General features: G+C 40.2%; 1 protein-coding gene across 5 annotated transcripts; it reads right to left on the minus strand.

The window, feature by feature from the left end:
- Nucleotides 1–652: 652 nt before the first annotated feature.
- On the minus strand, nucleotides 653–42,224 carry LOC110509177 (FYVE and coiled-coil domain-containing protein 1). Of its 5 annotated transcripts, none has more exons than XM_090226139.1 (21): nucleotides 42,070–42,224; nucleotides 41,480–41,611; nucleotides 40,451–40,557; nucleotides 40,185–40,310; nucleotides 36,307–36,413; nucleotides 35,616–35,759; nucleotides 29,524–29,605; nucleotides 29,159–29,214; nucleotides 28,828–28,912; nucleotides 28,420–28,758; nucleotides 26,876–28,282; nucleotides 26,033–26,125; nucleotides 25,824–25,918; nucleotides 23,306–23,473; nucleotides 14,332–14,487; nucleotides 14,061–14,242; nucleotides 12,799–12,934; nucleotides 12,614–12,718; nucleotides 4,988–5,198; nucleotides 2,801–2,910; nucleotides 653–817 (listed from the first exon to the last, which is right to left on the minus strand). In XM_090226139.1, the coding sequence occupies exons 2-21, from the start codon at nucleotides 41,538–41,540 to the stop codon at nucleotides 748–750; spliced, it is 3,840 nt and encodes a 1,279-aa protein (XP_090082265.1). In that variant the 5' UTR covers nucleotides 41,541–41,611; nucleotides 42,070–42,224; the 3' UTR covers nucleotides 653–747. The 5 variants fall into 5 exon arrangements, with proteins under 5 accessions (XP_090082265.1, XP_090082264.1, XP_090082267.1 ...); XM_090226138.1 differs by having other exon boundaries at nucleotides 28,420–28,764; XM_090226141.1 differs by lacking the exons at nucleotides 29,159–29,214; nucleotides 29,524–29,605 and having other exon boundaries at nucleotides 28,420–28,764; nucleotides 28,828–28,909.
- Between the last annotated feature and the right edge of the window lie 29,865 nt (nucleotides 42,225–72,089).

Here is a 72,089-nt window from a genome sequence, read left to right on the forward strand (position 1 = left end):
GTCTGTCCGGGTCCATTCAACTCTCCAGTCTGTCTGGGTCCATTCAACTCTCCAGTCTGTCTGGGTCCATTCAACTCTCCAGTCAGTCCATTCAACTCTCCAGTCTGTCTGGGTCCATTCAACTCTCCAGTCAGTCCATTCAACTCTCCAGTCTGTCCGGGTCCATTCAACTCTCCAGTCTGTCTGGGTCCATTCAACTCTCCAGTCTGTCCGGGTCTATTCAACTCTCCAGTCAGTCCATTCAACTCTCCAGTCTGTCTGGGTCCATTCAACTCTCCAGTCAGTCCATTCAACTCTCCAGTCTGTCTGGGTCCATTCAACCCTCCAGTCAGTCCATTCAACTCTCCAGTCTGTCTGGGTCCATTCAACTCTCCAGTCAGTCTGGGTCCATTCAACTCTCCAGTCAGTCCATTCAGCTCTCCAGTCTGTCTGGGTCCATTCAACTCTCCAGTCTGTCTGGGTCCATTCAACTCTCCAGTCTGTCTGGGTCCATTCAACTGAAGGCACAGTTAATTTGACCTACAGATACACAGAGCAGTTGTAGAACCATGACTGACACACAGGCACTCTACTTTAACAACACAACCAAACCACCTCCCTCTTATATAACAACAACAGCCAGATGGTGAAAAGAGAACAGAATTTTTCTCATCTTAGTCAGTCCCTTTGTTTCAAACACCCTCTCATCTAAAGAGAACAGAGAGACTGCGGATAAAGGACCAGTACAGTCTTCTCCTCTCCAGACAGTTAATGTGTTCCATCGTAGACCACTGGCTGCTCAACACTCAGACGATACAACACCTTCTTAGAGATGAACCTACACCACAGATGACAGGATAGAGAGGAGGCAGAACGGGGTGAGGGGGATAGAGAGGAGACAGAACGGGGTGAGGGGGGATAGAGAGGAGACAGAACGGGGTGAGGGGGGATAGAGAGGAGACAGAACGGGGTGAGGGGGGATAGAGAGGAGACAAAACGGGGTGAGGGGGGATAGAGAGGAGACAGAACAGGGTGAGGGGGGATAGAGAGGAGACAGAACGGGGTGAGGGGGGATAGAGAGGAGGCAGAACGGGGTGAGGGGGGATAGAGAGGAGACAGAACGGGGTGAGGGGGGATAGAGAGGAGGCAGAACAGGGTGAGGGGGGATAGAGAGGAGACAGAACGGGGTGAGGGGGGATAGAGAGGAGACAGAACGGGGTGAGGGGGGATAGAGAGGAGACAGAACGGGGTGAGGGGGGATAGAGAGGAGACAGAACAGGGTGAGGGGGGATAGAGAGGAGACAGAACGGGGTGAGGGGGGATAGAGAGGAGACAGAACGGGGTGAGGGGGGATAGAGAGGAGACAGAATGGGGTGAGGGGGGATAGAGAGGAGACAGAACGGGGTGAGGGGGGATAGAGAGGAGGCAGAACGGGGTGAGGGGAGAGGAGACAGAATGGGGTGAGGGGGGATAGAGAGAAGACAGAACAGGGTGAGGGGGGATAGATAGGAGGCAGAACGGGGTGGGGGGGATAGAGAGGAGACAGAACGGGGTGAGGGCAGGATAGAGAGGAGACAGAACGGGGTGAGGGGGGATAGAGAGGAGACAGAACGGGGTGAGGGGGGATAGAGAGGAGGCAGAACGGGGTGAGGGGGGATAGAGATGAGGCAGAACGGGGTGGGGGGGATAGAGTGGAGACAGAACGGGGTTGGGAATATAGAGAGGAGACAGAACGGAGTGAGGGCAGGATAGAGAGGAGACAGAACGGGGTGAGGGGGGATAGAGAGGAGACAGAACGGGGTGAGGGGGGATAGAGAGGAGACAGAACGGGGTGAGGGGGGATAGAGAGGAGGCAGAACGGGGTGAGGGGGAATAGAGAGGAGGCAGAACGGGGTGAGGGGGGATAGAGAGGAGACAGAACGGGATGAGGGGGGATAGAGAGGAGACAGAACGGAGTGAGGGGGATAGAGAGGAGACAGAACGGGGTGAGGGGGGATAGAGAGGAGGCAGAATGGGGTGAGGGGGGATAGAGAGGAGACAGAACGGGGTGAGGGGGGATAGAGAGGAGACAGAATGGGGTGAGGGGGGATAGAGAGGAGACAGAACGGGGTGGGGGGGATAGAGAGGAGACAGAACGGGGTGAGGGGGGATAGAGAGGAGGCAGAATGGGGTGAGGGGGGATAGAGAGGAGACAGAACGGGGTGGGGGGGGATAGAGAGGAGACAGAACGGGGTGAGGGGGGATAGAGAGGAGACAGAACGGGGTGAGGGGGGATAGAGAGGAGACAGAACGGGGTGAGGGGGGATAGAACATACAGACTGTTACATCCACCATGTTATAGATGTGTGTACCTGGAGAAGGAGTTATTGACCTGTGTGTGTATAGATCTGTGTGTGTATAGAAGTGTGTGTGTATAGATGTGTGTGTGCATAGATGTGTGTGTGTGTACCTGGAGAAGGAGTTATAGACCTGTGTGTGTATAGAAGTGTGTGGGTATAGATGTGTGTGTGTGTGTGTGCATAGATGTGTGTGTGCATAGATGTGTGTGTATAGATGTGTGTGTGTGTATATATGTGTGTGTGTGCATAGATCTGTGTGTGCATAGATGCGTGTGTGTGTACCTGGAGAAGGAGTTATAGACCTGTGTGTGTATAGAAGTGTGTGGGTATAGATGTGTGTGTGTGTGCATAGATGTGTGTGTGCATAGATGTGTGTGTGCATAGATGTGTGTGTGTGTGTACCTGGAGAAGGAGTTATAGACCTGTGTGTGTATAGAAGTGTGTGAGTATAGATGTGTGTGTGTGTGCATAGATGTGTGTACCTGGAGAAGGAGTTGTCAAAGATGAGTGTGTATTCTCCAGTGTTCCTGACTATCAGCTCTCCTGTCATGGTCTCTCTGTGGGATTGACAACGAGTCAGAGGGATCAGTACCTGGAATAGAGAGAGACAGGACATAATACCTTAACCCTAAACCGTAGAACAGATTATTAAACCTAAACCTATAATAACACATTATTAACCCTATACGTTAGAACATATTAATCCTAACCCTATACCTTAGAAAACATCAAACCTAACCCTATACCTAAGAACACATTAAACCTAATCCTAACCCTATACCCGTAGAACACATTAAACCTAATCCTAACCCTATACCTTAGAAAACATTCAACCTAATCCTAACCCTATACCCAAGAACACATTAATCCTAAACCTATACCCGTAGAACACATTAAACCTAATCCTAACCCTATACCTTAGAAAACATTCAACCTAATCCTAACCCTATACCCGTAGAACACATTAAACCTAATCCTAACCCTATACCTTAGAAAACATTCAACCTAATCCTAACCCTATACCCAAGAACACATTAATCCTAAACCTATACCTTAGAACACATTAAACCTAATCCTAAACCTATACCTAAGAACACATTAATCCTAACCCTATACCTAAGAACACATTAATCCTAACCCTATACCTAAGAACACATTAATCCTAACCCTATACCTAAGAACACATTAAACCTAATCCTAAACCTATACCTTAGAACACATTAATCCTAACCCTATACCTTAGAAAACATCAAACCTAATCCTAAACCTTAGAACACATTAATCCTAACCCTATACCTAAGAACACATTAATCCTAACCCTATACCTTAGAACACATTAATCCTAACCCTATACCTAAGAACACATTAAACCTAATCCTAAACCTATACCTTAGAACACATTAATCCTAACCCTATACCTTAGAACACATTAATCCTAACCCTATACCTAAGAACACATTAATCCTAACCCTATACCTTAGAACACATTAATCCTAACCCTATACCTAAGAACACATTAAACCTAATCCTAACCCTATACCTTAGAACACATTAATCCTAACCCTATACCTTAGAACACATTAATCCTAACCCTATACCTTAGAACACATTAATCCTAACCCTATACCTAAGAACACATTAATCCTAACCCTATACCTTAGAACACATTAATCCTAACCCTATACCTAAGAACACATTAAACCTAATCCTAACCCTATACCTTAGAACACATTAATCCTAACCCTATACCTAAGAACACATTAAACCTAATCCTAACCCTATACCTTAGAACACATTAATCCTAACCCTATACCTTAGAACACATTAATCCTAACCCTATACCTTAGAACACATTAATCCTAACCCTATACCTAAGAACACATTAATCCTAACCCTATACCTTAGAACACATTAATCCTAACCCTATACCTTAGAACACATTAATCCTAACCCTATACCTTAGAACACATTAATCCTAACCCTATACCTTAGAACACATTAATCCTAACCCTATACCTTAGAACACATTAATCCTAACCCTATACCTAAGAACACATTAAACCTAATCCTAACCCTATACCTTAGAACACATTAATCCTAACCCTATACCTTAGAACACATTAATCCTAACCCTATACCTTAGAACACATTAATCCTAACCCTATACCTTAGAACACATTAATCCTAACCCTATACCTAAGAACACATTAATCCTAACCCTATACCTTAGAACACATTAATCCTAACCCTATACCTTAGAACACATTAATCCTAACCCTATACCTTAGAACACATTAATCCTAACCCTATACCTTAGAACACATTAATCCTAACCCTATACCTTAGAACACATTAATCCTAACCCTATACCTAAGAACACATTAAACCTAATCCTAACCCTATACCTTAGAACACATTAATCCTAACCCTATACCTTAGAACACATTAATCCTAACCCTATACCTTAGAACACATTAATCCTAACCCTATACCTTAGAACACATTAATCCTAACCCTATACCTTAGAACACATTAATCCTAACCCTATACCTTAGAACACATTAATCCTAACCCTATACCTTAGAACACATTAATCCTAACCCTATACCTTAGAACACATTATTTTAAACACTAATAACTGACCTACTCCAGCAGTGTGTTAAATATACCTTAGCCTCCTCCAGAGGTGTGTGTGTGTCCTCTCTGTACAGCACACTAAATGAGATGCTCTTGGGTTGTGAGGTGAACAGCCAGTGTATGGTAGCACCAAGGGTAGACCCAGTAATGGGGATGGAGCTGTAACAACCAGACCTGATGAACAGCTCCCTCAGACTGTCACCAAATACACTGATCTCCTCCACACTGAACGGAACACGCAACCTGGAGAGGAGGACACGCATTAATAACAAAACACCACAGTCAGAATCCCAGCCAGATTAACAGCCAGTACATGCAGTCAGATTCCTAGCCAGATTAACCGCCAGTACATGCAGTCAGATTCCTAGCCAGATTCCCAGCCAGTAGATGCAGTCAGATTCCCAGCCAGTACATGCAGTCAGATTCCCAGCCAGATTAACAGCCAGTACATGCAGCCAGATTCCTAGCCAGTAGATGCAGTCAGATTCCCAGCCAGATTAACAGCCAGTACATGCAACCAGATTCCCAGCCAGTACATGCAGTCAGATTTCCAGCCAGTACATGCAGCCTGATTCCCAGCCAGATTAACAGCCTGTACATGCAGACAGATTCCCAGATAGAATCCCAGCCAGTACATGCAGTCAGATTCCCAGCCATATTAACAGCCAGTACATGCAGTCAGATTCCCAGCCAGATTAACAGCCAGTACATGCAGCCAGATTCCCAGCCAGTAGATGCAATCAGATTCCCAGCCAGTACATGCAGTCAGATTCCCAGCCAGTACATGCAGTCAGATTCCCAGCCAGATTAACAGCCAGTACATGCATCCAGATTCCCAGCCAGTACATGCTGTCAGATTCCCAGCCAGTACATGCAGTCAGATTCCCAGCCAGATTAACAGCCTGTACATGCAGACAGATTCCCAGACAGAATCCCAGCCAGTACATGCAGTCAGATTCCCAGCCATATTAACAGCCAGTACATGCAGTCAGATTCCCAGCCAGAAGATGCAGTCAGATTCCCAGCCAGATTCCCAGCCAGTACATTCAGCCAGATTCCCAGCCAGAAGATGCAGTCAGATTCCCAGACAGATTCCCAGCCAGTACATGCAGCCAGATTCCCATCCAGATTAACAGCCAGTACATGCAGCCAGATTCCCAGCCAGAATCCCAGCCAGTACATGGAGTCAGATTCCCAGCCAGATTCCCAGCTACATTCACAGCCAGTACATGCAGTCAGATTCCCAGCCAGTACATGCAGTCAGATTCCCAGCAAGATTCCCAGCTACATTCACAGCCAGTACATGCAGCCAGAATCCCAGCTACATTCACAGCCAGTACATGGAGTCAGATTCCCAGCCAGATTCCCAGCTACATTCACAGCCAGTACATGCAGTCAGATTCCCAGCCAGATTCCCAGCTACATTCACAGCCAGTACATGCAGTCAGATTCCCAGCTACATTCACAGCCAGTACATGCAGTCAGATTCCCAGCTACATTCACAGCCAGTACATGCAGTCAGATTCCCAGCTACATTCACAGCCAGTACATGCAGTCAGATTCCCAGCTACATTCACAGCCAGTACATGCAGTCAGATTCCCAGCTACATTCACAGCCAGTACATGCAGTCAGATTCCCAGCTACATTCACAGCCAGTACATGCAGTCAGATTCCCAGCTACATTCACAGCCAGTACATGCAACCAGAATCCCAGCTACATTCACAGCCAGTACATGGAGTCAGATTCCCAGCCAGATTCCCAGCTACATTCACAGCCAGTACATGCAGTCAGATTCCCAGCTACATTCACAGCCAGTACATGCAGTCAGATTCCCAGCTACATTCACAGCCAGTACATGCAGTCAGATTCCCAGCTACATTCACAGCCAGTACATGCAGTCAGATTCCCAGCTACATTCACAGCCAGTACATGCAGTCAGATTCCCAGCTACATTCACAGCCAGTACATGCAGTCAGATTCCCAGCTACATTCACAGCCAGTACATGCAGTCAGATTCCCAGCTACATTCACAGCCAGAGGCAAAGATGAGAGAAAAAAGAAGCTGCAGAAAGATAACTCCAGGGACAACCAGAAAGATGGGCTTGTTTTCATCTCAAATGACACTGTGTCTTTCCCCTTCTTTTGACTAGATCTTTATGGGAGCTGGTTCTGGTCATACATAGGAACCAATTCAAATACCTCATTCACATTACCCATAATCCCTCTGTTAAGTTGCGCCAGATGTCTTTCATTTGTTGCAATTCCACAACAGAGTGGAATCGCAACACCCCTTTGCGATTGAAGGCTCCGTTGCAACACGTATGCTGTATACTTAGAATTTTTCCAAACTCTGTGTCTTCGTCAGTCAAAGAACAGGAAGTTTCCAAACCACAGAAGAAGATGAAAATGTGGTTTCGACGATGGGTTTATGGGAAAGCTAGCAACTTGTAAATAATTAGCCACTCCCATAAGTGAGTACTATTTTAATAGTATGTTAAAAATAATACACATTGCCTTCTAAGCAATGTTCCCTCCCCTCAGACTGCCACGCAGAAGAAATATCAGCACATGCAGAGAAGCACGAGATTGAATTTCACTCAAGATTCTACAATTTTCTCCTTTGTCAGTATCAATGTTTAGCTCTACTGTGGGAATTGTGCTCGAATCAACACAATATTAGCCACTTTCAATATAACATACCGAAACAAAACAAACTACGCAAACTTAGTATGCAAAACTAACTGTGCAAGAGATTTTCTTGTAGGCAGAGCACATTGGAGTAGGATTCTATTGACAGGCAGGACTCAGTCTGTACTCTACACAGACAGGTGCCCCATTACCAATCAGAGCTGCAGTAGGCCTATATGCAAATAGCCATAGCCATATATGGATCTGTGCCATTAACTTTGAACTGGATTGTGTTTACAGTATGAGCAGTCGTGAGTAGATAAACTGGACTGTCTTTACAGTGAGTGGTCGCGTATAAATGTGCTTGTTTTGAGATCAAAGCGAGAGCTGCATGTGCACATTTGTGACCGACCAGGCCGATCTTATGCAGCAAAATTTGATTTTTTTTTACATTGGATAGAAGTAGACACTCAGAGCTAGAAAGTGGTATATCATACACTAAGGTTAAGGAACAATGGGAAAATAATAATGCTTTCAAAGTTGATAAATTTGTAACCTCACTTTTTAGAAAATGTTTCCATTAATATTTTGTTACACCTACTGGAGAGCCCTTCCCTTGTTTCCACCCATTCAGCATCATTCACACACTCAGCATCATTCACACACGTTCAGATCAACCCTACTAGAAAACACTCTGAATTTAGACCCACCCATCTCTTTCAGAATTCACATGTGAGGCCATGTACTAAACAACCAAAGATTTCAAGACTACAGGCTGGTTTATACTATGGGTGTGTTCATAAATTGAATCTAGAGTGCCAGAGTGTGCTCTAGTGTAGTAGTATAAACCAGCCTTTAGTCTTGAAATCTTTGGTTGTTTAGTACATGGCCTCACATGTGAATACTGAAATAGATGGGTGGGTCTAAATTCAGAGTGTTTTCTAGTAGGGTTGATCTGAACGTTCTGACCTCGCACTGGAGGCTTTGGCCGACGAGTAGGGTTGATCTGACCTCACACTGGACACTGGCCGACGAGTAGGGTTGATCTGAACGTTCTGACCTCACACTGGACACTCTGGCCGACGAGTAGGGTTGATCTGAATGTTCTGACCTCACACTGGACGCTCTGGCCGACGAGTAGGGTTGATCGGAACGTTCTGACCTCACACTGGACACTGGCCGACGAGTAGGGTTGATCTGAACGTTCTGACCTCACACTGGACACTCTGGCCGACAAGTAGGGTTGATCTGAATGTTCTGACCTCACACTGGACGCTCTGGCCGACGAGTAGGGTTGATCTGAACGTTCTGACCTCACACTGGACGCTCTGGCCGACGAGTAGGTTTGATCTGAATGTTCTGACCTCACACTGGACGCTCTGGCCGATGAGTAGGGTTGATCTGAACGTTCTGATCTCACACTGGACACTCTGGCCGACGAGTAGGGTTGATCTGAACGTTCTGGCCTCACACTGGACGCTCTGGCCGACGAGTAGGGTTGATCTGAACGTTCTGACCTCACACTAGACGCTCTGGCCGATGAGTAGGGTTGATCTGAACGTTCTGGCCTCACACTGGACGCTCTGGCCGATGAGTAGGGTTGATCTGAACGTTCTGGCCTCACAACTTTTTAACCAACGTTTACTGACACCGTCCATATTCAACGGGTGTTGAGCATTCGTACATTTCTCAGTTATGCTGCACTCTGGCACACTCAGACGAGAGTTTAGACATGTAGCTAGCTAGCTAAACAATGAACCATAATCCCAACTCATAACGTTACTACCCTGCATGAATCTGCAGGTAGCTTACCAACCAGGTACTATGTTAACTAGCAAGCTAACATCAGGTTATAACTAGCAATGCAAATGGCTCTGCGATACAAATAATATTACTACACAGATCATACACGTAACATTAGCTAACAAGAAAGCTAGCTAACAGTACTCGTTAACTCGAAATGAAAATGACTTTCTGACTAAATTTGAAATGTGTAATATCTGAAAATGTAGCTAGCTAAACTATCTTATACATGGATGGACGCTTCTCCCTCTCTGTCAAGGATGCCATGGCTGCCCTTAGCTGCCCTTAGTTTGAAGATGCAATCCGGAGACAGGTGTTTTCTCAATCTCCTTAGCTATCATACTCTAATTCCACTGATTTCAAAACTCGGTCCTCCAGAAAGTGGAGAGCAACATTTATGCAGTTCTACTACGTGATATATATATTTTTAAACGTTACAAAGGATTACCAAGACATACTGACCAGCTCAAATAGACAGACGCGTGCAACATTTCAGACCAATTCGAACTCATCTCTCGGCATGTCCAGCCCACTCATTATCTCAGCCAATCATGGCTGGTGGGAAGGTTGCTCTCTTTTTCCGTGGCTAAACCAACTAGGCTCCTAATTTAACAATTGTATTTGTATTTACAGATGGCATACAAGTTTGTTATTAAGGCACATGAAAGTTTACATGTCCCAGATGGCATTTCTGCCAAAAAACACATTTTTATTTATTTATTTTTTAAGTTTACACTCAAATGGCTCTCCTGTGAAGTAGTGATGCGCGACATACACCTCGTTTTCTGAAACGAGTCACATTTGTTCATATTCTTTGCTAGTTAGTGAGTTATTATCCCAGTTAAATATCATTTGTAGTCAACAATGTTGCTTTCCTATAAGAACACAAAACTTTTACATTTCTAGTCATCTTTGAAAAGCCAGTCTGGTAAAGAACTGTTTTATGTCTTAAAGGGGCAGTGTCCATTTAGTTTGTGATGGTAATGAGTTTTTTATTTATTTTTATAATTATTAGGTGGAGGTCGCTAAGTATAGTATAGCCATAGCCTAGCTATGTACAGTACCAGTCAAAAGTTTGGACACACCTACTCATTCAAGGGTTTTTCTTTATTTTTTACTATTTTCTACATTGTAGAATAATAATGAAGACATCACAACTATGAAATAACACATGTGGAATCATGTAGTAAATGCCACGCCCTTGTCTCCGCCCCCCTCCAGGTTTCGTCCATCCCGTCCATCCCCTCCAGGTTTCGTCCATCCCGTCCATCCCCTCCAGGTTTCGTCCATCTTCCCTACTTATCCACTGTGTAGTCATGTTGTCTGTCTGTGCCAGTTCGTCTTGTTTGTTCAAGTCAACCAGCGTTTGTCTCAGCTCCTGTTTTTCCCCAGTCTCTCTTTTTCTCGTCCTCCTGGTTTTGACCACTTTGCCTGCAGTCCTGTACCTTTGCCGCTCTTTTAGATTATCGACACCTGCCTGTCTTGACCTGTCGTTTGCTTGCCCCTGTTGTTGCAATGAACATTGTTACCTCAACACAGTCTGCACTTGACCAAAAAAGTGTTAAACAAATAAAAATATATCTTAGATTTTAGATTATTTAAAGTAGCCAACATTCGCCTTGATGACAGCTTTGAACACGCTTGGCATTCTCTCAACCAGCTTCATGGGGCAGTCACCTGGAATGCATTTCAATTAACAGGTGTGCCTTGTTAAAGTTAATTTGTGGAATTTCTTTGAGCCAATCAGTTGTGTTGTGACAAGGTAGGGGTGGTATACAGAAGATAGCCCTATTTGGTAAAATACCAAGTCCATATTATGGCAAGAACAGCTCAAATAAGCAAAGAGAAATGACAGTCCATCATTACCTTAAGACATGAAGGTCAATCTGGAAAATTTCAAGAACTTTTAAAGTTTATTCAAGTGCAGTCGCAACAACCATCAAGCGCTATGATGAAACTGGCTCTCATGAGGACCGCCACAGGCAAGAAAGACCCAGAGTTACCTCTGCTGCAGGGGATACGTTCATTAGAAAGGGAAAGGGGGATACCTAGTCAGTTGTACAACTGAATGCCTTCAACTGAAATGTGTCTTCAGCATTTAACCCAACCCCACTGAATCAGAGAGGGACTGCCTTAATCAACATCTACTATAATTTACCTTTATTTAACTAGGCGAGTCAGTTAAGAACAAATTCTTATTTTCAATGACGGCCTAGGAACAGTGGGTTAACTGCCTGTTCAGGGGCAGAACGACAGATTTGTACATTGTCAGCTCGGGGATTTGAACATGAAACCTTTCGGTTACTAGTCCAACGCTGTAGACACTAGGCTACCCTGCCGCCCCTATAGGACACCAATAAGAAGAGACCTGCTTTAGCCAAGAAACATGATCAATGGACAACAGACCGATGGAAATCTGTCCTTTGGTCTGATGAGTCCAAATTTGAGATTTTTGGTTCCAACCGCTATGTCTTTGTGAGAGGCAGAGTAGATGAACGGATGATCTCCGCATGAGTGGTTCCCACTGTGAAGCATGGAGGAGGAGGTGTTATGGTGTGGGGTACTTTGTTGGTTACACCGTCAATGATTTATTTAGAATTGAAGGCACACTTAACCAGCATGGCTACCACAGCATTCTGCAGCGATACGCTGTCCCATCTGGATTGGGCTTAGTGGGACTATCCTTTATTTTTCAACAGGACAATGACCCAACACACCTCCAGCCTGTGTAAGGGCTATTTTACCAAGAAGGAGAATAATGGAGTGCTGCATCAGATGACCTGGCCTCCACAATCACCAGACCTCAACCCAATTGAGATGGTTTGGGATGAGTTGGACCGCAGAGTGAAGGAAAAGCAGCCAACAAGCGCTCAGTATATGTGGGAACTCCTTCAAGACTGTTGGAAAAGCATTCCAGGTGAAGCTGGTTGAGAGTATGCCAAATGTGTGCAAAGCAGTTGTCAAGGAAAAGGGTGGCTACTTTTAAGAATTTTGTTTAAAATTTGTTTAAAAGTTTAACACTTTTTTTGGTTACTACATGATTCCATACGTGTTATTTCATAATTTTGAGGTCTTCACTATTATTGTAGAATGTAGAAAATAGTTAAAAAAATAAAAATAAAATAAAAAAACCTTGAATGAGTAGGCTTGTCCAAACTTTTGACTGGTACTGTAATTCTGGCCATGGTGGTCATTCTGGTCTTGGTGAATATTGGTCTGACTCACGTGAGTTCTCCACTCCTCAGCAGACAGATCTCTGCATCCTGAACAGCTCCAGTCTGGTCAGGTAGGTCCTCTGATGTGGTTTCTGCTGTACTGGCACCGCCGTTGCTGGGCAAAACAAACAAACGCAGTGTCAAAAATAGCATCAGGCATGGGTTCTGAATGTGTATGTGTGTGTGTGTACTCACAGCTCTGCTGCCCCCTGGGGGTTGGTGTGAGGAGAGCAGGCAGTGAAAGAGAGAGAGTCACTGTTGGAAACATAATTAACTTCCTCTTCTGTTATGATGCCATATGCACCATCATCTGCCCTTGGCACAGCCAGGTCTGAGAGTGAGAGAGTGATCAAAAGGAACATAACATTAGACCAATTAGGATCTGGCTAGAAAATACTTCAGATATAGAACCCGTTGCCCTTTATGGTTGTGAGGTCTGGGGTCCGCTCACCAACCAAGAATTCACAAAATGGGACAAACACTAAATTGAGACTCTGCATGCAGAATTCTGCAAAGATATCCTCTGTGTACAATGTAAAACACCAAATAATGCATTCAGAGCAGAATTAGGCGGATACCCGCTAATTATCAAAATTCAGAAAAGAGCCGTTAAATTCTACAACCATAACAAAGCCATCGCCTACAGAGAGATGAACCTGGAGAAGAGTCCCCTAAGCAAGCTGGTCCTGGGGCTCTGTTCACAAACACAAACACACCCTACAGAGCACCAGGACAGCAACACAATTAGACCCAACCAAATCATGAGAAAACAAAAAGATAATTACTTGACACATTGGAAAGAATTAACAAAATAACTGAGCAAACTAGAATGCTATTTGGCCCTAAACAGAGAGTACACCGTGGAAGAATACCTGACCACTGTGACTGACCCAAACTTAAGGAAAGCTTTGACTATGTACAGACTCAGTGAGCATAGCCTTGCTATTGAGAAAGGCCGCAGTAGGCAGACATGGCTCTCAAGAGAAGACAGGCTATGTGCTCACTGCCCACAAAATGAGGTGGAAACTGAGCTGCACTTCCTAACCTCCTGTCAAATGTATGACCATATTAGAGATACATATTTACCTCAGATTACACAGATCCACAAAGAATTAGAAAACAAATCCAATTTTGATCATTTCCCATATCTATTAAGTGAAATTCCACAGTGTGCCATCACACTGTGGAATGAGTGTGTATCTGAGTGTGTATGTGAGTGTGTATCTGAGTGTGTATGTGAGTGTGTATCTAAGTGTGTATGTGAGTGTGTATCTGAGTGTGTAAGTGAGTGTGTATCTGAGTGTGTATGTGAGTGTGTATCTGAGTGTGTAAGTGAGTGTGTATCTGAGTGTGTATGTGAGTGTGTATCTAAGTGTGTATGTGAGTGTGTATCTGAGTGTGTAAGTGAGTGTGTATCTGAGTGTGTATGTGGTCTCAACTGTGTTGCTGGGTTTTACCAGGTTGGGGCAGAGGGTTGAAGGGTGTGTGTGGTGCAGTACAGGTGTCTTCCTGAGGATGGCGCTCTACCACAGCACTGTGCTGGCTGTAGCAGACTGAGCAGCAGCGCTCTCTGGCGCCCCCCTCCATCAGGCTGACGGTGTTACTGCAGCAGTAGTAGCAGAACCCATGGCCACACAGTCTAGGGAGAATACAGTCAGTACAGAGAGACAGTGAGAGGTACCTGACACCAGCTGAATGGACTGTTGCAGGAGAGACAGTGAGAGGTACCTGCAGGTGTGTCTGTGAAGCCACCAGCTGAATGGACTGCTGCAGGAGAGACAGTGAGAGGTATTGCTACAGGTATCTCTCTTTGTCTGCTCTTCCGCTCTCAACTTCTGCTCAAACTCCAGAGCATCAGACTTCTGCCACAAGGCATCCTTCTCCCTGGAAATACACACACAATTCACACGCGGTTCAATTCACACGCGGTTCAATTCACACACAGGTTAATTCACACACACCAGGCATGCATCCACATGTCTGTCACAATCCATCCTTCTCCCTGGAAAGACACAGTTCGATACACACAGCCGGATCTTCACGGATCCACTGGTACTCGAATACTCCAGACCCAATCCAGGACCCGACTGGGTCCAAAACTCAAAATAATGTCACAGGTCTGAGTCGGATCTGATATGATTGTCACCTGGTTTGAGTCGGATCTGATATGATTGTCACCTGGTCTGAGTCGGATCTGATATGATTGTCACCTGGTCTGAGTCGGATCTGATATGATTGTCACCTGGTCTGAGTCGGATCTGATATGATTGTCACCTGGTCTGAGTCGGATCTGATATGATTGTCACAGGTCTTGGGTATGGATCTGATATGATTGTCACAGGTCTCGGGTATGGGTCTGATATGATTGTCACAGGTCTCGGGTATGGGTCTGATATGATTGTCACAGGTCTCGGGTATGGGTCTGATATGATTGTCACAGGTCTCGGGTATGGGTCTGATATGATTGTCACAGGTCTCGGGTATGGGTCTGATATGATTGTCACAGGTCTGAGTCGGATCTGATATGATTGTCACAGGTCTTGGGTATGGGTCTGATATGATTGTCACAGGTCTGAGTCGGATCTGATATGATTGTCACAGGTCTCGGGTATGGGTCTGATATGATTGTCACAGGTCTCGGGTATGGGTCTGATATGATTGTCACAGGTCTCGGGTATGGGTCTGATATGATTGTCACAGGTCTCGGGTATGGGTCTGATATGATTGTCACAGGTCTCGGGTATGGGTCTGATATGATTGTCACAGGTCTCGGGTATGGGTCTGATATGATTGTCACAGGTCTCGGGTATGGGTCTGATATGATTGTCACAGGTCTGAGTCGGATCTGATATGATTGTCACAGGTCTTGGGTATGGGTCTGATATGATTGTCACAGGTCTCGGGTATGGGTCTGATATGATTGTCACAGGTCTCGGGTATGGGTCTGATATGATTGTCACAGGTCTCGGGTATGGATCTGATATGATTGTCACAGGTCTCGGGTATGGGTCTGTTATGATTGTCACAGGTCTCGGGTATGGGTCTGATATGATTGTCACAGGTCTCGGGTATGGGTCTGATATGATTGTCACAGGTCTCGGGTATGGGTCTGATATGATTGTCACAGGTCTCGGGTATGGGTCTGATATGATTGTCACAGGTCTCGGGTATGGGTCTGATATGATTGTCACAGGTCTCGGGTATGGGTCTGATATGATTGTCACAGGTCTCGGGTATGGGTCTGATATGATTGTCACAGGTCTCGGGTATGGGTCTGATATGATTGTCACAGGTCTCGGGTATGGGTCTGATATGATTGTCACAGGTCTCGGGTATGGGTCTGATATGATTGTCACAGGTCTCGGGTATGGGTCTGATATGATTGTCACAGGTCTCGGGTATGGGTCTGTTATGATTGTCACAGGTCTCGGGTATGGGTCTGATATGATTGTCACAGGTCTCGGGTATGGGTCTGATATGATTGTCACAGGTCTCGGGTATGGGTCTGTTATGATTGTCACAGGTCTCGGGTATGGGTCTGATATGATTGTCACAGGTCTCGGGTATGGGTCTGATATGATTGTCACAGGTCTCGGGTATGGGTCTGATATGATTGTCACAGGTCTCGGGTATGGGTCTGATATGATTGTCACAGGTCTCGGGTATGGGTCTGATATGATTGTCACAGGTCTCGGGTATGGATCTGATATGATTGTCACAGGTCTCGGGTATGGGTCTGTTATGATTGTCACAGGTCTCGGGTATGGGTCTGATATGATTGTCACAGGTCTCGGGTATGGGTCTGATATGATTGTCACAGGTCTCGGGTATGGGTCTGATATGATTGTCACAGGTCTCGGGTATGGGTCTGATATGATTGTCACAGGTCTCGGGTATGGGTCTGATATGATTGTCACAGGTCTCGGGTATGGGTCTGATATGATTGTCACAGGTCTCGGGTATGGGTCTGATATGATTGTCACAGGTCTCGGGTATGGGTCTGATATGATTGTCACAGGTCTCGGGTATGGGTCTGATATGATTGTCACAGGTCTCGGGTATGGGTCTGATATGATTGTCACAGGTCTCGGGTATGGGTCTGATATGATTGTCACAGGTCTCGGGTATGGGTCTGTTATGATTGTCACAGGTCTCGGGTATGGGTCTGATATGATTGTCACAGGTCTCGGGTATGGGTCTGATATGATTGTCACAGGTCTCGGGTATGGGTCTGTTATGATTGTCACAGGTCTCGGGTATGGGTCTGATATGATTGTCACAGGTCTCGGGTATGGGTCTGATATGATTGTCACAGGTCTCGGGTATGGGTCTGATATGATTGTCACAGGTCTCGGGTATGGGTCTGATATGATTGTCACAGGTCTCGGGTATGGATCTGATATGATTGTCACAGGTCTCGGGTATGGGTCTGATATGATTGTCACAGGTCTCGGGTATGGGTCTGATATGATTGTCACAGGTCTCGGGTATGGGTCTGATATGATTGTCACAGGTCTCGGGTATGGGTCTGTTATGATTGTCACAGGTCTCGGGTATGGGTCTGATATGATTGTCACAGGTCTCGGGTATGGGTCTGATATGATTGTCACAGGTCTCGGGTATGGGTCTGATATGATTGTCACAGGTCTCGGGTATGGGTCTGATATGATTGTCACAGGTCTCGGGTATGGGTCTGATATGATTGTCACAGGTCTCGGGTATGGGTCTGATATGATTGTCACAGGTCTCGGGTATGGGTCTGATATGATTGTCACAGGTCTCGGGTATGGGTCTGATATGATTGTCACAGGTCTCGGGTATGGGTCTGATATGATTGCCACAGGTCTCGGGTATGGGTCTGATATGATTGTCACAGGTCTCGGGTATGGGTCTGATATGATTGTCACAGGTCTCGGGTATGGGTCTGATATGATTGTCACAGGTCTCGGGTATGGGTCTGATATGATTGTCACAGGTCTCGGGTATGGGTCTGATATGATTGTCACAGGTCTCGGGTATGGGTCTGATATGATTGTCACAGGTCTCGGGTATGGGTCTGATATGATTGTCACAGGTCTCGGGTATGGGTCTGATATGATTGTCACAGGTCTCGGGTATGGGTCTGATATGATTGTCACAGGTCTCGGGTATGGGTCTGATATGATTGTCACAGGTCTCGGGTATGGGTCTGATATGATTGTCACAGGTCTCGGGTATGGGTCTGATATGATTGTCACAGGTCTCGGGTATGGGTCTGATATGATTGTCACAGGTCTCGGGTATGGGTCTGATATGATTGTCACAGGTCTCGGGTATGGGTCTGATATGATTGTCACAGGTCTCGGGTATGGGTCTGATATGATTGTCACAGGTCTCGGGTATGGGTCTGATATGATTGTCACAGGTCTCGGGTATGGGTCTGATATGATTGTCACAGGTCTCGGGTATGGGTCTGATATGATTGTCACAGGTCTCGGGTATGGGTCTGATATGATTGTCACAGGTCTCGGGTATGGATCTGATATGATTGTCACAGGTCTCGGGTATGGGTCTGTTATGATTGTCACAGGTCTCGGGTATGGGTCTGATATGATTGTCACAGGTCTCGGGTATGGGTCTGATATGATTGTCACAGGTCTCGGGTATGGGTCTGATATGATTGTCACAGGTCTCGGGTATGGGTCTGATATGATTGTCACAGGTCTCGGGTATGGGTCTGATATGATTGTCACAGGTCTCGGGTATGGGTCTGATATGATTGTCACAGGTCTCGGGTATGGGTCTCTACTGCTGCAGTAGAGATAATGTTTATGCTGCTGCTCTTGCGTTTCATGAGAGTGGAGAGTGGCACATGTAGCTTGGTGTTGGCCAATCATGAGTCAGAGCTGCAGTAGGCGACAGTGATAGAGCTTCCGTGTTTTAAAAGTTAGGAGATATCTAATCAATGGAAGATGGAATTAAAAGTTAAAGGAGAAGGATGGGCTACAACCAAGAGCCAACAGGCAGGCTGCTACCTTATATTCTGAATGGAGTTGTTGTTGTTGTTGTTGTTGTCTGGAACTGTAGGATTAGAAAACATGCACTGCAGCCTCTGTTAGCCTAGCTAGCTAACGGTAGCTAGCTTAACTAGCTTCTCCCGGTATGATGCAGTCAAGACAAGTACTTCGTAATCATATTTGATGATAAATAACCTCGCTATGGCAGCTACACTACATGGTCAAAAGTATGTGGACACTCCATCAAATTAGTGGATTCAGCTTTTTCAGCCACACCCATTGCTGACAGGTGTATAAAATCGAGCACACAGCCATGCAATCTCCATAAACAAACATTGGCAGTAGAATAGCCCATACTGAAGAGCTCAGTGACTTTCAACGTGGCACCGCCATAGGGTGCCACCTTTCCAACAAGTCAGTTCGTCAAATTTCTGCCCTGCTAGAGCTGCCCATGTCAACTGTAAGTGCTGTTATTGTGAAGTGGAAAAATCTAGGAGCAACAACGGCTCAGCTGTGAAGTCGTATGCCAAACAAGCTCACAGAACAAGGGCCGCCGAGTGCTGAAGAGCGTAGAAATCGTCTGTCCTCAGTTGCAACACTCACTACTGACTTCCAAACTGTCTCTGGAAGCAACGTCAGCACAATAACTGTTTCTCGGGAGCTTCATGAAATGGGTTTCCAAGGCCAAGCAGCCGCACACAAGCCTAAGATCATACACAATGCCGAGCGTCGGCTGCCATTGGACTCTCGAGCAGTGGAAACGCGTTCTCCGTAGTGATGAATCATGCTTCACCATCTGACAGTCTGACGGACTAATCTGGGTTTGGCAGATGGCAGGAGAACGCTACTAGCCCCAATGCATAGTGCCAACTGTAAAGTTTGGTGGAGGATGAATAATGGTCTGGGGCTGTTTTTCATGGTTCAGACCCCTTAGTTCCAGTGAAGGGAAATCTTAATGCTACAGCATACAATGATATTCTAGATGATTCTGTGCTTCCAACTTGGGAAGGCCCTTTCGTGTTTCAGAATGACACTGCCCCCGTGCACAAAGCGAGGTCCACACAGAAATGGTTTGTCGAGAACGGTGTGGAAGAACTTGACTGGCCTGCACAGAGCCCTGACCTCAACACCATCGAACACCTTTGGGATGAATTGGAACACTGCGAGCCTGAAGGCCCAATCGTCCAACATCAATGTCGAACCTCACTAATACTCTTGTGGCTGAATGGAAGCAAGTCCCCACAACAATGTTCCAACATCTAGTGGAAAGCCTTCCCAGAAGAGTGGAGGCTGTTATAGCAGCAAAAGGGGGACCAACTCCATATTAATGCCCATGATTTTGGAATGAGATGTTGGACGAGCAGTTATCCACATACTTTTGGCCATGTAGTGTATTTGTGTACTATAGTTTAAGTCAACTTGGTTGGTTGTCTCTCGTCTCTGCTCCCTATGTCACTGGCTCACAGGCCCCTTCCCTCCTGCTAGAGCAGTCTCATCTCTGGTTAGTAAAGTAGCTTCACCCAGAACAGTCTAAGCCGGGGGGGTTCTACTAAGCTATATACGATTGTTTTATACCAAGGATCATTTAGCAAGTTGAGTTTGAATTTTAAGACCCCTTTTAGTATAATATATATATATATATATATGTTTGAGGAAAAAACACATTGAATAACAGATAGTCCTTACTGCTATTAGCCCATAGAAACACATTGAATAACATATAGCCCCCCAAAAAATCTGAAGGAAGTTTGTTCTGAAGTGTCTGAGAGATATAAGAAAGATCAGGAAATATATAGATATTTTTTTACATTATTTAACCCCTTATTTTTGGTACTAAACAGCCTCCATCTATACTTCCATAAATGTTTTCAACAAGTACAGGGGAACTTCAGACGAGTCGTGTGAGGCTGGATCATAGAGCAAAACAACCAACATGTACGTATTCGTGAGAGGCTCACCTTGCCACAGAGGGGTCTCTTGAAGCTAGGGGGTACTATTTTTATGTTTGGAAAATGAACGTTCCCAAAGTAAACTGCCTATTTCTCAGGACCAGATGCTAGAATATCCATATATATATATATATTGACAGATTAGGATAGAAAACACCCTAAAGTTTCCAAAACTGTCAAAATATTGTCTGTGAGTATAACAGAACTGATATTGCAGGCGAAACCCTGAGAAAAATCAAACCAGGAAGTGGCCTCTATTTTGAAAACTCCATGTTCCATAGCCTCCCATTGCTCCATTTAAAGGGATATCAACCAGATTCCTTTTCCTATCGCTTCCTCAAGGTGTCAACAGTCTTCAGACCTAGTTTCTGGCTTTTATTTTGAAAAATGAGCCAGAACGATAACATTGAGTCAAGTGGTCACATGAGTTTTGCTCGCGCAACAGACTTTGGACAGGTATTGCTTTTCCCTCTCCTACTGTGAAAGACATTTGCGGTTGATATATTATCAATTATATATTTTAAAAACAACCTGAGGATGGATTATTGTCACATTCTGACCATAGTTCTGTTATCTTATTCTTTGTTTTAGTATGGTCAGGGCGTGAGTTGGGGTGGGCAGTCTATGTTTGTTTTTCTATGTTGGTTTTTGTGTTCGGCCTAGTATGGTTCTCAATCAGAGGCAGGTGTCGTTAGTTGTCTCTGATTAAGAATCATAATTAGGTAGCCTGGGTTTCACTTTTGGTTGGTGGGTGTTTGTTTCCGTGTGAGTGTTTTGGCCACACGGTACTGTTTCGGTTTTGTAAATTCACGTTGTTATTTTCTGTTTAGTGTTCTGAGTTTGAATAAAAATCATCATGAACAAAGCTGCTCTTCAGACGAAGAGGAGGAAATCCGTTACAATTATAAAAAAAGTTAGTACGGATATTATTTGGAATTTGTCTGCGTTGTCGTGACCGCTCTTTCCTGTGGATTTCTGAACATAATGAGCCAAACAAGGTATTTTGGATATAAAAATAATCTTTATGGAACAAAAGGAACATTTGTTGTGTAACTGGGAGTCTCGTGAGTGAAAACATCCGAAGATCATCAAAGGTAAACGATTAATGTGGTTGCTTTTCTGATTTTCGTGACCATGCTACCTGATGCTAAGTGTACTTAATGTTTTGTCATGCGATCGATAAACTTACACAAACGCTTTCGCTGTAAAGCATCATTTCAAAATCTGAGACGACAGGTGGATTAACGAAAGGCTAAGCTGTGTTTTGCACTTGTGATTTCATGAATATGAATATTTGTAGTAATATTATTTGACTGAGGCGTTATGCTATTCAGCGGTTGCTGATGACAATCATCCCTCTTAAGGTAGGGTAGCGTCAAGAGGTTTTAAAGTGCCTTCGGAAAGAGTTCAGACCCCTTGACTTTCTCCACATTTTGTTACTTTACAGCCTTATTCTAAAATGGATTCAATAAAACCATTTCCAGAAATATCTTATTTATAAGACCTTTTGCTATGAGACTCGACACAGCTCAGGTGCATCCTGTTTCCATTGATCATACTTGAGATGTTTCTACAACTTGATTGGATGGAGTCCAGCTGTGGTAAATTCAATTGATTGGACATGATTTGGAAAGGCACTCACCTGTCTATATAAGGTCCCACGGATGACAGTGCATGTCAGAACAAAATCCAAGCCATGAGGTCAACGGAATTGTCCGTAGAGCTCTGAGGCAGGATTGTGTCGAGGCACATATCTGGAGTTCCCCAACAACACAGTGGCCTCCTTCACTTAAATGGCAGAAGTTTGGAACCACCAAGACTCTTCCTAGAGCTGGCCGCCCGGCTAAACTGAGCAATCGGGGGAGAAGGGCCTTGGTCAGGGAGGTGACCAAGAACCTGATGGTAACTCTGACAAAGCTCCAGATTTCCTCTGTGGAGATGGGAGAACCTTCCAGAAGGACAACCGTCTCTGCAGCACTCCACCAATCAGGCCTTTATGTTAGAGTGGCCAGACGGAAGCCACTCCTCAGTAAAAGGCACATGACAGCCCGCTTAGAATTTTACAAAAGGCACCTAAAGAAACCAGATTCTCTGGTCTGATGAAACCAAGATTAAACTCTTTGGCCTGAATGTCAAGCATCATGTCTGGAGGAAACCTGGCACCATCCATATGGTGAAGCATGGTGGTGGCAGCATCATGCTGTGGGGATGTTATTCAGCGGCAGGGACTGGAAGACTAGTCAGGATCGAGGCTAAGATGAACTGAGCAAAGTACAGAGGTCCTTGATGAAAACCTGCTCCAGAGCCTCAGGACCTCAGACTGGGGCGAAGGTTTACCTTCCAACAGGACAACAACCCTAAACACACAGCCAAGACAACGCGGGAGTGGCTTCGTGACAAGTCTCGGGAATGTCCTTGAGTGGCCCAACCAGAGCCCGGACTTGAACCTGATCAAACATCTCTGGAGAGACCTGAAAATAGCTGTGCAGCAACGCTCCCCATCCAACCTGACAGAGTTTGAGAGGATCTGCAGAGAAGAATGGGAGAAACACACACACGCAATAGAGGTATCTTCTTGAGGATGGGGCTCTACCATAGCCGGCTGTGTACTGGCTGTAGCAGTCTGGGCAGCAGCGCTCTCTGGCACACAAGCACACAGGGGGCGCCACACACCACAGTTACAAATAATTATTGATCGATAAATCGAGGTCAAATGATCAGCAAATCAACTGACTGATTTGTTGACCGATTGATTACCTGATGAGTTCTATGAGTCTTTCCTCCAGATTGATTTTGGTGCGGTAGAGGTCATCCAGTTCAGCTGAGGTCCGGAGCTCATAGCTCTGTTTGTCCTGACAGGCTTTCCGTAGTCCCTCCCTCAGCTCTTCACAGGACCTCTGAGACACAACCAGGCTCTCTTCACTCCTGATATAATACCACAGAGACATAGATATAATACATGAGTATAATACAATGACTGACAGGTAAAGACTCACGTGGTCACAAAAGACACACAGAACTATATGTGACCGACCGCCTTGATTCAGTCTCATGTAGCAACATTTGAAATGGTGAATTTTTTTTTATTTTTTTACATTGGATAAAAGTAGAGACTCAGAGCTACAAAATGTGTATATCATACACTGCATTTGAGGAAACAATGGGAAAGTATTTCTGCTTTGAAAGTTGATCAACTTGTAACTGCACTTTTGAGAAAAATGGCTTTTGAATGTTTTAGTACCTAGTGGAGAGCCCTTCTTAGTCTACACTCATTCAGCATCGTTCCCACCATCTTAAGCTTTAGCCCCACCCATCTCTTTAATGGTTGATCCAAGCATTCTGTGCTAACAGCAGTCAAGCACCCAAGCTAACTTGCTAGCTAATTCCAGACACAAATGAGAGAACAGCTAACTGAACATTACTCGCCGAGCTGGTTAGGCTGTAATGTTATCCAGAGTGTTGGTGACTGTAACTGTGCTGTCAGATTGTCCGTTGGTAAATTCAGAGCGCATACTGGGCACTCTGTCCGAGGAGTTGGGTTGATCCGAGCATTCTGACCTCACAACGGCAGTCAAGCACCCAAGCTATCTGGCTAACATTGGGCTAGCTACTTCCAGAAGCAAATGAGAGAACACCCCACTCTGACCATTTTACTCGCCGTAGCAGAGCTGGTTAGGCTGTTTTCATGTTATCCAGAGCGTTGGTGACTGTAACTGTAATGCTGGCAACAATTTAATTACGCTTTTTTTGCTGATGTTTACTAACATCGGCAATATTCAACGGGTGTTGAGCGTTCGTAAATTCATCAGTTATTCTGAGCTCTCTGGCACACTCGGACGAGAGTGCTCTGAAATCGGAGTAGATGGCCAGACAGAATTTACGAATGCATCCGTTACTTGCATATTGGAGTCTTTTGTTAAGACATGTAGCCAGGTTCAATGTTAGCTAGCTAACAGTACACTTGAACTTGAAATGAAAACGACTTTGTCAAAATTAGAAACGTGTATGTTAGGAATTTTATGAATAATGACTAAACAATATCTACATTTAAATAGAACTATAACTAATTAAACTCTACCCTGTTTTAAAATATCTGATTAATAATGTTAGTTCATAAGAAAGAGATTATGTAGCATGAACAAAGAGTAATTAAACATAATAAACACCATTCCAACTAGGTTGGGGAGGAATGGGTTGTGTGTTTTAAAGCAAAGAGGATCATTAACCTATGTTTGAACCGACTCAGCTATAACTCTGTGGCGATCAAATAAGACAGCGAGAGGCCCTCCAGGTTTTCTGTATCTGGAACTGTCTGCTAAGTGAAAAGATATTATGGTGAGACTTCAGGAGTTAATCCAGTTGTATTGTGTGTCATGTGTTGGTGAGTTGGAATGAACTTTTGAACCTGCTTTGTCCTGGTTGAGAGGAGGAGATTATTTTTATAACCTATGACATCATAATTTATATATAAACTGTTGTACATGGTTCTTTGGGCAGCGCGCTCCGAGAATAAATACTATTGACTCATTTTTAATGGACTGGTTTTGTCTATTTTATGCAAATAAGGATCTTTCAAATTCTTTTAAAAACAGACAGTGATTTTAATTGAATTGGTTAATGAACACATGTAGGAGTGATAAAATTCCCATGACAGTGTAATATCTGAAAATGTAGCTAGCTAGACTATCTTATCCATATACATCATGGTTGGATGTTTCTCCCTGTCACAGATGCCAACCTTTCCCTTAGTTTGAGGATGTAATCCGGAGACAGGTGTTTCCTCCATCTCCTTAGCTATCATACTCTAATTCAATTCAACTGATTTCAAAACTTTCAGAAAGTGGAGAGCAACACTTATTTCAGTTCTACTAAGCAATATATTGTTTTTAAAGCTGCGTTAGACAGGATTACCTACACATTGACCAGCTCAAACAGAAGTGTGCTATATGGCAGACCAATCCGAACTCATCTTCCGGCATGTCCAGCCCATTAATTATCTCAGCCAATCATGGCTAGCGGGAAGGTTCCTGACTTTTTCCATGGCTAAACCAACTAGGCTCGTAATTGACCCATTTGACTCATATTTAAGGATATAACACCAGTTTGTTATTAAGCCACATGAAAGTTCACATGTTCCAGAAGGCATTTCTGCCAAACAATGCATTTTGATTAAAAATAAAAAAAGATTACATTCAAATGGTTGTCGTGTGAAGTAGTGACCCTCAACATTCACCTAGCTTCCTGAATCAGGTCACATATTTAACAACAAAGTCACCTGGTGAGGTTGTGTTGCATCTCCTCCTCTCTCTGTTGTATTAGCTTCTGTGATGTGTTGTCCTCTAGAGGTTGATGATAGTCCTGCTTGTCACTCTGCACAACAAAAACAACAACAACAACGTGTTCAGTTGTTAGAAGGTCTTGGAGGGTCGAGGTTAAGAAGGAGTGAGAAGATAAAAAAAATATGTGTGTGTGTTTGTGCCTGACCTCCATCTCCTCCAGTTTGGTCTTCAGGTATAAATTATTCTCCTGTTCCACCTCCACTTCAGACCTCACAGTCTTCAGCTCTTCAGACAGAACCTGGGGTAGATAGACAACCTTTAACTAGAACACTGTGCATTAGATCACAAACAGTACCTGTACATGCAGTTCAGTACTGACCTGTGACTGTGGTTCTGTACTGACCTGTGACTGTGTCTGTAGCACTGTACTGGCCTGTGACTGTGTCTGTAGCACTATACTGACCTGTGACTGTGTCTGTAGCACTGTACTGGCCTGTGACTGTGTCTGTAGCACTATACTGACCTGTAACTGTCTGTAGCACTGTACTGGACTGTGTCTGTTGCACTATACTGACCTGTAACTACTGTGGTTCAGTACTGACCTGTAACTGTGGTTCTGTACTGGCCTGTGACTGTGGTTCTGTACTGACCTGTAACTGTGTCTGTAGCACTATACTGACCTGTAGCTGTGTCTGTAGCACTGTACTGGACTGTGTCTGTTGCACTATACTGACCTGTAACTGTGTCTGTTGCACTATACTGACCTGTAACTGTGTCTGTTGCACTGTACTGACCTGTAACGGTGGTTCTGTACTGGCCTGTAACTGTGGTTCAGTATTGACCTGTAACTGTGGTTCAGTACTGGCCTGTAGTTGTGTCTGGTGACTCAGTACTGATCTATAACTGCGTCGGTGGTTCAGTACTGAACCTGTGTCCGTGTCTGTGTTTCAGCACTGGTCTGTGCCGCCGTCTGTGGTTCAGTACTGACCCGTGGCTGTGCCTGTGGTTCAGTACTGGCCTGTAACTGTGTCTGTAGTTATGCACTGACCTGTAACTGTGTCTGGTGGTTTATGGTCTGGTTGCTGAGCTGATAGCGGAGCGCCTGGATCTCCTCCTGCTGTGCCTCCTTCTGAGCCCTGACCTTTCCTTGCTCTTCTTTCCCCAGCCTCCCCTTCTCCTCCCGCTCCTTCAGCAGCTGCTCCTGCAGGCCGAGGTTTTCCTGCTGCAGGGAGGTCATGCTGGTGTTCAGCTCCTCCTGAAACCTGTTGGACAGCGCATCCCATCGCTCTCGCGCTTCCTCATTCTGGGCAGTGAGCCTGCATATGTGGACCCCGAGCTCTGCTGTCTCTCTGTTGGCGTGGTCCAGGGCCTCCCGGATGTCTCCATGCTCCAGGGCCAGACCCTCGTAGCGTGTCTTCAGGTTGTGGAGTTCCTCCCTGGCAGAGGCCAGCTCCAGGACTAGGCCTTGTGAAGCCTGAGCCTTGCGGCGCTGCTCCTGCCCCAGAGCCTCCTCCCTCTCCTGGGCCAGCAGCAGCTCCTCTACCTGCTGTCTGTTGAGCCCCTCCACCTTACTCCTTATCTGCAGCTCTGCTCCCAGCTGCAGCCAGGCTCTAAGCTCCACAACCTCCGTCTGCAGCCGTAGCACTTCCCCCTGGCTACGCTGCAGCTGGGCCACCAACACAGCCGGGAGGAGGAGCTGCTGGGTCTGGGGACAGGGGGAGAGGTCCTGCGTCTGGGGCTCAGACTTAGAGGAAAGATGCTGGTTCTTCTCCATAGACAGTCCCTCTGCAGAACCAGCCTTATGTAGATTACTATGAGAACACTCTGCAGTCTCTTTCTCTGTCCCTAGCTTCTCCTTCTCTCCATCCGTCTCTCCCTTCTCTCTCTCCTGCCCCGCCCCAGTCAGTCTGTCAGTGTTCTCCTCTTCCAATTGTCTGATCTTTTCTCTACTCTCCGTCAGTTCTCTGTCCCTGGACCTCAGCTCCTTCCTCAACTCCTGAAGCTGCTTCTCCATGGCCTTCCACTCCTGCACCTCCCTCTCCTCCTGCACCTCCCTCTTCTCCTTCCTCTTCTCTCCCTCCTTCTCCTCCTGCATCTCCCTCTTCTCCTGCACCTCCCTCTCCTCCTCCTGCAGAACCTGGGTCTGTTGTAGCGCTGCGTCCCTCTCCTCTCCCTCCTGCAGAACCTGGGTCTGTTGTAGCGCTGCGTCCCTCTCCTCTCCCTCCTGCAGAACCTGGGTCTGTTGTAGCGCTGCGTCCCTCTCCTCTCCCTCCTGCAGAACCTGGGTCTGTTGTAGCGCTGCGTCCCTCTCCTCTCCCTCCTGCAGAACCTGGGTCTGTTGTAGCGCTGCGTCCCTCTCCTCTCCCTCCTGCAGAACCTGGGTCTGTGGTAGCGTTGCGTCCCTCTCCTCTCCCTCCTGCAGAACCTGGGTCTGTGGTAGCGTTGAGTCCTTCTCCTGCACATCAATCAATATCAAAGTAACATTCACTTTTGACACTTTTCCTTAGTGACATGAAATACAATACTAGGTGCCACACAGCAGAAATGTATTAATAATGGCCCATGTCCTAGTAGCAGACAAACGTTTGGTACCTGGCTGTCTAGTTTAGACAACAGATCCATGTTGTTGAGGTTGGCTGTCACAGCTTCCTGGTTGTGAGCCAATAGCTTCCCCTGCAGCTCTCTGACCTCGTTCCTCAGCCCCTCTGCCTCCTGGTCTAGCTCTCTGACTCGCTGTAACAATTTTGCCTGTCTCGCCTCTGATTGGTGCAGCAGCTCCTGCTGTCTGAGCTCTGAATGGTCAACCAGGATGCGTAGGTCGTCTGCGGCAGTGCAGGGTGTGGAGACTCCAAGTAGCTCCTCCCCCAGCTCCCCTAACTCCTCCCCCAGGTCAGCCAGCAAACTGGAACCGTATTCTTGAGCTTTGAACTCCTGCAACTAGAGAGACCGTCAGTCAGTCAGTCAGTAAATCAATCAATTGATTAATCAATCAGTACGTACCCCTGAGTAGCTGACCAGGCTGTTGACACTGGAACAGCGACTGGAAGGTTTCCAGAGGTGGGTGGAGTTAGACCCCAGAGTCCTCCTAGAGTTACAGACACAACAGAGTGAACTATAGTCATTGTCATGTCTTTGGCTATGTCGGATTAAGTGATATGACATGCTATTCTATAAAATCCTTTCTCTGTAATTAATATTACCTGATCGAGCTAATCATGTAAATGTAATTAAATAGAAAGTCAGGGCACCACGAAAGAATGTTTATCTCCCGAACAAACTCTTAAAGACCCAGTAATCTTTTACATCAATAGTAGTCAATATTAATCGTCACCTTATTTCAGTCTCATTTGAAGTCCTAGAATTCTTGGTTATCTTCACGAACCCTGGCTAACAAGTTGAATCAGCAATACAAAATTGGGTTTAATTATTTATTTACTAAATACCTAACTAATCACACAGAATTACATATACACAGAATGGATCATACATTGATTACAAATTATGTCATAAAGGAAAACATCCCTAGCGGACGGAGAAGATATGACAGCTGGTTACACAATGAAAAGGGGGTTGGGTTTGAGTGAAAGAGCGGGAAGACTGAGGAACAAAGGGAGAAGCCATGCTATCGTAAATACAGTATCTTATGCATTCTAAATTACCGCACATTTGGAAAAGGAAAATGCAATACATATTTACTCTGAGCTGCGCTTCGGGAGGTTGGTCATAGATGCTGGCCGTATTGGCCAACAGAGATCTTCCTGTCCTCGGAAGAATGTCTCTGGTGGTAAACAGAATACGTTGTAGTATCTTCATTGTGAGTTAGACTGGATACTTTGTCCGTCCATTCCTAGCCCACGTTTACAGCTGTTGTTGCTAACTCAACGGCTAGGATGTCTCACTTCTTTAGTGAATAAGAGTTCAAAGTTCATACCATTCACAGTCAAAGCTCACGCTGAGGTTGGCTTAGTTCTGTAGTTGACATGTTAGTCCTTTTAATGTGGGACCGTCGTCCTCACAACAGGAGGTTACTTTTTCGTCTAGGGCTTTATATAGTGGTAGGAGAGAGGGCATGTTTCATAGTTTACAACCAATGTCTCTTCATATAGGCGAGCCACTGAGTGAGCAGAGCTTTAACCTTATGAAAACCCAATTCTCTTATTTGGAAGCTAAAATTCCATTTCACCTTTTCACAAATAGTTTCATATTTAAACATTTAAATTGCACAACAATTCCATGTGAATCTGATAACTATAATGTGTAGACTTTCCAGGATACAGCTTATGTCATCCTATCATTAATAAGAATGTCTCAGATGACAACAGAACTGACATCATATTCATTTAGTACCAACTGGTTGGATTACCGAAATATGGTTCCTTTCCCCCCAACTTTTGATGTTCCCCGACTCTATGTTTAACAAAGGCTCTTCAAGAGTCCTTCAGTAGCGTCAAGAGAGAGAGGGGAGAAAGGTATTTATGGGGGGTCATAAACCTTACCCACAGGCCAACAACATGACATCATGTACAGTGGGGCAAAAAAGTATTTAGTCAGCCACCAATTGTGCAAGTTCTCCCACTTAAAGATGAGAGGCCTGTAATTTTCATCATAGGTACACTTCAACTATGACATACAAAATGAGAAGAAAAATCCCGAAAATCACATTGTAGGATTTTTTATGAATTTATTTGCAAATTATGGTGGAAAATAAGTATTTGGTCAATAACAAAAGTTTATCTCAATACTTTGTTATATACCCTTTGATGGCAATGACAGAGGTCAAACGTTTTCTGTAAGTCTTCACAAGGTTTTCACACACTGTTGCTGGTATTTTGGCCCATTCCTCTATGCAGATCTTCTCTAGAGCAGTGATGTTTTGGGGCTGTTGCTGGGCAACACAGACTTTCAACTCCCTCCAAAGATTTTCTATGGGGTTGAGATCTGGAGACTGGCTAGGCCACTCCAGGACCTTGTAATGCTTCTTATGAAGCCACTCCGTTTGTTGCCCGGGCGGTGTGTTTGGGATCATTGTCATGCTGAAAAGACCCAGCCACGTTTCATCTTCAATGCCCTTGCTGATGGAAGGAGGTTTTCACTCAAAATCTCACGATACATGGCCCCATTCATTCTTTCCTTTACACGGATCAGTCGTCCTGGTCCCTTTGCAGAAAAACAGCCCCAAAGCATGATGTTTCCACCCCCATGCTTCACAGTAGGTATGGTGTTCTTTGGATGTAACTCAGCATTCTTTGTCCTCCAAACACGACGAGTTGAGTTTTTACCAAAAAGTTATATTTTGGTCTGACCATATCTGACCATATGACATTCTCTCATTCTCTTCTTCTGGATCATCCAAATGCTCTCTAGCAAACTTCAGACGGGCCTGAACATGTACTGGCTTAAGCAGGGGGACACGTCTGGCACTGCAGGATTTGAGTCCCTGGCGGCGTAGTGTGTTACTGATGGTAGGCTTTGTTACTTTGGTCCCAGCTCTCTGCAGGTCATTCACTAGGTCCCCCCGTGTGGTTCTGGGATTTTTGCTCACCGTTCTTGTGATCATTTTGACCCATGGGGTGAGATCTTGCGTGGAGCCCCAGATCAAGGGAGATTATCAGTGGTCTTGTATGTCTTCCATTTCCTAATATTTGTTCCCACAGTTGATTTATTCAAACCAAGCTGCTTACCTATTGCAGATTCAGTCTTCCCAGCCTGGTGCAGGTCTACATTTTGTTTCTGGTGTCCTTTGACAGCTCTTTGGTCTTGGCCATAGTGGAGTTTGGAGTGTGACTGTTTGAGGTTGTGGACAGGTGTCTTTTATACTGATAACAAGTTCAAACAGGTGCCATTAATACAAGTAACGAGTGGAGGACAGAGGAGCCTCTTAAAGAAGAAGTTACAGGTCTGTGAGAGCCAGAAATCTTGCTTGTTTGTAGGTGACCACCATAATTTGCAAATAAATTCATTAAAAATCCTACAATGTGATTTTCTGGATTTTTTTCTCTCGTTTTGTCTGTCATAGTTGAAGTGTACCTATGATGAAAATTACAGGCCTCTCTCATCTTTTTAAGTGGGAGAACTTGCACAATTGGTGGCTGACTAAATACTTTTTTGCCCCACTGTACCCCAACCAGAAGCCATGGATTACAGGCAACATTCGCACTGAGCTAAAGGGTAGAGCTGCCGCTTTCAAGGTGCGGGACTCTAACCTGGAAGCTTACAAGAAATCCCGCTATGCCCTGCGACAAACCATCAAACAGGCAAAGCGTCAATACAGGGCTAAGATTGAATCATACTACACCGGCTCCCACGCTCGTCAGATGTGGCAGGGCTTGCAAAACTATTACAGACTACAAAGGGAAGCACAGCCGCGAGCTGCCCAGTGACAGGAGCCTACCAGACGAGCTAAATCACTTCTATGCTTGCTTCGAGGCAAGCAACACTGAGGCATGCATGAGACCATCAGCTGTTCCGGACGACTGTGGGATCACGCTCTCCGCAGCCTTGTGTATGTTAACCTGTTTAAACGTCTTACTCACAAGGCTGCGGGGCCAGACGGACTACCAGGACGTGTGCTCCAGGCATGTGCTGACCAACTGGCAGGTGTCTTCACTGACATTTTCAACATGTCCCTGATTGAGTCTGTAATACCAACATGCTTCAAGCAGACCACTGTAGTCCCTGTGCCCAAGAACACAAAGGCAACCTGCCTAAATGACTACAGACCCTTAGCACTCACGTCTGTAGCTATGAAGTGCTTTGAAAGGCTGGTAATGGCTCACAACACCATTATCCCAGAAACCCACTCCAATTTGCATACAGCCCAAACAGATACACAATCTCTATTGCACTCCACACTGCCCTTTCCCACCTGGACAAAAGGAACACCTATGTGAGAATGCTATTCATTGACTACAGCTCAGCGTTCAACACCATAGTACCCTCAAAGCTCATCACTAAGCTAAGGACCATGGGACTAAACACCTCCCTTTGCAACTGCATCCTGGACTTCCTGACGGGCCTCCCCCAGGTTGTAAGGGTAGGTAACAACACCTGCTGCGCTGATCCTCAAAACAAGGGCCTCTCAGGGTTGTGTGCTTAGTCCCCTCCTGTACTCCCTGTTCACCCACAACTGCGTGGCCAAACACGACTCCAACACCATCAAGTTTGCTGACGACACAACGGTGGTAGGCCTGATCACCGACAATGATGAGACAGCCTATAGGGAGGTCAGAGACCTGGCAGTGTGGTGCCAGGACAACAACCTCTCCCTCAATGTGAGCAAGACAAAGGAGGTGATCGTGGACTACAGGAAAAGGAGTGCCAAACATGCCCCCATTCACATCGATGGGGCTACATTGGAACGGGTCGAGAGTTTCAAGTTCCTTGGTGTCCACATCACCAACGAGCTATCATGGTCCAAACACACCAAGACAGACGTGAAGAGGGCATGACAACGCTTTTTCCCCTCAGGAGACTGAAAAGATTTGGCATGGGTCCCCAGATACAAAAAAAGTTCTACAGCCGCACCATCAAGAGCATCCTGACCAGTTGCATCACCACCTGGTATGGCAACTGCTCAGCATCCGACCGTAAGGAGGTACAGAGGGTAGTGCGTACAGCCCAGTACATAACTGGGGCCAACCTTCCTGACATCCAGGACCTATATACTAGGCGGTGTCAGAGGAAGGCCCAAAAATTGGTCATAGACTGTTCTCTCTGCTACTGCACAGCAAGCGGTACCGGAGCGCCAAGTCTAGGACCAAAAGGGTCCTTAACAGCTTCTACCTCCAAGCCATAAGACTGCTGAACAATTAATCAAATGGCCACCGGACTATTTGCATTGACCCCCCCCCCTCCACCCCTTTGTTTTTACACTGCTGCTACTTACAGTTTATTATCTATGCATAGTCACTTTACCCCTACCTACATGTACAAATGACCTCGACTAACCGGTACCCCCGCACATTGACTCGGTACGGTATCACCTGTATATAGCCTTGTTATTAGTATTTCATTCTGTAACTTTTTTTCTTTCGTTTATTCAGTAAATATTTTCGTAACTCTATTTTCTGAAAACTGCATTGTTGGTTAAGGCCTTGTGTCATGACGTGCCCTGGGGGGAGGATCATAGCCTTAATTTTAATTTTGCTGGACCCCAGGAAGAGTAGCTGCTGCTTTTGCAGCAGCTAATGGGGATCCATAATAAATACAAATAGCCCCACCCCCCCTCTCTCTCTTTCTCCACAGTTTATGGCAGTCATAAATACTTCTGGGTCTGTAGTTTTGAGATTGGAATGTGTGACTGTGGGACACAGGGAGAGACTTGGCCAAACTCCTTATCCTCAAAATGGGAGAATTAAACAATATTTTTACTTTTAAGAATGTGGGAATGGTACGTGGTCACTTAAGGGACAGTTATGATGAGTGTGTTTCATTTGGTGACATCATGAGGGACAGGAAACAGACATAAGAGATAGAGTTAAGGGGTACATTTACCAACGGTTTACATCTAAATGTGAAACGAATGTGATTAAACATGAAACTATCTGTGAAAAGATGTGATATTAAGTTTCTAAATGATAGTATGAATTTTCATATAAAGATTAACTAGTCAGTGGCCACACCCCCGTTAGCCCAGACATCACATTACGCGTCAAAGAACCACCCTTTTTTCCAGAGTATGAAACCCACTTCTTACAAAATCTACATTAAGTCAGAGAACGCCGGGACAGAGTGCCCACGTTGGAATGACTACAATTCTATTGACCATTAGACCATACAGCTGTAGTTTTGGCTACACAGCTGGAAATGGTTCAACTCAGACTGTCGATCACGACAGAATAAGAGCAAATATTAGACGCATAATTACTAGTCTGCAGCTAGAAATTACATAAGTCTAGTACGAGAATACCGACAACCACCGACGCATCTAGTCTATGAACACATTTCCGAATGATACTCTGAAGTAACCATTCTAACCACCTACAACCACGAAAGACATTGACTTCTGGGAAAGTTAACCAGAGAGACTCTGATGAACCCTACAGGACGATCAAGTGTTTTCAACAGAGAGACAACAACGACATACAAGCGTAAATATGTACATTGTAATTTCTTTCAGAATGAGCGTCCGTTCATGTGCAAAGTATTAGCATGTCAATGAGTACAATTATCCTCTGTGTGTTGTTCATCCATTTTGTCTTTCCCGCTCTTTCGCAGTCCCCACCCGTTTCCTTTGTCTACCAATCTGTGTGATCATTTAGTTGGTTAGTAAATAAATAATTATGCCAATTTGTATCGCTGATTCATGATTTAGGCTAGGGTTCGTGCAGATATTCAAGGGTTTGCAACGTTCAGTAATGAGAACTGATGAGGTAATAATAACAATGAGACTAAACGATCAGCTATTAAAATATCTGAAAAGTTATATTCGGAAAATTATAAACTCTGTAAATCTCAACATTCTCCGTGGTGACCCGACTTCCTAGTTAATTAATGTTCACATGAATAGTTTAATCACGTAATAATTAAACATAGAGATCTGATTTGATATAAATAAGTCTTCACATTTAATGGTAGTCCAGACACGACACTTGTAAGTAAGCATTTCACGGTAAGGTCTCCCTACACCTGTTGTATTCGGCGCATATGACAAATACAATGTGATTGGATTAGATGTTTTGAGGTACCTGTAGCTGGTACCATTCTATGGAGACCAGGAAGTGATCACCAGGAGATACCGTGGGGTGATTACTGACCACTCCTATTAATGGTAAACAAAAGCGTATTACCTGGCGAATGTGGGCCAATCAGCATCGAGGTCGTGACCTCTGGATGCCACATCAAACTGGACCTCGTTGAGAACATACAGGTGACTGATGATGTCACTGCTGAGGTGAGACTTCAGGAAGGGACTGCGAGCAAAGTACCACTCACTGGAACACACACACACACACAAGCTATTAGAAAAGAAAGAGACTGACAAAAGGGATGACATTTGGCTTTGGTGGGATATGAGAGAGGAAGACAGACTACAGTGACATTAAGGAAGTAAAACTAAACTGAACAGAGGAAGGGAAACATCACAGTTATAAAATACTTTATATACAATAATAAACTGGGTGGTTCGAGCCCTGAATGCTGATTGGCTGACAGCCATGGTATATCAGACCGTATACCACGGGTATTACTGCTCTAATTACGTTGGTAACCAGTTTATAATAGCCACGGCTAAGGGCTTTATGCAGGTACTCCGTGTAGCGTCGAGCAGACAACAGCCCTTAGCTGTGGTATATTGGACATATACTGCTTCAATACACTGTACTGGGTCTCCTTTTTATCCAGCTGGGCAAGGAAGCCAGTTGTGTGTGTTTGTGTGTGTGTGTGTCCGTGCGGTGTGTGTGTCCGTGCGGTGTGTGTGTGTCTCCATGCGGTGTGTGTGTCCGTGCGGTGTGTGTGTGTCCGTGCGGTGTGTGTGTGTACCTGGTAACCTTGTGGTTGAGTAGACACTGTTGTAGGGTATCAGCCAGACGCTGATGGACCAGAGAATAGCGGAGAAACGCTCTACCTTTACCCAGGGACGTCTTTAACTGTAACACAACAGAAGACAGGATGGATTCATGACAGAGTTCAAGTTCAAAGCTTATAGGAATTGACATCAAACTGTTTCAGAAGTGGAAGGTGCTACAATGGCTGTATATACGCATCAGGCAGCCAGAATAGTCCAGTCATTTTGTTTTATTTTTTATTTCACCTTTATTTAACCAGGTAGGCTAGTTGAGAACAAGTTCTCATTTACAACTGCGACCTGTCCAAGATAAAGCATAGCAGTGCGACACAAACAACAACACAGAGTTACACATTGAATAAACAAACATACAGTCAATAATACAGGTAAATAGAATGAATAGAACCTGTAACCCTGGTAACATGACTGGTAAATAGAATGAAAAGAACCTGTAACCCTGGTAATATGACTGGTAAATAGAATGAACAGAACCTCTAACCCTGGTAATATGACTGGTAAATAGAATGAATAGAACCTCTAACCCTGGTAATATGACTGGTAAATAGAATGAATAGAACCTCTAACCCTGGTAATATGACTGGTAAATAGAATGAATAGAACCTCTAACCCTGGTAATATGACTGGTAAATAGAATGAATAGAACCTCTAACCCTGGTAATATGACTGGTAAATAGAATGAATAGAACCTCTAACCCTGGTAATATGACTGGTAAATAGAATGAATAGAACCTCTAACCCTGGTAACATGACTGGTAAATAGAATGAATAGAACCTCTAACCCTGGTAATATGACTGGTAAATAGAATGAATAGAACCTCTAACCCTGGTAATAGAATGAATAGAACCTCTAACCCTGGTAATATGACTGGTAAATAGAATGAATAGAACCTCTAACCCTGGTAATAGAATGAATAGAACCTCTAACCCTGGTAACATGACTGGTAAATAGAATGAATAGAACCTCTAACCCTGGTAATATGACTGGTAAATAGAATGAATAGAACCTCTAACCCTGGTAATAGAATGAATAGAACCTCTAACCCTGGTAACATGACTGGTAAATAGAATGAATAGAACCTCTAACCCTGGTAATATGACTGGTAAATAGAATGAATAGAACCTCTAACCCTGGTAATAGAATGAATAGAACCTCTAACCCTGGTAATATGACTGGTAAATAGAATGAACAGAACCTCTAACCCTGGTAATATGACTGGTAAATAGAATGAATAGAACCTCTAACCCTGGTAATAGAATGAATAGAACCTCTAACCCTGGTAATATGACTGGTAAATAGAATGAATAGAACCTGTAACCCTGGTAATATGACTGGTAAACAGAATGAATAGAACCTCTAACCCTGGTAATATGACTGGTAAATAGAATGAATAGAACCTCTAACCCTGGTAATATGACTGGTAAATAGAATGAATAGAACCTCTAACCCTGGTAATATGACTGGTAAATAGAATGAATAGAACCTCTAACCCTGGTAAATAGAATGAATAGAACCTCTAACCCTGGTAATAGAATGAATAGAACCTCTAACCCTGGTAATAGAATGAATAGAACCTCTAACTCTGGTAAATAGAATGAAAATAACCTGTAATCCTGGTAATAGAATGAATAGAACCTCTAACCCTGGTAATAGAATGAATAGAACCTCTAACCCTGGTAATAGAATGAATAGAACCTCTAACCCTGGTAATATGACTGGTAAACAGAATGAATAGAACCTCTAACCCTGGTAATAGAATGAATAGAACCTCTAACCCTGGTAATAGAATGAATAGAACCTCTAACCCTGGTAAACAGAATGAATATAACCTCTAACCCTGGTAACATGACTGGTAAATAGAATGAATAGAACCTCTAACCCTGGTAATAGAATGAATAGAACCTCTAACCCTGGTAATATGACTGGTAAATAGAATGAATAGAACCTGTAACCCTGGTAATATGACTGGTAAACAGAATGAATAGAACCTCTAACCCAGGTAATATGACTGGTAAATAGAATGAATAGAACCTCTAACCCTGGTAATATGACTGGTAAATAGAATGAATAGAACCTCTAACCCTGGTAATATGACTGGTAAATAGAATGAATAGAACCTCTAACCCTGGTAATATGACTGGTAAATAGAATGAATAGAACCTCTAACCCTGGTAAATAGAATTAATAGAACCTCTAACCCTGGTAATAGAATGAATAGAACCTCTAACCCTGGTAATAGAATGAATAGAACCTCTAACCCTGGTAAATAGAATGAAAATAACCTGTAACCCTGGTAATAGAATGAATAGAACCTCTAACCCTGGTAATATGACTGGTAAACAGAATGAATAGAACCTCTAACCCTGGTAATAGAATGAATAGAACCTCTAGCCCTGGTAAATAGAATGAATAGAACCTCTAACCCTGGTAATAGAATGAATAGAACCTCTAACCCTGGTAAATAGAATGAAAATAACCTGTAACCCTGGTAATAGAATGAATAGAACCTCTAACCCTGGTAATAGAATGAATAGAACCTCTAACCCTGGTAATAGAATGAATAGAACCTCTAACCCTGGTAATATGACTGGTAAACAGAATGAATAGAACCTCTAACCCTGGTAATAGAATGAATAGAACCTCTAACCCTGGTAAACAGAATGAATATAACCTCTAACCCTGGTAACATGACTGGTAAATAGAATTAATAGAACCTCTAACCCTGGTAATAGAATGAATAGAACCTCTAACCCTGGTAATATGACTGGTAAATAGAATGAATAGAACCTCTAACCCTGGTAATAGAATGAATAGAACCTCTAACCCTGGTAATATGACTGGTAAATAGAATGAATAGAACCTCTAACCCTGGTAATAGAATGAATAGAACCTCTAACCCTGGTAAATAGAATGAATAGAACCTCTAACCCTGGTAATATGACTGGTAAATAGAATGAAAATAACCTGTAACCATGGTAATATGACTGGTAAATAGAATGAATAGAACCTCTAACCCTGGTAATATGACTGGTAAATAGAATGAATAGAACCTCTAACCCTGGTAATAGAATGAATAGAACCTCTAACCCTGGTAATATGACTGGTAAACAGAATGAATAGAACCTCTAACCCTGGTAACATGACTGGTAAATAGAATGAATAGAACCTCTAACCCTGGTAATATGACTGGTAAATAGAATGAATAGAACCTCTAACCCTGGTAATATGACTGGTAAATAGAATGAATAGAACCTCTAACCCTGGTAATAGAATGAATAGAACCTCTAACCCTGGTAATATGACTGGTAAATAGAATGAATAGCACCTCTAACCCTGGTAATAGAATGAATAGAACCTCTAACCCTGGTAATATGACTGGTAAACAGAATGAATAGAACCTCTAACCCTGGTAACATGACTGGTAAATAGAATGAATAGAACCTCTAACCCTGGTAATATGACTGGTAAACAATGGCTGTCTGGTATTGTGACGCAACCATTTCCATGGTAATGAAGAATGTTCTTTCACATGATGTTAACTGATGTGGCTCATGCGATGGGATGTCTATTTTGTAACGTCAGTTACTGCTTAGCTCCTATGTTTACACTTGCAATGGCCGCCAGTCCACACATTATGCCATTATTGACTATTTTTATGGCAGCATATATTTTTATGGCAGCATATACAGTCAGAAAAACAGAAAAACCTTCGAACAGCAAAAAAATATTATGTATTTAAAAAAATACAAATTGCTATTAGAATGGTTATTGCGGTGACCGCTGCCATTTTGCTGGACAATTGCCTTCATCGGTTTGTGTCTGAGTGAGGATTACCTCTGGTATAGCCTTGACAAACCGCAGGCCGTCATTAACTCCTCTGGTCTTGGCAAGACACTCTCTGAAGTAATCCCAGTACTCCTTCCTGCTGCCTAGGAAATCTGCCTTCTCCTTCTGGTCAAACTGATGTAAACACACAACAACAGCTCAGATTCACAGGCCCTGGAGTTTTCCCAGGAAAACCTTGAGGTCCTATCTAAGATCATTTAGCTTTCCAGTATCCTAGCAGTTTATGAGAGAGAGTGAGTTTCTGTGTGTATTACCTGTAGCAGGTACTCTAGTTTGTAGGACAGTTTATGCAGGTTGGGGCTGTCGTCTGTGATTGGTTCACCCATCTCTCTGTGTTCCTTACTCAGCTCAGTCACTGCTTCTACAGGTTCAGATACACAACACACATGTACACAAGCTATAGCTTCATCACTTCAACCTTGATGCACCACACACCAACACGGACGCAGTCAAAATCAGGTTAGGTGTCAAAACTATTGACACACCTAAAAGTTTCTTATAAATAAAATAGTCAAAAGATTAGTATTTGGTCCCATATTCCTAGCACGCAATAGCTACATCAAGCGTGTGACTCATAGGGCGGCACACAATTGTCCCAGCGTCGTAGGATGTCATTGTAAATAACAATTTGTTCTTAACTGACTTGCCTAGTTAATTAAAGGTGTCAAAATCCAGAACAGCTTCAATGAACCTTGGAATAGATTCTAAAAGTGTCTGGAACTCTATTGGAGGGATGTGACATCATTCTTTGGTGTTTTGTTGATGGTAAAAAACACTGTCAGGCGCCACTCCAGAATCTCCCATTATTATTAAATTGGATTTTTCTGGTGACAGACGGCCATGGCATTTGGTTTACAACGTTTTCTTGTTCATCAAACCATCCAGTGACTGACTACCTGTGCCCTGTGGATGGGGGCATTGTCCTGGTATCCATAACAATGGCCTGCCCAGCATTTTTATACATGACCCTAAGCTTGTTAATTGCTTAATTAACTCAGGAACCACAACATGCTTTCAATTTACTTTGTGTCCCTCATTTACTCAAGTGTTTTCATTATTTTGGCAGCTACTTATGTATCAGTGGAGGTTGTGGAGGGGAGGACGGCTCATAATAATGGCTGGAATGGAGTCAATGGAATGGAATCAACCATGTGTTTATATACCATTCCATTGACTCCATTCCATTGACTCCATGCCAGCCATTACTATGAGCCGTTCTCAGCAGCCTCCACTGATATGGATGGATCCACACAGACACATGTGGCGAACTGTAAAATAGATACCGTGTAGATCTCTGATAATCCTCTGGAGTTGGTTCTCTCCTACTGATGTCTTGTTACACATGATGGTGGTGCTGAGATCAGTAGTAAGGATGGGGGGGGGGGGGGGGGGGGGGTCAAGGAGTCTGCAACCGGCTGCAAAGAATCACACAAAGAGCATTGGCACAGTTTATAATGTAGACTACAATAACAACCTCTGTAAATAATCCTAAACATTATCCAGATCCCAGCATCCCCATCCTGTCACTACTACTGTTGTTGTTTTCTCTATTCATGCAATTAAACAAATACTTCCAATTCGATTGTACTCATCATCATCATCATATCGATCAGCAGACAGAGAGAACAAAACGGCGACAACAAAAGTATTCAGTGATCCTCGTCTCCCAATAATGACATCACACAGCAGTGGGCTTCCCACTGACGTAATGGCTTGGTACATTTGACTAATATTTTGGTACAACAAAATCACAAGCGTATTAAAGCTCTATCGTTGTTTGGTATTTTTGGACCACATTTCAGTCAGTGTCGTCGGGCTACGTTCCTAAATAAACAGAGATATTGAGAGTGCAGTCGCAGACAGGAACATGTACCTGCTGTTCCGAGGCTACAAGCTCTGGCAGCCAACAGCTGATACAGATATAGGTTGTCATTAATACAGACAACCTAGTTTATTAGATATAATCAGAAGTAAACGTACTTGTAGAGATTCTCAGGCAGTTCCCGAGTTTACAGCAGGAGTGAACATGCTACCGTTAAGGCTGGGCATTCATAATGAATGACACCTTCATTAGCCAATAGCTGCGCGCAATATCGTCCCAGCCAGCATAGTTAGTTTGCAGAATATTAGGTAAATAAACCAGCAGACTGAAGTCATGTGACATGTCCCAGTGTCACACTGAAAGTTTCACAACTCAACACAATTCAAACCAATAGAATGTAATTGAAAATTATACACACCAAAAATATCAAATAATAGAGGATTAAAATGTATTGATAAAAAAACATTTGTAAGAGAGGTACAAACTAAAATAAAACATTCAAAAGAGCTTGTAAACAATAGATGATGTCATCTTTTTTGCATATAAAAAAAGATTGGTTTTATTGTTATTATCAAAAAGCTGTTACTCGGTTGTCTGCTGTCTCTGGTGACATTACAACACGCAGAAACAATAACAACATGCAAAAATAAACTTGCAAATTGATTTAGCGGTTTTATAAATGTTTCTTTATTTCCAGAGTAGATGCTGCTATTCAGAGTGTCCCACTCAGCCTGGAATAAAACAGGTTAATAACTATCTAAGCCTACAACCTTCCTAACTCCAATACTCCTATCAGAAAAGCCAAGTGACATTTACTCATGAGGTGCTGGACCTGTTGCATCCTCTACATGGAAAACGCTTGGGAGTAAAAAGTAAATTATTTTATTTTTGAAATGTAGTTGTCAAAATATAAATAGTAAAGTACAGATACCTAAAAAAAAATGACTTAAGTAGTACTTTAAAGTACTTGCACTTATTTACTTTGCACCACTGATTATAAGGCATCAAAAAGGAAATATAAAGCATTATAGGTCTGAATATGAGAAAGAGTTAATGAACATTTTTGTTAGCTTATGTATATTTGCTCCTCTGTTCATGCATCTTGGTTGTAGAGCAAAGTATCCTAGTTACAGTTGGAGGCTGAGGGGAAATCTGCCACAGGTGAACTCCAATCAATGATGTTCTCCTAATGAACCTCAGAAAATACTGCCTGAAAAAAGAGTGCCGTTCTCTAGACAGATGTCTCTATTGTGACAGACCATCTAAATCTACTGTCTCTATTATATTATGACAGACCAGCTAAATCTACTGTCACTATTATATTATGACAGACCAGCTAGATCTACTGTCTCTATTATATTATGACACACCAGCTAGATCTACTGTCACTATTATATTATGACAGACCATCTAAATCTACTGTCTCTATTATATTATGACAGACCAGCTAGATCTACTGTCACTATTATATTATGACAGACCAGCTAAATCTACTGTCACTATTATATTATGACAGACCAGCTAGATCTACTGTCACTATTATATTATGACAGACCAGCTAGATCTACTGTCTCTATTATAATATGACAGACCAGCTAGCTCTACTGTCACTATTATATTATGTCAGACCAGCTAGATCTACTGTCTCTATTTTAATATGACAGACCAGCTAGATCTACTGTCTCTATTATAATATGACAGACCAGCTAGATCTACTGTCACTATTATATTATGACAGACCAGCTAGATCTACTGTCTCCATTTATTATGACAGACCAGCTAAATCTACTGTCTCTATTATAATATGACAGACCAGCTAGATCTACTGTCTCTATTATATTATGACAGACCATCTAAATCTACTGTCACTATTATATAATGACAGACCAGCTAGATCTACTGTCACTATTATATTATGACAGACCAGCTAAATCTACTGTCACTATTATATTATGACAGACCAGCTAGATCTACTGTCACTATTATATTATGACAGACCAGCTAGACCTACTGTCTCTATTATAATATGACAGACCAGCTAGATCTACTGTCACTATTATATTATGTCAGACCAGCTAGATCTACTGTCTCTATTATAATATGACAGACCAGCTAGATCTACTGTCTCTATTATAATATGACAGACCAGCTAGATCTACTGTCACTATTATATTATGACAGACCAGCTAGATCTACTGTCTCTATTTATTATGACAGACCAGCTAAATCTACTGTCTCTCTTATAATATGACAGACCAGCTAGATCTACAGTCTCTATTATAATATGACAGACTAAATCTACTGTCACTATTATATTATGACAGACCAGCTAAATCTACTGTCACTATTATATTATGACAGACCAGCTAGATCTACTGTCACTATTATATTATGTCAGACCAGCTAGATCTACTGTCTCTATTATATTATGGCAGACCAGCTAGATCTACTGTCTCTATAATAATATGACAGACCAGCTAAATCTACTGTCTCTATTATATTGTGACAGATCAGCTAGATCTACTGTCACTATTATATTATGACAGACCAGCTAGATCTACTGTCTATATTATATTATGACAGATCAGCTAGATCTACTGTCTCTATTATAATATGACAGACCAGCTAAATCTACTGTCTCTATTATATTATGACAAACCAGCTAGATCTACTGTCTCTATTTTATTATGACAGACCAGCTAAATCTACTGTCTCTGTAATATGACAGACCAGCTAGATCTACTGTCTCTTATATTATGACAGACCAGCTAGATCTACTGTCTCTATGATATTATGACAGACCAGCTACATCCACTGTCTCTATTATATTATGACAGACCAGCTAGATCTACAGTCTCTATTATAATATGACAGACCAGCTAGATCTACTGTCTCTATTTTATTATGACAGACCAGCTAGATCTACTGTCTCTATTATATTATGACAGACCAGCTAGATCTACTGTCTCTATTATAACATGACAGACCAGCTAGATCTACTGTCTCTATTATATTATGACAGACCAGCTAGATCTACTGTCTCTATTTATTATGACAGACCAGCTAAATCTACTGTCTCTCTTATAATATGACAGACCAGCTAGATCTACAGTCTCTATTATAATATGACAGACTAAATCTACTGTCACTATTATATTATGACAGACCAGCTAAATCTACTGTCACTATTATATTATGACAGACCAGCTAAATCTACTGTCACTATTATATTATGACAGACCAGCTAGATCTACTGTCACTATTATATTATGTCAGACCAGCTAGATCTACTGTCTCTATTATATTATGGCAGACCAGCTAGATCTACTGTCTCTATAATAATATGACAGATCAGCTAGATCTACTGTCACTATTATATTATGACAGACCAGCTAAATCTACTGTCTCTCTTATAATATGACAGACCAGCTAGATCTACAGTCTCTATTATAATATGACAGACTAAATCTACTGTCACTATTATATTATGACAGACCAGCTAAATCTACTGTCACTATTATATTATGACAGACCAGCTAGACCTACTGTCTCTATTATAATATGACAGACCAGCTAGATCTACTGTCACTATTATATTATGACAGACCAGCTAGATCTACTGTCACTATTATATTATGTCAGACCAGCTAGATCTACTGTCTCTATTATAATATGACAGACCAGCTAGATCTACTGTCTCTATTATAATATGACAGACCAGCTAGATCTACTGTCACTATTATATTATGACAGACCAGCTAGATCTACTGTCTCTATTTATTATGACAGACCAGCTAAATCTACTGTCTCTCTTATAATATGACAGACCAGCTAGATCTACAGTCTCTATTATAATATGACAGACTAAATCTACTGTCACTATTATATTATGACAGACCAGCTAAATCTACTGTCACTATTATATTATGACAGACCAGCTAGATCTACTGTCACTATTATATTATGTCAGACCAGCTAGATCTACTGTCTCTATTATATTATGGCAGACCAGCTAGATCTACTGTCTCTATAATAATATGACAGACCAGCTAAATCTACTGTCTCTATTATATTGTGACAGATCAGCTAGATCTACTGTCACTATTATATTATGACAGACCAGCTAGATCTACTGTCTATATTATATTATGACAGATCAGCTAGATCTACTGTCTCTATTATAATATGACAGACCAGCTAAATCTACTGTCTCTATTATATTATGACAAACCAGCTAGATCTACTGTCTCTATTTTATTATGACAGACCAGCTAAATCTACTGTCTCTGTAATATGACAGACCAGCTAGATCTACTGTCTCTTATATTATGACAGACCAGCTAGATCTACTGTCTCTATGATATTATGACAGACCAGCTACATCCACTGTCTCTATTATATTATGACAGACCAGCTAGATCTACAGTCTCTATTATAATATGACAGACCAGCTAGATCTACTGTCTCTATTTTATTATGACAGACCAGCTAGATCTACTGTCTCTATTATATTATGACAGACCAGCTAGATCTACTGTCTCTATTATAACATGACAGACCAGCTAGATCTACTGTCTCTATTATATTATGACAGACCAGCTAGATCTACTGTCTCTATTTATTATGACAGACCAGCTAAATCTACTGTCTCTCTTATAATATGACAGACCAGCTAGATCTACAGTCTCTATTATAATATGACAGACTAAATCTACTGTCACTATTATATTATGACAGACCAGCTAAATCTACTGTCACTATTATATTATGACAGACCAGCTAAATCTACTGTCACTATTATATTATGACAGACCAGCTAGATCTACTGTCACTATTATATTATGTCAGACCAGCTAGATCTACTGTCTCTATTATATTATGGCAGACCAGCTAGATCTACTGTCTCTATAATAATATGACAGATCAGCTAGATCTACTGTCACTATTATATTATGACAGACCAGCTAAATCTACTGTCTCTCTTATAATATGACAGACCAGCTAGATCTACAGTCTCTATTATAATATGACAGACTAAATCTACTGTCACTATTATATTATGACAGACCAGCTAAATCTACTGTCACTATTATATTATGACAGACCAGCTAAATCTACTGTCACTATTATATTATGACAGACCAGCTAGATCTACTGTCACTATTATATTATGTCAGACCAGCTAGATCTACTGTCTCTATTATATTATGTCAGACCAGCTAAATCTACTGTCTCTATTATATTATGACAGATCAGCTAGATCTACTGTCACTATTATATTATGACAGACCAGCTAGATCTACTGTCTATATTATATTATGACAGATCAGCTAGATCTACTGTCTCTATTATAATATGACAGACCAGCTAAATCTACTGTCTCTATTATATTATGACAAACCAGCTAGATCTACTGTATCTATTTTATTATGACAGACCAGCTAGATCTACTGTCTCTGTAATATGACAGACCAGCTAGATCTACTGTCTCTATTATATTATGACAGATCAGCTAGATCTACTGTCACTATTATATTATGACAGACCAGCTAGATCTACTGTCTATATTATATTATGACAGATCAGCTAGATCTACTGTCTCTATTATAATATGACAGACCAGCTAAATCTACTGTCTCTATTATATTATGACAAACCAGCTAGATCTACTGTATCTATTTTATTATGACAGACCAGCTAGATCTACTGTCTCTGTAATATGACAGACCAGCTAGATCTACTGTCTCTATTATATTATGACAGACCAGCTAGATCTACTGTCTCTATGATATTATGACAGACCAGCTACATCCACTGTCTCTATTATATTATGACAGACCAGCTAGATCTATAGTCTCTATTATAATATGACAGACCAGCTAGATCTACTATTTCTATTTTATTATGACAGACCAGCTAGATCTACTGTCTCTATTATATTATGACAGACCAGCTAGATCTACTGTCTCTATTATAATATGACAGACCAGCTAGATCTACTGTCACTATTATATTATGACAGACCAGCTAGATCTACTGTCTCTATTTATTATGACAGACCAGCTAAATCTACTGTCTCTCTTATAATATGACAGACCAGCTAGATCTACAGTCTCTATTATAATATGACAGACTAAATCTACTGTCACTATTATATTATGACAGACCAGCTAAATCTACTGTCACTATTATATTATGACAGACCAGCTAAATCTACTGTCACTATTATATTATGACAGACCAGCTAGATCTACTGTCACTATTATATTATGTCAGACCAGCTAGATCTACTGTCTCTATTATATTATGGCAGACCAGCTAGATCTACTGTCTCTATAATAATATGACAGACCAGCTAAATCTACTGTCTCTATTATATTATGACAGATCAGCTAGATCTACTGTCACTATTATATTATGACAGACCAGCTAGATCTACTGTCTATATTATATTATGACAGATCAGCTAGATCTACTGTCTCTATTATAATATGACAGACCAGCTAAATCTACTGTCTCTATTATATTATGACAAACCAGCTAGATCTACTGTATCTATTTTATTATGACAGACCAGCTAGATCTACTGTCTCTGTAATATGACAGACCAGCTAGATCTACTGTCTCTATTATATTATGACAGACCAGCTAGATCTACTGTCTCTATGATATTATGACAGACCAGCTACATCCACTGTCTCTATTATATTATGACAGACCAGCTAGATCTATAGTCTCTATTATATTATGACAGACCAGCTAGATCTACTGTCTCTATTATAACATGACAGACCAGCTAGATCTACTGTCTCTATTATATTATGACAGACCAGCTAGATCTACTGTCTCTATTTATTATGACAGACCAGCTAAATCTACTGTCTCTCTTATAATATGACAGACCAGCTAGATCTACAGTCTCTATTATAATATGACAGACTAAATCTACTGTCACTATTATATTATGACAGACCAGCTAAATCTACTGTCACTATTATATTATGACAGACCAGCTAAATCTACTGTCACTATTATATTATGACAGACCAGCTAGATCTACTGTCACTATTATATTATGTCAGACCAGCTAGATCTACTGTCTCTATTATATTATGGCAGACCAGCTAGATCTACTGTCTCTATAATAATATGACAGATCAGCTAGATCTACTGTCACTATTATATTATGACAGACCAGCTAAATCTACTGTCTCTCTTATAATATGACAGACCAGCTAGATCTACAGTCTCTATTATAATATGACAGACTAAATATACTGTCACTATTATATTATGACAGACCAGCTAAATCTACTGTCACTATTATATTATGACAGACCAGCTAAATCTACTGTCACTATTATATTATGACAGACCAGCTAGATCTACTGTCACTATTATATTATGTCAGACCAGCTAGATCTACTGTCTCTATTATATTATGTCAGACCAGCTAAATCTACTGTCTCTATTATATTATGACAGATCAGCTAGATCTACTGTCACTATTATATTATGACAGACCAGCTAGATCTACTGTCTATATTATATTATGACAGATCAGCTAGATCTACTGTCTCTATTATAATATGACAGACCAGCTAAATCTACTGTCTCTATTATATTATGACAAACCAGCTAGATCTACTGTATCTATTTTATTATGACAGACCAGCTAGATCTACTGTCTCTGTAATATGACAGACCAGCTAGATCTACTGTCTCTATTATATTATGACAGATCAGCTAGATCTACTGTCACTATTATATTATGACAGACCAGCTAGATCTACTGTCTATATTATATTATGACAGATCAGCTAGATCTACTGTCTCTATTATAATATGACAGACCAGCTAAATCTACTGTCTCTATTATATTATGACAAACCAGCTAGATCTACTGTATCTATTTTATTATGACAGACCAGCTAGATCTACTGTCTCTGTAATATGACAGACCAGCTAGATCTACTGTCTCTATTATATTATGACAGACCAGCTAGATCTACTGTCTCTATGATATTATGACAGACCAGCTACATCCACTGTCTCTATTATATTATGACAGACCAGCTAGATCTATAGTCTCTATTATAATATGACAGACCAGCTAGATCTACTATTTCTATTTTATTATGACAGACCAGCTAGATCTACTGTCTCTATTATATTATGACAGACCAGCTAGATCTACTGTCTCTATTATAATATGACAGACCAGCTAGATCTACTGTCACTATTATATTATGACAGACCAGCTAGATCTACTGTCTCTATTTATTATGACAGACCAGCTAAATCTACTGTCTCTCTTATAATATGACAGACCAGCTAGATCTACAGTCTCTATTATAATATGACAGACTAAATCTACTGTCACTATTATATTATGACAGACCAGCTAAATCTACTGTCACTATTATATTATGACAGACCAGCTAAATCTACTGTCAATATTATATTATGACAGACCAGCTAGATCTACTGTCACTATTATATTATGTCAGACCAGCTAGATCTACTGTCTCTATTATATTATGGCAGACCAGCTAGATCTACTGTCTCTATAATAATATGACAGACCAGCTAAATCTACTGTCTCTATTATATTATGACAGATCAGCTAGATCTACTGTCACTATTATATTATGACAGACCAGCTAGATCTACTGTCTATATTATATTATGACAGATCAGCTAGATCTACTGTCTCTATTATAATATGACAGACCAGCTAAATCTACTGTCTCTATTATATTATGACAAACCAGCTAGATCTACTGTATCTATTTTATTATGACAGACCAGCTAGATCTACTGTCTCTGTAATATGACAGACCAGCTAGATCTACTGTCTCTATTATATTATGACAGACCAGCTAGATCTACTGTCTCTATGATATTATGACAGACCAGCTACATCCACTGTCTCTATTATATTATGACAGACCAGCTAGATCTATAGTCTCTATTATAATATGACAGACCAGCTAGATCTACTGTCTCTATTTTATTATGACAGACCAGCTAGATCTACTGTCTCTATTATATTATGACAGACCAGCTAGATCTACTGTCTCTATTTATTATGACAGACCAGCTAAATCTACTGTCTCTCTTATAATATGACAGACCAGCTAGATCTACAGTCTCTATTATAATATGACAGACTAAATCTACTGTCACTATTATATTATGACAGACCAGCTAAATCTACTGTCACTATTATATTATGACAGACCAGCTAAATCTACTGTCACTATTATATTATGACAGACCAGCTAGATCTACTGTCACTATTACATTATGTCAGACCAGCTAGATCTACTGTCTCTATTATATTATGGCAGACCAGCTAGATCTACTGTCTCTATAATAATATGACAGACCTGCTAAATCTACTGTCTCTATTATATTATGACAGATCAGCTAGATCTACTGTCACTATTATATTATGACAGACCAGCTAGATCTACCTGTCTATATTATATTATGACAGATCAGCTAGATCTACTGTCTCTATTATAATATGACAGACCAGCTAAATCTACTGTCTCTATTATATTATGACAAACCAGCTAGATCTAATGTATCTATTTTATTATGACAGACCAGCTAGATCTACTGTCTCTGTAATATGACAGACCAGCTAGATCTACTGTCTCTATTATATTATGACAGATCAGCTAGATCTACTGTCACTATTATATTATGACAGACCAGCTAGATCTACTGTCACTATTATATTATGACAGATCAGCTAGATCTACTGTCTCTATTATAATATGACAGACCAGCTAAATCTACTGTCTCTATTATATTATGACAAACCAGCTAGATCTACTGTATCTATTTTATTATGACAGACCAGCTAGATCTACTGTCTCTGTAATATGACAGACCAGCTAGATCTACTGTCTCTATTATATTATGACAGACCAGCTAGATCTATTGTCTCTATGATATTATGACAGACCAGCTACATCCACTGTCTCTATTATATTATGACAGACCAGCTAGATCTACAGTCTCTATTATAATATGACAGACCAGCTAGATCTACTGTCTCTATTTTATTATGACAGACCAGCTAGATCTACTGTCTCTATTATATTATGACAGACCAGCTAGATCTACTGTCTCTATTATAACATGACAGACCAGCTAGATCTACTGTCTCTATTATATTATGACAGACCAGCTAGATCTACTGTCTCTATTTATTATGACAGACCAGCTAAATCTACTGTCTCTCTTATAATATGACAGACCAGCTAGATCTACAGTCTCTATTATAATATGACAGACTAAATCTACTGTCACTATTATATTATGACAGACCAGCTAAATCTACTGTCACTATTATATTATGACAGACCAGCTAAATCTACTGTCACTATTATATTATGACAGACCAGCTAGATCTACTGTCACTATTATATTATGTCAGACCAGCTAGATCTACTGTCTCTATTATATTATGTCAGACCAGCTAAATCTACTGTCTCTATTATATTATGACAGATCAGCTAGATCTACTGTCACTATTATATTATGACAGACCAGCTAGATCTACTGTCTATATTATATTATGACAGATCAGCTAGATCTACTGTCTCTATTATAATATGACAGACCAGCTAAATCTACTGTCTCTATTATATTATGACAAACCAGCTAGATCTACTGTATCTATTTTATTATGACAGACCAGCTAGATCTACTGTCTCTGTAATATGACAGACCAGCTAGATCTACTGTCTCTATTATATTATGACAGATCAGCTAGATCTACTGTCACTATTATATTATGACAGACCAGCTAGATCTACTGTCTATATTATATTATGACAGATCAGCTAGATCTACTGTCTCTATTATAATATGACAGACCAGCTAAATCTACTGTCTCTATTATATTATGACAAACCAGCTAGATCTACTGTATCTATTTTATTATGACAGACCAGCTAGATCTACTGTCTCTGTAATATGACAGACCAGCTAGATCTACTGTCTCTATGATATTATGACAGACCAGCTACATCCACTGTCTCTATTATATTATGACAGACCAGCTAGATCTATAGTCTCTATTATAATATGACAGACCAGCTAGATCTACTATTTCTATTTTATTATGACAGACCAGCTAGATCTACTGTCTCTATTATATTATGACAGACCAGCTAGATCTACTGTCTCTATTATAATATGACAGACCAGCTAGATCTACTGTCTCTCTTATAATATGACAGACCAGCTAGATCTACAGTCTCTATCATAATATGACAGACTAAATCTACTGTCACTATTATATTATGACAGACCAGCTAAATCTACTGTCACTATTATATTATGACAGACCAGCTAAATCTACTGTCACTATTATATTATGACAGACCAGCTAGAACTACTGTCACTATTATATTATGTCAGACCAGCTAGATCTACTGTCTCTATTATATTATGGCAGACCAGCTAGATCTACTGTATCTATTTTATTATGACAGACCAGCTAGATCTACTGTCTCTGTAATATGACAGACCAGCTAGATCTACTGTCTCTATTATATTATGACAGATCAGCTAGATCTACTGTCACTATTATATTATGACAGACCAGCTAGATCTACTGTCTATATTATATTATGACAGATCAGCTAGATCTACTGTCTCTATTATAATATGACAGACCAGCTAAATCTACTGTCTCTATTATATTATGACAAACCAGCTAGATCTACTGTATCTATTTTATTATGACAGACCAGCTAGATCTACTGTCTCTGTAATATGACAGACCAGCTAGATCTACTGTCTCTATTATATTATGACAGACCAGCTAGATCTACTGTCACTATTATATTATGTCAGACCAGCTAGATCTACTGTCTCTATTGTATTATGGCAGACCAGCTAGATCTACTGTCTCTATAATAATATGACAGATCAGCTAGATCTACTGTCACTATTATATTATGACAGACCAGCTAAATCTACTGTCTCTCTTATAATATGACAGACCAGCTAGATCTACAGTCTCTATTATAATATGACAGACTAAATCTACTGTCACTATTATATTATGACAGACCAGCTAAATCTACTGTCACTATTATATTATGACAGACCAGCTAAATCTACTGTCACTATTATATTATGACAGACCAGCTAGATCTACTGTCACTATTATATTATGTCAGACCAGCTAGATCTACTGTCTCTATTATATTATGTCAGACCAGCTAAATCTACTGTCTCTATTATATTATGACAGATCAGCTAGATCTACTGTCACTATTATATTATGACAGACCAGCTAGATCTACTGTCTATATTATATTATGACAGATCAGCTAGATCTACTGTCTCTATTATAATATGACAGACCAGCTAAATCTACTGTCTCTATTATATTATGACAAACCAGCTAGATCTACTGTATCTATTTTATTATGACAGACCAGCTAGATCTACTGTCTCTGTAATATGACAGACCAGCTAGATCTACTGTCTCTATTATATTATGACAGATCAGCTAGATCTACTGTCACTATTATATTATGACAGACCAGCTAGATCTACTGTCTATATTATATTATGACAGATCAGCTAGATCTACTGTCTCTATTATAATATGACAGACCAGCTAAATCTACTGTCTCTATTATATTATGACAAACCAGCTAGATCTACTGTATCTATTTTATTATGACAGACCAGCTAGATCTACTGTCTCTGTAATATGACAGACCAGCTAGATCTACTGTCTCTATTATATTATGACAGACCAGCTAGATCTACTGTCTCTATGATATTATGACAGACCAGCTACATCCACTGTCTCTATTATATTATGACAGACCAGCTAGATCTATAGTCTCTATTATAATATGACAGACCAGCTAGATCTACTATTTCTATTTTATTATGACAGACCAGCTAGATCTACTGTCTCTATTATATTATGACAGACCAGCTAGATCTACTGTCTCTATTATAATATGACAGACCAGCTAGATCTACTGTCACTATTATATTATGACAGACCAGCTAGATCTACTGTCTCTATTTATTATGACAGACCAGCTAAATCTACTGTCTCTCTTATAATATGACAGACCAGCTAGATCTACAGTCTCTATTATAATATGACAGACTAAATCTACTGTCACTATTATATTATGACAGACCAGCTAAATCTACTGTCACTATTATATTATGACAGACCAGCTAAATCTACTGTCAATATTATATTATGACAGACCAGCTAGATCTACTGTCACTATTATATTATGTCAGACCAGCTAGATCTACTGTCTCTATTATATTATGGCAGACCAGCTAGATCTACTGTCTCTATAATAATATGACAGACCAGCTAAATCTACTGTCTCTATTATATTATGACAGATCAGCTAGATCTACTGTCACTATTATATTATGACAGACCAGCTAGATCTACTGTCTATATTATATTATGACAGATCAGCTAGATCTACTGTCTCTATTATAATATGACAGACCAGCTAAATCTACTGTCTCTATTATATTATGACAAACCAGCTAGATCTACTGTATCTATTTTATTATGACAGACCAGCTAGATCTACTGTCTCTGTAATATGACAGACCAGCTAGATCTACTGTCTCTATTATATTATGACAGACCAGCTAGATCTACTGTCTCTATGATATTATGACAGACCAGCTACATCCACTGTCTCTATTATATTATGACAGACCAGCTAGATCTATAGTCTCTATTATAATATGACAGACCAGCTAGATCTACTGTCTCTATTTTATTATGACAGACCAGCTAGATCTACTGTCTCTATTATATTATGACAGACCAGCTAGATCTACTGTCTCTATTTATTATGACAGACCAGCTAAATCTACTGTCTCTCTTATAATATGACAGACCAGCTAGATCTACAGTCTCTATTATAATATGACAGACTAAATCTACTGTCACTATTATATTATGACAGACCAGCTAAATCTACTGTCACTATTATATTATGACAGACCAGCTAAATCTACTGTCACTATTATATTATGACAGACCAGCTAGATCTACTGTCACTATTACATTATGTCAGACCAGCTAGATCTACTGTCTCTATTATATTATGGCAGACCAGCTAGATCTACTGTCTCTATAATAATATGACAGACCTGCTAAATCTACTGTCTCTATTATATTATGACAGATCAGCTAGATCTACTGTCACTATTATATTATGACAGACCAGCTAGATCTACCTGTCTATATTATATTATGACAGATCAGCTAGATCTACTGTCTCTATTATAATATGACAGACCAGCTAAATCTACTGTCTCTATTATATTATGACAAACCAGCTAGATCTACTGTATCTATTTTATTATGACAGACCAGCTAGATCTACTGTCTCTGTAATATGACAGACCAGCTAGATCTACTGTCTCTATTATATTATGACAGATCAGCTAGATCTACTGTCACTATTATATTATGACAGACCAGCTAGATCTACTGTCACTATTATATTATGACAGATCAGCTAGATCTACTGTCTCTATTATAATATGACAGACCAGCTAAATCTACTGTCTCTATTATATTATGACAAACCAGCTAGATCTACTGTATCTATTTTATTATGACAGACCAGCTAGATCTACTGTCTCTGTAATATGACAGACCAGCTAGATCTACTGTCTCTATTATATTATGACAGACCAGCTAGATCTATTGTCTCTATGATATTATGACAGACCAGCTACATCCACTGTCTCTATTATATTATGACAGACCAGCTAGATCTACAGTCTCTATTATAATATGACAGACCAGCTAGATCTACTGTCTCTATTTTATTATGACAGACCAGCTAGATCTACTGTCTCTATTATATTATGACAGACCAGCTAGATCTACTGTCTCTATTATAACATGACAGACCAGCTAGATCTACTGTCTCTATTATATTATGACAGACCAGCTAGATCTACTGTCTCTATTTATTATGACAGACCAGCTAAATCTACTGTCTCTCTTATAATATGACAGACCAGCTAGATCTACAGTCTCTATTATAATATGACAGACTAAATCTACTGTCACTATTATATTATGACAGACCAGCTAAATCTACTGTCACTATTATATTATGACAGACCAGCTAAATCTACTGTCACTATTATATTATGACAGACCAGCTAGATCTACTGTCACTATTATATTATGTCAGACCAGCTAGATCTACTGTCTCTATTATATTATGGCAGACCAGCTAGATCTACTGTCTCTATAATAATATGACAGATCAGCTAGATCTACTGTCACTATTATATTATGACAGACCAGCTAAATCTACTGTCTCTCTTATAATATGACAGACCAGCTAGATCTACAGTCTCTATTATAATATGACAGACTAAATCTACTGTCACTATTATATTATGACAGACCAGCTAAATCTACTGTCACTATTATATTATGACAGACCAGCTAAATCTACTGTCACTATTATATTATGACAGACCAGCTAGATCTACTGTCACTATTATATTATGTCAGACCAGCTAGATCTACTGTCTCTATTATATTATGTCAGACCAGCTAAATCTACTGTCTCTATTATATTATGACAGATCAGCTAGATCTACTGTCACTATTATATTATGACAGACCAGCTAGATCTACTGTCTATATTATATTATGACAGATCAGCTAGATCTACTGTCACTATTATATTATGACAGACCAGCTAGATCTACTGTCTATATTATATTATGACAGATCAGCTAGATCTACTGTCTCTATTATAATATGACAGACCAGCTAAATCTACTGTCTCTATTATATTATGACAAACCAGCTAGATCTACTGTATCTATTTTATTATGACAGACCAGCTAGATCTACTGTCTCTGTAATATGACAGACCAGCTAGATCTACTGTCTCTATTATATTATGACAGATCAGCTAGATCTACTGTCACTATTATATTATGACAGACCAGCTAGATCTACTGTCTATATTATATTATGACAGATCAGCTAGATCTACTGTATCTATTATAATATGACAGACCAGCTAAATCTACTGTCTCTATTATATTATGACAAACCAGCTAGATCTACTGTATCTATTTTATTATGACAGACCAGCTAGATCTACTGTCTCTGTAATATGACAGACCAGCTAGATCTACTGTCTCTATGATATTATGACAGACCAGCTACATCCACTGTCTCTATTATATTATGACAGACCAGCTAGATCTATAGTCTCTATTATAATATGACAGACCAGCTAGATCTACTATTTCTATTTTATTATGACAGACCAGCTAGATCTACTGTCTCTATTATATTATGACAGACCAGCTAGATCTACTGTCTCTATTATAATATGACAGACCAGCTAGATCTACTGTCTCTCTTATAATATGACAGACCAGCTAGATCTACAGTCTCTATCATAATATGACAGACTAAATCTACTGTCACTATTATATTATGACAGACCAGCTAAATCTACTGTCACTATTATATTATGACAGACCAGCTAAATCTACTGTCACTATTATATTATGACAGACCAGCTAGATCTACTGTCACTATTATATTATGTCAGACCAGCTAGATCTACTGTCTCTATTATATTATGGCAGACCAGCTAGATCTACTGTATCTATTTTATTATGACAGACCAGCTAGATCTACTGTCTCTGTAATATGACAGACCAGCTAGATCTACTGTCTCTATTATATTATGACAGATCAGCTAGATCTACTGTCACTATTATATTATGACAGACCAGCTAGATCTACTGTCACTATTATATTATGACAGATCAGCTAGATCTACTGTCTCTATTATAATATGACAGACCAGCTAAATCTACTGTCTCTATTATATTATGACAAACCAGCTAGATCTACTGTATCTATTTTATTATGACAGACCAGCTAGATCTACTGTCTCTGTAATATGACAGACCAGCTAGATCTACTGTCTCTATTATATTATGACAGACCAGCTAGATCTACTGTCTCTATTATATTATGACAGACCAGCTACATCCACTGTCTCTATTATATTATGACAGACCAGCTAGATCTACAGTCTCTATTATAATATGACAGACCAGCTAGATCTACTGTCTCTATTTTATTATGACAGACCAGCTAGATCTACTGTCTCTATTATATTATGACAGACCAGCTAGATCTACTGTCTCTATTATAACATGACAGACCAGCTAGATCTACTGTCTCTATTATATTATGACAGACCAGCTAGATCTACTGTCTCTATTTATTATGACAGACCAGCTAAATCTACTGTCTCTCTTATAATATGACAGACCAGCTAGATCTACAGTCTCTATTATAATATGACAGACTAAATCTACTGTCACTATTATATTATGACAGACCAGCTAACTCTACTGTCACTATTATATTATGACAGACCAGCTAAATCTACTGTCACTATTATATTATGACAGACCAGCTAGATCTACTGTCACTATTATATTATGTCAGACCAGCTAGATCTACTGTCTCTATTATATTATGGCAGACCAGCTAGATCTACTGTCTCTATAATAATATGACAGATCAGCTAGATCTACTGTCACTATTATATTATGACAGACCAGCTAAATCTACTGTCTCTCTTATAATATGACAGACCAGCTAGATCTACATTCTCTATTATAATATGACAGACTAAATCTACTGTCACTATTATATTATGACAGACCAGCTAAATCTACTGTCACTATTATATTATGACAGACCAGCTAAATCTACTGTCACTATTATATTATGACAGACCAGCTAGATCTACTGTCACTATTATATTATGTCAGACCAGCTAGATCTACTGTCTCTATTATATTATGTCAGACCAGCTAAATCTACTGTCTCTATTATATTATGACAGATCAGCTAGATCTACTGTCACTATTATATTATGACAGACCAGCTAGATCTACTGTCTATATTATATTATGACAGATCAGCTAGATCTACTGTCTCTATTATATTATGACAAACCAGCTAGATCTACTGTATCTATTTTATTATGACAGACCAGCTAGATCTACTGTCTCTGTAATATGACAGACCAGCTAGATCTACTGTCTCTATTATATTATGACAGATCAGCTAGATCTACTGTCACTATTATATTATGACAGACCAGCTAGATCTACTGTCTATATTATATTATGACAGATCAGCTAGATCTACTGTCTCTATTATAATATGACAGACCAGCTAAATCTACTGTCTCTATTATATTATGACAAACCAGCTAGATCTACTGTATCTATTTTATTATGACAGACCAGCTAGATCTACTGTCTCTGTAATATGACAGACCAGCTAGATCTACTGTCTCTATTATATTATGACAGACCAGCTAGATCTACTGTCTCTATGATATTATGACAGACCAGCTACATCCACTGTCTCTATTATATTATGACAGACCAGCTAGATCTATAGTCTCTATTATAATATGACAGACCAGCTAGATCTACTATTTCTATTTTATTATGACAGACCAGCTAGATCTACTGTCTCTATTATATTATGACAGACCAGCTAGATCTACTGTCTCTATTATAATATGACAGACCAGCTAGATCTACTGTCACTATTATATTATGACAGACCAGCTAGATCTACTGTCTCTATTTATTATGACAGACCAGCTAAATCTACTGTCTCTCTTATAATATGACAGACCAGCTAGATCTACAGTCTCTATTATAATATGACAGACTAAATCTACTGTCACTATTATATTATGACAGACCAGCTAAATCTACTGTCACTATTATATTATGACAGACCAGCTAAATCTACTGTCACTATTATATTATGACAGACCAGCTAGATCTACTGTCACTATTATATTATGTCAGACCAGCTAGATCTACTGTCTCTATTATATTATGGCAGACCAGCTAGATCTACTGTCTCTATAATAATATGACAGACCAGCTAAATCTACTGTCTCTATTATATTATGACAGATCAGCTAGATCTACTGTCACTATTATATTATGACAGACCAGCTAGATCTACTGTCTATATTATATTATGACAGATCAGCTAGATCTACTGTCTCTATTATAATATGACAGACCAGCTAAATCTACTGTCTCTATTATATTATGACAAACCAGCTAGATCTACTGTATCTATTTTATTATGACAGACCAGCTAGATCTACTGTCTCTGTAATATGACAGACCAGCTAGATCTACTGTCTCTATTATATTATGACAGACCAGCTAGATCTACTGTCTCTATGATATTATGACAGACCAGCTACATCCACTGTCTCTATTATATTATGACAGACCAGCTAGATCTATAGTCTCTATTATAATATGACAGACCAGCTAGATCTACTATTTCTATTTTATTATGACAGACCAGCTAGATCTACTGTCTCTATTATATTATGACAGACCAGCTAGATCTACTGTCTCTATTATATTATGACAAACCAGCTAGATCTACTGTATCTATTTTATTATGACAGACCAGCTAGATCTACTGTCTCTGTAATATGACAGACCAGCTAGATCTACTGTCTCTATTATAATATGACAGACCAGCTAGAACTACTGTCACAATTATATTATGACAGACCAGCTAGATCTACTGTATCTATTTTATTATGACAGACCAGCTAGATCTACTGTCTCTGTAATATGACAGACCAGCTAGATCTACTGTCTCTATTATAATATGACAGACCAGCTAGAACTACTGTCACAATTATATTATGACAGACCAGCTAAATTTACTGTCTCTATTATATTATGACAGACCAGCTAGATCTACTGTCTCTGTAATATGACAGACCAGCTAGATCTACTGTCTCTATTATATTATGACAGACCAGCTAGATCTACTGTCTCTATGATATTATGACAGACCAGCTACATCCACTGTCTCTATTATATTATGACAGACCAGCTAGATCTATAGTCTCTATTATAATATGACAGACCAGCTAGATCTACTATTTCTATTTTATTATGACAGACCAGCTAGATCTACTGTCTCTATTATATTATGACAGACCAGCTAGATCTACTGTCTCTATTATATTATGACAAACCAGCTAGATCTACTGTATCTATTTTATTATGACAGACCAGCTAGATCTACTGTCTCTGTAATATGACAGACCAGCTAGATCTACTGTCTCTATTATAATATGACAGACCAGCTAGAACTACTGTCACAATTATATTATGACAGACCAGCTAAATTTACTGTCTCTATTATATTATGACAGACCAGCTAGATCTACTGTCTCTATTATATTATGACAGACCAGCTAGATCTACTGTCTCTATTATAATATGACAGACCAGCTAGATCTACTGTCACTATTATATTATGACAGACCAGCTAGATCTACTGTCTCTATTTATTATGACAGACCAGCTAAATCTACTGTCTCTCTTATAATATGACAGACCAGCTAGATCTACAGTCTCTATTATAATATGACAGACTAAATCTACTGTCACTATTATATTATGACAGACCAGCTAAATCTACTGTCACTATTATATTATGACAGACCAGCTAAATCTACTGTCACTATTATATTATGACAGACCAGCTAGATCTACTGTCACTATTATATTATGTCAGACCAGCTAGATCTACTGTCTCTATTATATTATGGCAGACCAGCTAGATCTACTGTCTCTATAATAATATGACAGACCAGCTAAATCTACTGTCTCTATTATATTATGACAGATCAGCTAGATCTACTGTCACTATTATATTATGACAGACCAGCTAGATCTACTGTCTATATTATATTATGACAGATCAGCTAGATCTACTGTCTCTGTAATATGACAGACCAGCTAGATCTACTGTCTCTATTATAATATGACAGACCAGCTAGATCTACTGTCTCTATGATATTATGACAGACCAGCTACATCCACTGTCTCTATTATATTATGACAGACCAGCTAGATCTACAGTCTCTATTATAATATGACAGACCATCTAGATCTACTGTCTCTATTTTATTATGACAGACCAGCTAGATCAACTGTCTCTATTATATTATGACAGACCAGCTAGATCTACTGTCTCTATTATAATATGACAGACCAGCTAGATCTACTGTCACTATTATATTATGACAGACCAGCTAGATCTACTGTCTCTATTTATTATGACAGACCAGCTAAATCTACTGTCTCTATTATAATATGACAGACCAGCTAGAACTACTGTCACAATTATATTATGACAGACCAGCTAAATTTACTGTCTCTATTATATTACGACAGACCAGCTAGATCTACTGTCTCTATTATATTATGACAGACCAGCTAGATACACTGTCTCTATTATATTATGACAGACCAGCTAGATCTACTGTCTCTATTTTATTATGACAGACCAGCTAGATCTACTGTCTCTATTATATTATGACAGACCAGCTAGATCTACTGTCTCTATTATATTATGACAGACCAGCTAGATCTACTGTCTCTATTATATTATGACAGATCAGCTAGATCTACTGTCACTATTATATTATGACAGACCAGCTAGATCTACTGTCTATATTATATTATGACAGATCAGCTAGATCTACTGTCTCTATTATATTATGACAGACCAGCTAGATCTAATGTCTCTATTTCATTATGACAGACCAGCTAGATCTACTGTCTCTGTAATATGACAGACCAGCTAGATCTACTGTCTCTATTATATTATGACAGACCAGCTAGATCTACTGTCTCTATGATATTATGACAGACCAGCTACATCCACTGTCTCTATTATATTATGACAGACCAGCTAGATCTACTGTCTATATTATATTATGACAGATCAGCTAGATCTACTGTCTCTATTATATTATGACAGACCAGCTAGATCTACTGTCTCTATTTCATTATGACAGACCAGCTAGATCTACTGTCTCTGTAATATGACAGACCAGCTAGATCTACTGTCTCTATTATATTATGACAGACCAGCTAGATCTACTGTCTCTATGATATTATGACAGACCAGCTACATCCACTGTCTCTATTATATTATGACAGACCAGCTAGATCTACAGTCTCTATTATAATTTGACAGACCAGTTAGATCTACTGTCTCTATTTTATTATGACAGACCAGATAGATCTACTGTCTCTATTATATTATGACAGACCAGCTAGATCTACTGTCTCTATTATAATATGACAGACCAGCTAGATCTACTGTCACTATTATATTATGACAGACCAGCTAGATCTACTGTCTCTATTTATTATGACAGACCAGCTAAATCTACTGTCTCTATTATAATATGACAGACCAGCTAGAACTACTGTCTCTATTATAATATGACAGACCAGCTAGATCTACTGTCTCTATTATAATATGACAGACCAGCTAGATCTACTGTCTCTATTATAATATCACAGACCAGCTAGATCTACTGTCTCTATTATATTATGACAGACCAGCTAAATCTACTGTCACTATTATATTATGACAGACCAGCTAGATCTACTGTCACTATTATATTATGACAGACCAGCTAGATCTACTGTCTCTATTATAATATGACAGACCAGCTAGAACTACTGTCACAATTATATTATGACAGACCAGCTAGATTTACTGTCTCTATTATATTATGACAGACCAGCTAGATCTACTGTCTCTATTATATTATGGCAGACCAGCTAGATATACTGTCTCTATTATATTATGACAGACCAGCTAGATCTACTGTCTCTATTTTATGACAGACCAGCTAGATCTACTGTCTCTATTATATTATGACAGACCAGCTAGATCTACTGTCTCTATTATATTATGACAGACCAGCTAGATCTACTGTCTCTATTATATTATGACAGACCAGCTAGATCTACTGTCTCTCTTATATTATGACAGACCATTTACATCGACTGTCTCTATTATATTATGACAGACCAGCTACATCGACTGTCTCTATTATATTATGACAGACCAGCTAGATCTACTGTCTCTATTATATTATGACAGACCAGCTAGATATACTGTCTCTATTGTATTATGACAGACCATCTAAATCTACTGTCACTATTATATTATGACAGACCAGCTAGATCTACTGTCACTATTCTATTATGACAGACCAGCTAGATCTACTGTCTCTATTATAATATGACAGACCAGCTAAATCTAATGTCTCTATTATAATATGACAGACCAGCTAGATCTACTGTCTCTATTATAATATGACAGACCAGCTAGATCTACTGTCACTATTATATTATGGCAGACCAGCTAGATATACTGTCTCTATTATATTATGACAGACCAGCTAGATCTACTGTCTCTCTTATATTATGACAGACCAGCTACATCGACTGTCTCTATTATATTATGACAGACCAGCTACATCGACTGTCTCTATTATATTATGACAGACCAGCTAGATCTACTGTCTCTATTATATTATGACAGACCAGCTAGATATACTGTCTCTATTATATTATGACAGACCAGCTAAATCTACTGTCACTATTATATTATGACAGACCAGCTAGATCTACTGTCACTATTATATTATGACAGACCAGCTAGATCTACTGTCTCTAGTATAATATGACAGACCAGCTAGATCTACTGTCACTATTATATTATGTCAGACCAGCTAGATCTACTGTCTCGATTATAATATGACAGACCAGCTAGATCTACTGTCTCTATTATACTATGACATACCAGCTAGATCTACTGTCACTATTATATTATGGCAGACCAGCTAGATATACTGTCTCTATTATATTATGACAGACCAGCTATATCTACTGTCTCTATTTTTTTATGACAGACCAGCTAGATCTACTCTCTCTATTATATTGTGACAGACCAGCTAGATCTACTGTCTCTATTATATTATGACAGACCAGCTAGATCTACTGTCTCTATATTATGTCAGACGAGCTAGATCTACTGTCTCTATTATAATATGACAGACCAGCTAGATCTACAATCTCTGTAATATGACAAACCAGCTAGATCTACTGTCTCTATTATAATATGACAGACCAGCTAGATCTACTGTCTATATTTTATTTTGACAGACCAGCTAGATCTACTGTCATTATTATATTATGGCAGACCAGCTAGATATACTGTCTCTATTATATTATGACAGACCAGCTATATCTACTGTCTCTATTTTTTTTATGACAGACCAGCTAGATCTACTCTCTCTATTATATTGTGACAGACCAGCTAGATCTACTGTCTCTATTATATTATGACAGACCAGCTAGATCTACTGTCTCTATATTATGTCAAGACGAGCTAGATCTACTGTCTCTATTATAATATGACAGACCAGCTAGATCTACAATCTCTGTAATATGACAAACCAGCTAGATCTACTGTCTCTATTATAATATGACAGACCAGCTAGATCTACTGTCTATATTTTATTTTGACAGACCAGCTAGATCTACTGTCTCTATTATATTATGACAGACCAGCTAGATCTACTGCCTCTATTTTATTTTGACGGACCAGCTAGATCTACTGTCTCTATTATATTATAACAGACCAGCTAGATCTACTGTCTCTATTATATTATGACAGACCAGCTAGATATACTGTCTCTATTGTATTATGACAGACCAGATAAATCTACTGTCACTATTATATTATGACAGACCAGCTAGATCTACTGTCACTATTCTATTATGACAGACCAGCTAGATCTACTGTCTCTATTATAATATGACAGACCAGCTAAATCTACTGTCTCTATTATAATATGACAGACCAGCTAGATCTACTGTCTCTATTATAATATGACAGACCAGCTAGATCTACTGTCACTATTATATTATGGCAGACCAGCTAGATATACTGTCTCTATTATATTATGACAGACCAGCTAGATCTACTGTCTCTCTTATATTATGACAGACCAGCTACATCGACTGTCTCTATTATATTATGACAGACCAGCTACATCGACTGTCTCTATTATATTATGACAGACCAGCTAGATCTACTGTCTCTATTATATTATGACAGACCAGCTAGATATACTGTCTCTATTATATTATGACAGACCAGCTAAATCTACTGTCACTATTATATTATGACAGACCAGCTAGATCTACTGTCACTATTATATTATGACAGACCAGCTAGATCTACTGTCTCTAGTACAATATGACAGACCAGCTAGATCAACTATCACTATTATATTATGTCAGACCAGCTAGATCTACTGCCTCGATTATAATATGACAGACCAGCTAGATCTACTGTCTCTATTATACTATGACATACCAGCTAGATCTACTGTCACTATTATATTATGGCAGACCAGCTAGATATACTGTCTCTATTATATTATGACAGACCAGCTATATCTACTGTCTCTATTTTTTTATGACAGACCAGCTAGATCTACTCTCTCTATTATATTGTGACAGACCAGCTAGATCTACTGTCTCTATTATATTATGACAGACCAGCTAGATCTACTGTCTCTATATTATGTCAGACGAGCTAGATCTACTGTCTCTATTATAATATGACAGACCAGCTAGATCTACAATCTCTGTAATATGACAAACCAGCTAGATCTACTGTCTCTATTATAATATGACAGACCAGCTAGATCTACTGTCTATATTTTATTTTGACAGACCAGCTAGATCTACTGTCTCTATTATATTATGACAGACCAGCTAGATCTACTGCCTCTATTTTATTATGACGGACCAGCTAGATCTACTGTCTCTATTATATTATAACAGACCAGCTAGATCTACTGTCTCTATTATATTATGACAGATCAGCTATATCTACTGTCTCTATTATAATATGACAGACCAGCTAGATCTACAATCTCTGTAATATGACAAACCAGCTAGATCTACTGTCTCTATTATATTATAACAGACCAGCTAGATCTACTGTCTCTATTATATTATGACAGATCAGCTAGATCTACTGTCTCTATTATATTATGACAGACCAGCTAGAACTACTTTCTCTATTATATTATGACAGACCAGCTAGATCTACTGTCTCTGTAATATGACAGACCAGCTAAAACTACTGTCTCTATTATATTATGACAGACCAGCTAGATCTACTGTCTCTATTATAATATGACAGACCAGTTAGATCTACTGTATCTATTATATGATGACAGACCAGCTAGATCTACTGTCTCTATTATATTATGACAGACCAGCTAGATCGACTGTCTCTATTATATTATGACAGACCAGCTAGATCTACTGTCTCTATTATATTATGACAGACCAGCTAGAGCTACTGTCACAATTATATTATGACAAACCAGCTAGATCTACTGTCTCTATTATAATATGACAGACCAGATAGATCTACTGTCTGTATTATATTATGACAGACCATCTAGATCTACTGTCTCTATTATAATATGACAGACCAGCTAGATCTACTGTCTCTATTTATTATGACAGACCAGCTAGATCTACTGTCTCTATTATATTATGACAGACCAGCTAGATCTACTGTCTCTATTATATTATGACAGACCAGCTAGATCTACTGTCTCTATTATATTATGACAGACCAGCTAGATCTACTGTCTCTATTATATTATGACAGACCAGCTAGATATACTGTCTCTATTATATTATAACAGACCAGCCAGATCTACTGTCTCTATTATAATATCACAGACCAGCTAGATCTACTGTCTCTATTAAAGTATCACAGACCAGCTAGATCTACTGTCTCTGTTTTATTATGACAGACCAGGTAGATCTACTCCCCACTATTATAACATGACAGACCAGCTAGATCTACTGTCTCTGTAATATGACAGACCAGCTAGAACTACTGTCACAATTATATTATGACAGACCAGCTAGATTTACTGTCTCTATTATATTATGACAGACCAGCTAGATCTACTGTCTCTATTATATTATGACAGACCAGCTAGATCTACTGTCTCTATTATATTATCACAGACCAGCTAGATCTACTGTCTCTGTTTTATTATGACAGACCAGGTAGATCTACTCCCCACTATTATAACATGACAGACCAGCTAGATCTACTGTCTCTGTAATATGACAGACCAGCTAGATCTACTGTCTCTATGATATTATGACAGACCAGCTACATCCACTGTCTCTATTATATTATGACAGACCAGCTAGATCTACTGTCACTATTATATTATGACAGACCAGCTAGATCTACTGTCTATATTATATTATGACAGATCAGCTAGATCTACTGTCTCTATTATATTATGACAGACCAGCTAGATCTACTGTCTCTATTTCATTATGACAGACCAGCTAGATCTACTGTCTCTGTAATATGACAGACCAGCTAGATCTACTGTCTCTATTATATTATGACAGACCAGCTAGATCTACTGTCTCTATGATATTATGACAGACCAGCTACATCCCACTGTCTCTATTATATTATGACAGACCAGCTAGATCTACAGTCTCTATTATAATTTGACAGACCAGCTAGATCTACTGTCTCTATTTTATTATGACAGACCAGATAGATCTACTGTCTCTATTATATTATGACAGACCAGCTAGATCTACTGTCTCTATTATAATATGACAGACCAGCTAGATCTACTGGCACTATTATATTATGACAGACCAGCTAGATCTACTGTCTCTATTTATTATGACAGACCAGCTAAATCTACTGTCTCTATTATAATATGACAGACCAGCTAGAACTACTGTCACAATTATATTATGACAGACCAGCTAGTTCTACTGTCTCTATTATATTATGACAGACCAGCTAGATATACTGTCTCTATTATATTATGAGAGACAAGCTAGATATACTATCTCTATTATATTATAACAGACCAGCCAGATCTACTGTCTCAATTATATTATAACAGACCAGCCAGATCTACTGTCTCTATTATAATATGACTGACCAGCTAGATCTACTGTCTCTATTATAATATGACAGACCAGCTAGATATACTGTCTCTATTATAATATGACAGACCAGCTAGATCTACTGTCTCTATTATAATATCACAGACCAGCTAGATCTACTGTCTCTATTATATTATGACAGACCAGCTAAATCTACTGTCACTATTATATTATGACAGACCAGCTAGATCTACTGTCACTATTATATTATGACAGACCAGCTAGATCTACTGTCTCTATTATAATATGACCGACCAGCTAGAACTACTGTCACAATTATATTATGACAGACCAGCTAGATTTACTGTCTCTATTTTATTATGACAGACCAGCTAGATCTACTGTCTCTATTATATTATGACAGATCAGCTAGATCTACTGTCTCTATTATAATATGACAGACCAGCTAGATCTACAATCTCTGTAATATGACAAACCAGCTAGATCTACTGTCTCTATTATATTATAACAGACCAGCTAGATCTACTGTCTCTATTATATTATGACAGATCAGCTAGATCTACTGTCTCTATTATATTATGACAGACCAGCTAGAACTACTTTCTCTATTATATTATGACAGACCAGCTAGATCTAATGTCTCTGTAATATGACAGACCAGCTAAAACTACTGTCTCTATTATATTATGACAGACCAGCTAGATCTACTGTCTCTATTATAATATGACAGACCAGTTAGATCTACTGTATCTATTATATGATGACAGACCAGCTAGATCTACTGTCTCTATTATATTATGACAGACCAGCTAGATCGACTGTCTCTATTATATTATGACAGACCAGCTAGATCTACTGTCTCTATTATATTATGACAGACCAGCTAGAGCTACTGTCACAATTATATTATGACAAACCAGCTAGATCTACTGTCTCTATTATAATATGACAGACCAGCTAGATCTACAATCTCTGTAATATGACAAACCAGCTAGATCTACTGTCTCTATTATATTATAACAGACCAGCTAGATCTACTGTCTCTATTATATTATGACAGATCAGCTAGATCTACTGTCTCTATTATATTATGACAGACCAGCTAGAACTACTTTCTCTATTATATTATGACAGACCAGCTAGATCTAATGTCTCTGTAATATGACAGACCAGCTAAAACTACTGTCTCTATTATATTATGACAGACCAGCTAGATCTACTGTCTCTATTATAATATGACAGACCAGTTAGATCTACTGTATCTATTATATGATGACAGACCAGCTAGATCTACTGTCTCTATTATATTATGACAGACCAGCTAGATCGACTGTCTCTATTATATTATGACAGACCAGCTAGATCTACTGTCTCTATTATATTATGACAGACCAGCTAGAGCTACTGTCACAATTATATTATGACAAACCAGCTAGATCTACTGTCTCTATTATAATATGACAGACCAGATAGATCTACTGTCTCTATTATATTATGACAGACCATCTAGATCTACTGTCTCTATTATAATATGACAGACCAGCTAGATCTACTGTCTCTATTTATTATGACAGACCAGCTAGATCTACTGTCTCTATTATATTATGACAGACCAGCTAGATCTACTGTCTCTATTATATTATGACAGACCAGCTAGATCTACTGTCTCTATTATATTATGACAGACCAGCTAGATATACTGTCTCTATTATATTATAACAGACCAGCCAGATCTACTGTCTCTATTATAATATCACAGACCAGCTAGATCTACTGTCTCTATTAAAGTATCACAGACCAGCTAGATCTACTGTCTCTGTTTTATTATGACAGACCAGGTAGATCTACTCCCCACTATTATAACATGACAGACCAGCTAGATCTACTGTCTCTGTAATATGACAGACCAGCTAGAACTACTGTCACAATTATATTATGACAGACCAGCTAGATTTACTGTCTCTATTATATTATGACAGACCAGCTAGATCTACTGTCTCTATTATATTATGACAGACCAGCTAGATCTACTGTCTCTATTATATTATCACAGACCAGCTAGATCTACTGTCTCTGTTTTA

This window comes from Oncorhynchus mykiss, chromosome 28, assembly GCF_057628025.1.
Source record: "Oncorhynchus mykiss isolate SJ-2025 chromosome 28, ASM5762802v1, whole genome shotgun sequence".
Classification (NCBI taxonomy): Eukaryota; Metazoa; Chordata; class Actinopteri; order Salmoniformes; family Salmonidae; genus Oncorhynchus; species Oncorhynchus mykiss.

What these genes read in the sequence shown, in the direction of transcription:
- LOC110509177 (XM_090226138.1), bottom strand. Translation starts at nt 41,540, where the DNA reads ATGTGTAACAAGACATCAGTAGGAGAGAACCAACTCCAGAGGATTATC. An exon ending in GATTATCAGAGATCTACACG is followed by an intron (nt 40,558 to 41,479) that starts GTATCTATTTTA and finishes CTGAACCTGTAG; the next exon opens with AAGCAGTGACTGAGCTGAGT. An exon ending in TTGTCAAGGCTATACCAGAG is followed by an intron (nt 36,414 to 40,184) that starts GTAATCCTCACT and finishes GTTGTGTTACAG; the next exon opens with TTAAAGACGTCCCTGGGTAA.